Source organism: Vanellus vanellus (genome assembly GCF_965231255.1).
Source record: "Vanellus vanellus genome assembly, chromosome: 12".
Classification (NCBI taxonomy): Eukaryota; Metazoa; Chordata; class Aves; order Charadriiformes; family Charadriidae; genus Vanellus; species Vanellus vanellus.
This window is the reverse complement of record NC_138917.1, coordinates 16297376-16369464: the sequence shown is the minus strand read 5'-3', so window position 1 is coordinate 16369464 and position 72089 is coordinate 16297376. Positions and strand designations below refer to the sequence as shown.

General features: G+C 37.6%; 2 protein-coding genes and 1 long non-coding RNA gene across 3 annotated transcripts; 2 read left to right on the top strand and 1 right to left on the bottom strand.

Moving 5' to 3' along the window:
• The first annotated feature begins 19558 nt into the window (after positions 1-19558).
• BRD7 (bromodomain containing 7) lies at positions 19559-34677 on the top strand. Its single transcript, XM_082489283.1, has 17 exons — positions 19559-19700; positions 20102-20310; positions 21066-21195; positions 21580-21637; positions 23260-23404; positions 24778-24888; positions 25222-25406; positions 26304-26427; positions 27080-27155; positions 28072-28179; positions 28740-28872; positions 29761-29872; positions 31061-31117; positions 31997-32108; positions 32256-32399; positions 33332-33475; positions 34470-34677. The coding sequence occupies exons 1-17, from the start codon at positions 19652-19654 to the stop codon at positions 34532-34534; spliced, it is 1962 nt and encodes a 653-aa protein (XP_082345409.1). The 5' UTR covers positions 19559-19651; the 3' UTR covers positions 34535-34677.
• Positions 34678-36169: 1492 nt separating this feature from the next.
• On the top strand, positions 36170-40008 carry LOC309676895. The gene is made up of 3 exons (XR_014269635.1): positions 36170-38185; positions 38506-38739; positions 39939-40008. It is a non-coding gene; the product is annotated as an uncharacterized lncRNA (long non-coding RNA).
• ADCY7 (adenylate cyclase 7) lies at positions 38734-70132 on the bottom strand (the record flags this gene model as incomplete). The annotated part of the gene is made up of 26 exons (XM_082489546.1): positions 38734-39131; positions 39248-39372; positions 39985-40099; positions 40900-41007; positions 41421-41567; positions 42272-42427; positions 42995-43076; positions 44306-44469; positions 45861-45899; positions 46503-46565; positions 47797-47934; positions 49551-49635; positions 50365-50462; positions 51223-51295; positions 52317-52397; positions 53232-53275; positions 54178-54363; positions 55660-55792; positions 59330-59488; positions 59733-59860; positions 62555-62666; positions 62986-63134; positions 65255-65404; positions 66207-66371; positions 68463-68663; positions 69962-70132. 26 exons carry the CDS (start codon positions 70130-70132, stop codon positions 38985-38987), a joined length of 3219 nt encoding a protein of 1072 aa, XP_082345672.1. The 3' UTR covers positions 38734-38984.
• Between the last annotated feature and the right edge of the window lie 1957 nt (positions 70133-72089).

Genomic DNA, 72089 nt, shown 5'->3' with positions numbered 1-72089 from the left:
TAGCTGGGGTAGCAGTTGTAAACAAGCAACTATATGGGACAGACACTGTGAAGGAAACAGGCAAGTATCCCAGAACAAACTGTGTCAGTAAAAACAGAACTGCTAGGGAACCCAACGGAATTTGCATTCAATATTTGCCTCTGCTAGAAAGATTTCAAACAGGAAGCTATTTCTGCTTCATTACTTTTAGAAATAAAACTCCTAAAAGGGACATGACCTTTAAACATCTCATACAAGGACTGTAGGGCTCAAGCTCATTTACAATCCAGGACTAAGTCTTTATAGTGGTATGGCAGTATCTCCATACATAAAAACATCCAAAATACTTCATTTCTAAAGGATTAATCATATTTTCCACTAGCCTTGAAACACAGCATTCTTTCATCCAAAATAGCATACCCAAATTAATACTACGTATTTTTACTTTGCTGCTATGATGAGAATAGCACTTACTGACTATGCATAGTTTCCACTTAGTCAAAATTACTCACTCTTTAAAAAAGAGCGTTTCATGTTAGCTTCTATAGCATATTTACCTCTCATATAAGTTAAATCATCCACTATGTTTACCTGAATTGCAACACTGTCCTATCATGATATATCCATATCTCACTAGACCTTCATCTTTCCTTCAGTATGTCAAATAACATTTCAACGAGTGCTTCACTGTGCACTGTATAATACCTAGGATAAAAGTATAATTAATTAGCAGAAGAAGAATCTTAAAAAAAATCCCCAAATAATTAAATTATTATAATAAGTTTCAAGTTACATCAGAAGAACCTCAACTAAAGAAAGGCTGAAATAGGTCATTCTAAAAGAAAAAACACTGGCAGAATTTTTCCCTCCAATAATCATCTAAGAAAGGAGACATCTAGTCATCAGGTGGTAAACACTGTAACAACATCAGAATTACAGCTCAACCCTAGCAATCTCTTTTTTTCTGTATTCCCCGATACTATCTACTTCAACAATATTCTGTGCCATTACCCTGAACGCTTCAAACTGTATAAACACAAAATGAACATATTCAGTGCTTCTCAGAAATACTAGATCTGCTGAGCACAGTGACAGTCACAGTGAATTGGCGGTCCCCGAAAGCACTTGTCTTGCTGCACATAAACACAACAGCAACCCCATGGAGCACTACAGGTTCTATCTACTCTTTGTGTTTCATTTAGAATCATAGAAACATAGAATCATAGGGTTGGAAGGGACCTCTGGAGATCATCTAGTCCAACCCCCCTGCCAGAGCAGGGCCACCTTAGAGCAGGTTGCACAGGAACGCGTCCAGGCAGGTTTTGAATGTCTCCAGAGATCGAGACTCCACCACCTCCCTGGGCAGCCTGTTCCAGTGCTCTACCACCCTCAAGGTAAAGAAGTTCCTCCTCCGTCCTGATGCGCCCCAGGATGCCATCGGCCTTCTTGGCCACCAGGGCACATTGCTGGCTCATGGTCATCCTGTTGTCCACCAGGACTCCCAGGTCTCTTTCTACAGAGCTGCTCTCCAGCAGGTCAGCCCCCAACCTGTACTGATGCATGGGGTTATTCCTCCCCAGGTGCAGCACCCTACACTTGCTCTTATCGGATTTCATAAGATTCCTCTCCGCCCAACTCTCCAGCCTGTCCAGGTCTCTCTGTATGGCGGCACAGCCATTTATTTTTGATCCAGGCACATAATAGATGACACAAGCACAAATCTATGAAGAATTGAAACTGTGAGATGGAAAATTTTCCCAAGTTTTAAAAGCATTAGCTTTCTAATAGGAGCTGATGTAAATCACATTTTGAGTCACTGAAAATGTAATTACATAAAGGCACAGGAAAATATTCTGAGTCATAACATCACCAAAATATAAAAAGTTGTAGCTCCATTCTGGTTTGCATTTAGATGGCGAGATATCTACATAAGGACCATCTTTCTGTAGGTAATTTAACACCTACAGAACACCATGAAGCCTTGACATCTATAGCAACAAAGCAGCCACCAGACTATGTATCAGACAGACAACCTTTTAATGTTTTACATTCCAATATTAATCGAAAGAAAAAATTAGGTCTAAGGCTATCAAGATCCATAAAAAAGCAGGAACAGTTGTCACATGAACATGAAATCCAACAAGCTGCTAATACCGCTCTGATAATCACAAAGTATAAGAAATTGTTTATTCTAGATGATGGTGACAATATTTTCTCTGTGTGATCAATATGGACATAGATCCACGAAGTATATTCTCCCTACTGTTAAGCAAATGAGTTTCTTATTGTGGAACTAAGACAATGCAATATGGAACTTTAGTTCCACATAGAAGCAACAGTTCCTATATTATCAAAATCATGTCAGATATCCTTGTATTTACATCCAAATCTCAATTTTATGCAGTATTGCTAGAAAACCAATGCTGACCTAAATGCTGAATAATATGCTCAAATAAAATGAGTCAAAAAGGAAGTAGCACGACACTGACATTCCAAGGGGTTATATATAAGCTGTATAGAGCCTTCTAGTTGTCTTCCCAAGGTCTTTAGGTGCATGAAATAGGCATGCATTCAAGCTTTTCAATGGCTTAATGGCTAAAATGTTACACTGCAGATCAGGCAGCTCCGAAGGAATGGGGGTTTGACCTGCTAGTAGTCTTGCAAATTGCCTTCAGGCTAGCAGGTACAGTAGCCAGCCACGTGCCATTATAAGAGCAGCTTAACAGCAATTTTTTCATGGTAAGAGTTGAACAAGGCAGCTACCATTCCCAACACGGTTTCTGCAACCTAAAGGTCTAGAAGCTGGGCCAGGTGGACTGAGGTTTTCCTTCATGTTTGAATGCTAAAATCAGCCTGAAGATTTTTGGCAGAGTCACATGTAACTATATAAAAGCAACTTGAGGCAGCCAGAGGCAAAAAAAAAAAACACAACAAAAAAACAACAGGCGGCAGAAAAGTCAAGGACACAGGAAGAAAGGCATGGTAATATATCCTGGAGAGAAAGCAAGAGAGCAAGTAAACTTTCTAAAACAAAGGACTAGGAACTATAAGAAGAAATTATTTGCTGCCATTTGATCCCAACCATGTTTAGATAAGCAGTACTACATGTATTGTCTGTGAATAAGGAACTGCTTTTATGTGTCTTTCCACATAAAAATATCTTCTCTTAACAGAAACAACCTGTAAAACTCTAAACAAGAATAAAGCTCTTATGCTATTAATATCCTGCATTTATGAAGTACCAGTTGTCATCAAGAATATTCAGTGTACCAGTCACTTGGAGAGAAACAGACCCATCATAAAACATTCAGCAAGTGGTTGCATGATTAGTAAAGGACAGTGAAACATAAATCTGCATCTGGCTAAAAATAAATAGGGAAGAAAGAATACAACCAAATTTGCTATGGACACCAGAAATTCCTACATCTCTGTTTTGGAAGATGTTCCTCCTAAGCACGCATGTAAATAGCCAACAATCTACATGTTCTAATATATTTAGATAATTAATTAAAAACAAGCAATGTGATTCATCGTTCCACCTGCAGCAGATGTAACACAGAATTCACACTGAGAGGTCATTCCAGCATTTTCCTTCAGGAAAATTCTTTTATCCAAAATATATAATATGCTCACACTAATAATTACAGTATTTTAGGGACTACTCACTAGCAGTGGAACTATCCAGAACTCCTTCCATGCAAACACTGCCCAACCTTCCCTTCTTTTCCTTTACATTACACCGAGCCCTAAACAATAGCCTCATCAAAAAAATCTTGTTTGGTGGACATCCTTATAGCCTCTGCCTCATGCAGTGCTTGGAGTGTCTGGAACTGTTCTTGTAAACTGCAGTGTTATCTTGCATTTAGTTAAACTGTGCAAGTCTTCTGTATTCTTAGGGAACCATTTTCCCCCGGACAAACAAACAAGATCTATCACTTCTAGTTACACTGACCAGCAGAGTTCTACCTAAGCAGTCCCCATTAATAAATATCCTTAGGCCCAAAAGATAATCAGCGAAGAGAAGGAAGGTGACATGATTCAAAAGTTTTAACCAGAATCTGTGCTAAAATTATAAAGGAACACAACAACCCAGAGGTCCAATATAGTTGCCAACATTTTTCCTTTTTGTCTGTCCTCTAGAGGAGGAATCAAAACTGAACTGTAACCAGGAAACCAACATAATAGCATGAAGTGAAGTTTCTTTCATCTAAAATGACCCAAAATGCCCTCCTGGAAAAAAAAAAGGCAAAGAAAAAAGCTTGCCTTCCCACGTTACTGCTAAATCTCTGGGTTAAAAATCCATGCAAGTCTAATGCAATGAAGAAATGTGATGAAAATGAAATTAATGTACTTTTGTACATTTGAGGATTTGGAAGAATCCCCCTTTCTTTTGAACATATAAAATGAAAAGATCCACAACACCCAGAAGGCTGTGAATAATTATTTTTACTAACAGGACTGCCAGAAATTTTTAAACACTTACTAAGCACAAGATTTCAAGATTAAAAAAAAAATTAACTTTTAAGTTTTTTTTCCCCAGATTCCTTTCCTCAACAGACTTCACATAAAGAACTTATTTCAATTTTCCCCTCTATTAAAAATAAATGACATTAATGAAGCCAAAGAGAAGGCATTTCTATTCATCTAAATTCTGCAAGGAAGCATATTTATGCAGATGGATGTGGTAGTGAACAGTACAAGTCATTCAGAAGTGTGGCTGCTGCACTTCAGTTTTGGCCTTCCTTGAGAAGTAAACAATGAGCTTGATTCTGCTCTTCGACTTACTGATTGCATAGGTGTCACTCAATGGCATATTTTCAACAGCTGATACAAAATACATGTTCATCTTATTTCTTGTGAACTTGCCGTACCTGAAGCTCTGCAAGAGTCAGTGGCAAATGAAGGCTATGGAAGAGAACTCAGAATTATTTATGATGAAAGCCAACAGAGAGCTCAAATTCTTCTGTTGTTTGCACTGAAGTAATCCTAAAGTAACTCGATTTCTAGAACAAAACTGAGTTTTGAATGAATTTTGGCTAAAATACTCTAGGAGTTGTGCTAACAAATAACTGTAAAATAGTCCTTTTTCCCCTTGTGGGCTCAGCTAAACTCTTCCAAAGAGGCAGCGTTTAACTGTTTATGAACTATAGCAATCCTCAGAAGAAACAGTGGTCCCGTCTGTTTTGCTCTTCTCTCTTGCTGATCAGCAAGTATTGCTATCAACTTTTGATCTCTAGAACATGCCAGTCTGGGCTGTGAAATTCCCAACTACCAAGCCTGACGTGAGAATACAAGTGTTTTTAACCTTTGTAAAACCTGCTCTCCATTCTCTTACATAGTAGCTAAGATGGTGGTATTACAAAAACAGAAGCTCATCCTGGCTGCAAAGTGCCTTGAACCTTACATTCACAGAATAAGCTTTCCTGGTTTAAGGAAAACAACATAAAGGCTATGGTCAATGCATATTACAGTCTGGTTCTAATACAAAGTGGGTTGAAATCTATTAACAGAGCCTATCAGAAGTCTAACTTTATTTCAAGGTGTGAAGAATCATGCATTTAACTGAAAAGTTTATTATTAAATTAGCTGCTTGTTAGCTAAGAGAAGTCATCCCAGTTACACCCTTAGTCTCCAATTTAGCTGAATCAGACATGAGCATGCCCTAGCCCAGTTAAGCCACATGCTTTTTTTTCCTTTGTGTATACATGTAAAGGCTCCACATGTCTAGCTGGTTTATACAGCAAAACATGCAGAACTTTGTCAGTGAACAGCTGCCGAAGAATTAAAGCAAAAAATGTTGTCTGTAGTCAAGGGTAGCCCATGCAACCCCTTCACTATAAAATGAAATGTGCTTGAAGGACATTCAAGTCAACTATTCACCTATGTAAACCAGGTGAAAATTTCGGCACTGTAATCTAGATTTCAATTCCAAATTTTTAAATCAGTTTGTGAAGGTGTATAAATAAGCATCCTTGACAGAATGATATAGTTTTAATGAAAGTCTGAAATAGCCTGGGGAGACTGCTAAATATGTCACTGTGCTAAAGAAGTGCTGTATTTTTGTGAAATGCTTTAACACTACAGAGATATTGACAGGACCACAAGAGCCTAAGGTTAATAAATATTGTCTCCCTTTTGAGAAAGCTGTTTGCTTCATGTTATCTTCATCTTTAATAAATGCTCAGGCTCACTTTATGCATTACACCTGTTTTCACAAAATTATGCTTATTTTAATCACTTCAGTGGTATACACCATGACACCTCCAGGCAGGTAGGAAGATGTTCAGGCACCATTGAGTCAGGCATCAACAAGCAGTTGTAGAACATCTGCATGTTAGTTTTAAAGACCAGAGCCATACATAATCTTTACATATCCAAAGAACAGGATAAACCAAGAAATGGTGATTTACGCTTCTAGTTTTTTTTTCTGTAGCTCTCCTGAACACAGTATTTGCTTAAGTTTGAAATGGTAGTAAAAGCAGAAAATAATTTAAAATGAACTAGAATAAAGCTATTCTACTTCACATCTTTCAGTTTTTAGCAGATAGCATTTCACAGAACAGGCTGTTACTTTTTGTTTATATTTAGTGTTAGAAGTCTTTCATGATCATGTACTGAGCAACAATCTAAAATAAATTAATATACTCAGCAAGAGATGACAGAAAACAAAAATAGTGAAGAGGAAACATGGTGTAATACTACTTATAATAGAAAATAAAGAGTTCAGGAACTTAGAGGGAGAAAAAAAAGCAGTGAAACTAAAGGTTTATGTGAGATCTGGGGCCAGACTATACCTCTCCTTGAATCATCTTTCCTCAACAGACCTGCAGCCCCACTACATAATGTGTGCTTAAGTCAACCAATCTCTGTAATTAGAGATGCTCTAGTCTACCCTGGCTCCCTATCCATGCTGGGCGTCTGTCCCTTAGCTCTGACCCTAAGTCCTCATTCCACCACTCCTTGACAAAGTCGATTAAACATGGAGCATAAACACTAACTTCATTTTTATAGCATAGCACACAAAAACACGAATTAAAATACCTAAACAGTATTTACTTATGTAGGAAACATCATTAAATATTCCATTATATGGAAACCATTAAGAATTCCATGTAAAATATCTCCAAAATTGCACACCCTCCTTTCTTCTCCTGCTCCAAGAAAATAACAGTAAATATCATAGCCAACATTGCATGTACAATTCTACTTTTGAATTCTGAATCCAGACTCTTAAAGTCATGCTTAACGGCAATCTTGAGCTGGGGCTAGAGGACCTAAATTAAAAATTACTAGTTTTGTCTGCACTCCTTCACTGTTTATCCCCAAAGCAGCATGACAGTTTGTAGTTGACCATCAAGGAAGCTGTTAAAATAGAAGCTGTTGTGAATCTTAGGTAGAGTGGCTCCTACTGTATCTATGGTGATACAGCAAAATAAAGATGTGACAGCAACACAGAGCAACAAAACATTCTGCAGAGACTGCAGGTTAATAATGCCCATATCATTTCTGTCTTCATTGCTGCCTTAGCTAGATGAGGCAATACAGGACACAAACACAATTTCATTTTGGTATAGGTATTTATGGATACTTAATAGCCCTTCAAGTTTTGTCATTTAAGTGTACTCACGCTAAGTGCAAAGCAACTGATTCCTGTTCCTTTTTGGCCATGAGGTTGGTGTAGCAATACACCTCTGGAAAATGGAGTTTCAGTTTTCACCACGTTGCTTATTCCTGTACAAGTATTATTCCCTTCCAATGTTTTACATCATGAATTATGTCTGAATAATAATGAATCAAATCAAAACACAGAATTACAGTGTTTATCTAATATGAACATGCTCTGAGAGTGAAATTAGACTTGCTAAACTGCACATGCATAAAACTCATCATTTATATACATCACCTAGTATTCTTGAAAATATGCGAGTACATATTGTGAATGAAATGTAGTTCAGCACAAAAAGAAACAATGTTGGACCTCCTAAAAGCCTTAATTGCTATTTTCTACTTAATCTTATCCTTTCTCATCCAGTTTTGCTTGCTGGTTTTCTCACAACTGTAACAGAACTTCACAATTTCCAATTATCTGGGAGTTTCTGGAAGTGGTAAATCTAGTCAGATAGAACTGAGACGCTGGCACCTCCTAACAACCACAATTAGATTGATAAGAATTTTATGATCTTGCAGCCTACTGACAAAAACACTCATTTAAATTACAGTAATCTCATTGATTTTTGTTCCTTTACCCTATTAAAAGCCAAGCATATAAATGCGGGGAAGGACCTGAGGTAATACAAATGATACAGAAACATCTTAAAATGGTATTCATCAGTACGTCAGTTAAATATCCCCCAAATGATCTTCTTATTCACAGTGGGTTTGATGTTAACATCTTTAATCATTTTGCACATTCAGAATAGATTCTATGACATTTTGACTTCTGTGTGTTGTTAAAAACAGCAAAAAGACAAAAAAATGTATTTTAATAAGTATTATCATAAAACACTGATTTTAATTTACACATAAAAATAAGCAACCTGATTGTTTATCAAAACATTAAGACTAATAAAACCACTGCAAACTTTATCTTATTTTATCCTGCAATTCTTCACAATAATGTTTGTTTATAGCAATAAAAATAAGTATCACAATGTGCTAGATAAGAACCTTTTAGGCTGATTAAATAAACCCATTGCTATTTTATCTTAAAAAAGCCATCAGACTTGCAAAGAAAATACTCATTAGTAATTTGAAAACCATGTTATGCTACACTTCCATTTAATAAGGTAACAATTTACATTTATGCAGTACCTTTTATCCCAAAGCAATTTACAACTTACAGCCAGAGATTATCACTTCATCTCCAGTGAAACTTGGCAACCGTGAAGTGTTGCTCTGTACTATAAAGTAAGAATTCTGGTAGGTAACAATAAATATAAGGTTTCAGTTGAGTAAGTAGAACTCTTATATTTATGCCTCCAATTAAATCAAGCAAAAATGTTAAATTATTTTTTTGAAGGTGCATGCCCTTTTTATCTAGCATCCACTTGCAAAATGAGAAACAGGTTCTATAAAAAGCAGAAAAACATTTGAAACACCCCCTTATCTGAAACAAACTTTTCCAGCAATATTGCTGGTCCAGCAAGGACTCTGCAAGTGCCATCTAATGTATGGTCAAAACTTTTTCCTGACCTGCTTCCTATGTATATCTTTGGCAACAGTACTTAGGAATAGCTTGAGATCAGGAGCTACATTTAGAAATACCTCTAATGTTCGGATATTTCAATGAAGACAAGGGTGAAGAGAAAAAAATAGCTACACCAAGCATTCAAAATGTCACAACTTAGGCTTTTTCCACTAGAATAATCATATTACCTTAAAATAAATATAAGTTGTATACTTCCATTTTCTGTTAATTTACTCTCGAATATGCATTTTCAACTTTTACCCTGCATCAACAAAGATGAAAAATTGCTCCTTTAAAAAATAAAATTAAAAAAAAACGAACACTGAAGGCAAGAAGTTATATGACTCAATGTACTACGGTTTTCGGGCAAAAATACTGGCCAGCTTGCTATCAGGTTAAACACAATCAGTTTTGGTTTTCCAAGAAAATTTGGCATGAGTGTAATTTTGACTGAAATTTATGCTTTTCTATATGGAACAACAAGGCCATGTGAATGAAATGAAGGACAGAAAATTTAAAACTGTTAAAAAAGAAAACACTTCTTTGCCCAATCAGCCTGTGGAACCACCTGCCATAAGAAAGGGTGAAAAACAAAACAAGCTTAAAAGTTCAAATAATATTGGATCATTCTGTCCTCAGCATGCAAGACGAAGTCCTTCAGAGAAATAAATGTTCAACATCGGGATATAACATCAGGACATAACCATGCCATCACACATTTAAGTTGCCTAATGCAACTCTATGTAAACTTTCATAACCTGCTAAGATAAGCGATATTTAGAATTAGTAGTCTCCTTTAGAGACAAGAAGACCGCAGAAGGGAAAGAAGGGTTTACAGAAACCTACACAAAAAGTTCAATTCCAAGATCAAAATCTGATTCTTGCCCTGGGGTTTACAGAGTGCTGCAATACAGTTAACCTTCTACTAGAGGGGGAAATAAGGAAATCACTGCAACAAGAGACAGATCTCCTAAGAACCTGTTGGCGACAGAACCAGACAGATCACTGATCTGATTGATTTAATTTCATAGGATAAATAAAAATCCTATGAGAAGTAGCCATATTTGTTGTTTTCATGTTTTGAATGATTAGAAAGAATAAGGAAAGCACTAATTGATCGTCTACTGTGAAAAGATTTGGAGAAATACTTAAAGCAGCAATGTGAATACCCTGTCAGAATAAATCATAAACCATGCATTTCCATATATATCTTGGAGTGAATTCTTCATGCAGTCTGACAAGGCCATTTTGAATTGATCACATCCAGTTCTTCTTGGACACTCATGCATAAACACTTGGTACAACAACACTAATGAGCAATGACATAAGGAATTTAGGTCTAACCAAATAGACTGCATCTGAACAGTTACACGCTTAAATCCTTAAACTCCTTCCCCCACTCCCTTGAGCAAATGAGGATTTTTTTTCTTTAAAGGTGATAAAAAAATTGATCGTACAGTTGTCATTTGGTAATTTTTTTTCAGCAAACCCTCTGAATAGAAGAGCAGCATAATAAAGAGAAGCATAATAAGAGTACAGTGGAGCCGCATTCCTCCCCACAGATTGCATCCATCTCCCCTCTCATTCCACATCAGACTAAGTTATTCACAAAGACTTTAGAACAACTAAAATTGGTGCAGTGTTCTAGTAAATCAGCCTAGCCAGACAAATCTCACAGTTTTCATGTAATTTCATTTCATTTCTGCAGCTGTCAAACTTCTGATCCCAGCCAATCTCTTCTAAAGACTCTGTATTCTACTGAGGAGGTTCCGAATAAAAAAAAAAAAGCAGAAGCTTAAAACAAAAGTTCTTCGTAATTTCTACATAGTAGTAATTTCTAAGTAGTACTTTCTACGAGATTCATAATCTCAACTGGTCCTTAATATTTGGATACGTATTTGAAATAGTATTATTTTAGTTACATATAATCAGCAATCTAAAGGTTCAAGTGACCTTACAGTACTTTGTTTATGCTGCCCTCCTCCAAGCTTTCACTCTGAGAACAAAATTGTGGAGGATATCACAGGAGCTATAGAAGTATGCTACAAATTGTGTCCCTCATCCACGCTATGTCTTTGGTCATCAGTACCGCTTGGAAGCTTTGGGAGATAACATGTACAACATAAGGAGATCGATTATCTGCCACCTGGCTTGTTATGGGAAAGTTAAAAATATTTCAGGTCTAATTTATGTCAAAATCCATGGAATGCTGAAGGTATTCAGGAAGAACATGATCCAGGATGTCATCTCCCATACCAACGAGCACGATAAGCAACAGATCAACCATCACTGATGTTGTCTGTCTTCTGAAGCACGGGAGTACAATCCATACCGATTTATAGAGTAAGCCCCTCTTACAGCTATTACAGTGAACGTGTGAAGTTCTCACTTCAACTATACATTCTGGATTGACAGAGGAACATAGTAATACGATACAGATAAATTTACCTAAGCCAAGGTCCCAGTAAGTTAGTACCCATTCGGACACTACCCTGGTCATTTGTTCTTAAAATCAGCAAGTACCTGCTACTTCTTTTAGTAACTAGATTTGGTACAATCATCAATGACAAGGCTAAATCATATCTTCAGTTTAATCTGAACAGCCCAGGCTTAAGCTGTTCTTAAATTATACTTCATTCCTAGGCTGTAAGCCAAAAAGCCAAACCAAACTCAAGTCAAATACCAGTCAAAACATCTTTATTTTTTCCTTCCTCAATCTGAAAATGAAACTTCAGTGTGATTTTGATGTTTCTGTCAAAAGGGGGTGGAAACTTCCTTTTTTCCTTTGTTTCTCCTTTCCCCCAGAAAATAAATTTCTGATTACCATTTCAGAATAACAGTTTCACTAAAACTGACATTGCTTAGTGGGCCCCATTTAGCAGAGAAAGTGTTTACTTTTGCTAGAATTTGCAAAGCAGCATTATACTGATTCTTTTATCTTCACTTTTCTCCCTTGACACGAACACCAGTGCATACAGTATAAATTTTTGTCTCTGCATACACTGCTCTGCAGACCCTGTGGCATCCTGCTGAGCTGAAACATTTTGTATCTGCCTAAAAGAAGTTTGAACCAAAAAGGCAGTGGAAGGCTGGACCCCTCATTCTTCTTATTGCATGGAGAAAAATAAATGGGCCCCACCAACCCGATCTTCCACACATTATCCTCCCTTTTGATATTCACTGCACAAGAGTAAATGTGTTTCAGTATCACCACACAAACTCAGGTGGATCTTTGGCAGGTGTATGCGTTTGCAGGAGAGCAGGACCATTGGTGCCCAGTACCCCTGCTTGCTAGCCACAGCTTGTGCAGTTCAAGATATCTCCCAAAGCACTGCAATGCCACAGCTTCTCCCAAGCTTCTCAGTCATGTGTGTAAACTAAAAAGAGTTGAGGAGAAGCTGCTGCACTTGTTGTGAATATGAGGGGTGTCAGACTCTGGCAGATGAAAACCAAAGCTGTTACTAAAGTCACACACCGAGGGGCTGCAGATTCCATGTGGCCCTCTCCATTTTTAAATTACAGATTTTCCACTGTGAACTGGTTCAGGATTTTCGAACCAACTAACAGACCATTAGTTTGAACAAAAACACCTTCAGTAAGAGCTGAGCTAAAACCAGAATTTATCCTACAAAATGTACTTGACTACCTGCTTGAAATTAAAGGTCTTTAAAAAGTAACCATTCACAGTAACATCTTGTACTGTGTTTAATCAGATAATAAGCAAATATAAATGGTCTATTATGTACATTTCCTTCACTTGAACGTGACAGATTCGTTTTCCCTTTGCATATTACACCACCAAGTGGCCTATTGCTCTTACTTGTTTCTGTTCACTATGTTTCCTCTTGAGACACCCCTACACAGAACAATATAAAATTAAAAAGCTGAATTGCTACCTAAAATAAAAAATTAACTGGGGTATAATCTGAGAGATTCAGCTAGACACTTGTATTCAACTTTCCCCTATTATAGCTTACAAGCGCAAATTTAATACAGCTGTAAATTTGATTATCTGTTTCTCCTTTTACAGCAACCTAAAACTTAATAGGAAAACATTCATCTCCACCTTTATTTGGGTGTTACATGTGTCTAATGGAGTAGTCTGATGCATCTGCTATGAATATGCACTTTCAGATACTTCATTAAATTTAAAATAGGACATAAGTAATTAAAATACATACTATGGAAAAAAAATGTTTTAGGACTTCAAATAAAGTCTGGCCAAGTACGCGAATCAAGGAAATTCAGAACAGGCTTGTAATATTTTAATTGAACAAGCAAAACAAGCAAAGCTTGCAGGTATTTGAAATGAGCAGGGCTACACACATAAGTGAGGACAACAGCATCAGACTCAGAATCAATACTAAATATAATTTGGTTACAGCTCCAAAAAATACTAGGTTGCACCCATCAGTTGAAACTAGAGCTCAGACTTTCCATCCTCATTTTCAATACCCAGTCTTACACTGCTACAAGATGGCATGCCTCTATCTGTAAATCTGCTCCATATTTAGACACCATTTAGCTCACCATTTAGACAATGTTGAGCTAGAATTTTTATGTTAAAATAATGTATTCATTAAGCTATTTTACTGAGAGAATCTTATTAAGCATTAAGTACTCCTCCAAGCCTAAGACACTTCTTTCAATACGATTGCAGCAAATGACAAGAAAAACTTCGGACCTTGCTGTTTCAGGCACTGTAGAAAGCCAGTAGCCAGGCTGGATGCAGCAGTCACATAGACTGAGCTAGACACGCACAGAAGTAGAGCTACTTCCCTGCTACGTGGCTATAAGCACATTGCAATCACAGAAGGAAACTTCTCTTCCTTATTTGTTCCAGGAAGTCCGCTCAGCGATAGCTGCTGCCCTAAACAGCTTAGAGTAAGCTTGAAGAAGAGGAATACAACTATTGAGCAAAGTAAACAACACAATGGGATGCAGATTTCAACAATACCCATCCAGATATACCAGTGTGATTTACGTTCAGAAAGGACTAGCTAAATGGAAAGAAGGGGGAGAGGGAACGAAGATAAAAGAGGCATGGCTGGAACAAGTCACCATAGATGACAAAACTCCACATTGAAAAAGGTCTCTGCCAGTGACACCTCTCATCCCTAAGTAAATTAACTGCTGCAACTGCCAAGGCTTCAGTTCCAACTTGTTCACTATTCAGGTTTCTCCCTTCTTTTTCTCCAAATCCTCCACTTGACTAGGAAGAAGCAGGGATGATGGACAAATCCCATTTGTCCATCCATCTCCACTCGTGAGGGAAGCTGTGTGGACCCAGCTGAATCCTGTTTAATTTTCTCACCCTGTGCAGCCATAGCAGCCAAGAACCAAGGTTATAAATGTTTAAATTTCATGCAATTTCACGCATATCTAGCAAAAATCTTGCTATTTTAGTTCAGAGGTGTGCAACAAGGTATTTCTTCAGGTGTATAAAATCACTTCAAAAGGGAGTTATTAAAAGTGGGACCCGCGGATTTGGACAAGGTCACGGGAAAGATATTTACAAAACACAAGACTTTTATAAAAATATACACACACATCTAAAGCATGATCAATGTGACTGCTAAATGGGCAATAAGGTGACTATGACTGAATTACAATCTTATTATAAAGTTTATCACAGTCTTAAGGATCTTGGAGTAGAAACAGAAACTTGCCTATTACCATAAGTAAATGAATTAGGTTTACTTTTCTTAAGTAAAGTGCCATTTCTTCACCACTAATAATTTACAATGTGTTTCCAAATGAAACTTACCACCTCCACAATATGCAGCACTTCAGTGCTAAAGTAAAAAGGAGAAAATACATCATAATGACTAGACGGTCTATTCAAACTAAGGGAAAAACTTCCATCTGCCACACTAGATTTTTTCAGGCCATACGCACGTGGAAAATTACAGTTCCCTTTTAATACTCAGAGAATCAAGAAAATAGTCATATTGAATCTTTCAACTAATGAATAACTGATTCAAAAGTCATATAGATAATAATACATGAATCAATAAAACATTGTCTACGTTCTTTACTTCAGCCATATGTGTTTGGATATTTTTAGAAAAGTGTGCTAGTGTAAAATACTGGGTTTAGATACGTCTATCACAAAAACTGTTTATCCCAATATTTCTGCTTATGAAAAACGCCCGGTGACTTTAGCATCCCAAGCTTCTACATGCTTATACACTCATAGAGACCTTCCAAAGATTTTAGCACACTTGCCTCCTGTGCTTTGCAGTGGTCCCTGCATCTTTCTCCTGTTACCAGAAACTACCTCTTCCTTCTGGACTACACTAGAGATTAAAGCAACAGAGTTTCATCAAGTTTTTTTATACCTCTGTTAAGACATTAAATTATATTGATTATGCTATATACACACTGATCAAAGACAAACCCACAAATGACTGTGCTTATTGCATCCTACTTTGCTCAATCTTTTGAAAAAAACCTATGACCAATTTAAATAATTACATTATTTCATGTCTAGTTAAATGCACATACACTAATATGATCTTATGCTATCCATAGGTCTCAATCCAAGTTCTTTAATAGACGGACGAAGGTACATGTGAAAATACTTGAACATCAAGTTTCAAACATTTTCTGCATTACTTTTAGTGGCTAACAGCAATAGCAACACGCATTATTGTCTCTCACTCCAAAATGCTAGTTGCTATAGAAACTTGACGCTGATTAAGATGAGGAACATGAGCCTCAGAAAATACGCAGTGAACTGGAATTATTAATCCTGCACATTCAACCAACAAGAATGAGACCTTGCATTTCTAATAGTAGACAGTGATCAAACTTTTCATAGGCTTACAAATGGCATTTTAGAAATGATGCCCAAACAGACTTCTGAATAATATCATACATGGAAACAATGTGACCTGAAGCAGGTTTTTACACGCTGACAGTGCTGCCAGCTATTTGATTGCTAACAAAAACTATTTCAAAAGCATAGGTAAAAGCTTTCAAACCGACTATTCAGAAGCAACTGTTGACACAGAGTTTCTTATCCTAGCCCAGCTCTGGTTTTGTGCGTACATAAGCTGCAAAAAATTTCCTTCTTACTCTGTGATGCAATTCTGGAATCGATTCAGTTGACATCTAAAATATCTCTCTACACATTAGCAAAACACACGCACACTTTACACACTTCAACTTCCAGTCACAGTAAGCATTCTACCATTTTATTGCATTAGCAAAAATCATACAGCTTCAGCTGACATGGAGATCTTGTTACAAAGCTACATGTAGACCAAGTAACAATAAAAGTTGTCATCCCAGATGACAACATAATATTTTGAGGTGCAAAGTAATATTGTCTTTTTCTTTGTAATTAATAGAAGCTTCTCTATTTGCATTCCCTCAACCAGAGTGTATTTTGCTCAAAAAGCAAATCATGCGGGAAGGATAAACTCACTTCAAAAAGTTGCATATATGAAGCTGTAATCTTTATCAACTCCCAAAATCAAATTCTTCAAACCGAACAAAAGGTTCTGTAACCTTTAGAGGAAATGGAAGACCTCTCATCTATTTAGTCTAGCTATAAGGCTGTCTACACTGACAGCTCTTCTGCTATGGCACCAAGCATACATTGTACCAGCAAAGCTTTAGGGAACTTGAGTTAGCTCTGAAAACAATCGGCTTTCACTTTTACTGGGCAAAGTGTAATTTGTAAACAATGTGATTTATTGTTGAAAAATAACATCTTATTTGAAAATATGCAAAATCATAAGAGGTCATAGTAAGGCCTTTTTTGTGGTGATATAACAAATTACTTTTCAAACATTTAAATGACAGCTGTTCCAAGTCGCATCCAGCCTCTGCGTTGATTTGCAGGGTATTTGGACCACCATCTTTCCTCTTTGCACAACTGAATTCCCCTGAAATTGCAAGGACTGCTCCTGATCAGGGCTAAAAAGACATAATGTATTGGAAGAGGAGGCAGGGATAAAATTCCTTTAGTTTTTCTCTAGTGCTACAGGCAACAGCAGAGCCAGCTGAGTATGAAGGAACACAGGCTCATTTCTCAGGGAAGTGACAAGACCCAATAGCAATGCTCTTGAACATTGCTGAGAAATGCAGCATCTTCTCTTTCCAAGCTTGCCCAAGCTGAACTGTGCTTTGAAAGGCTTCAGAAGTGTTTTTCTGGGAAAAGAAATACTGATCTTTTAATTGGAAAGGAGAGCTAGAGACAAGGATGGCAAAAACGATGTGTATTCTATGTATGCGTGCCTGTGCTAACAGGTAAGAAAAAGTATCTTTCTCTGATCCAGGGGATGTTATTCAACGAGACACCTAGAAAGGGCAGGTCTCAATGTTGGCAATATCTCACATTACTTGTTTGTGTATAATTCACTCAAATTCCGTTAAATTCAGGACAAGATTAGTCAGGAAATTTCAGAATAACAATTGAACAAATGGTCTTGACATATAACATTTAAAAAGTTTGCCAGTCCTCTTGTGGGAATAGAGGATATAGCAACTTTTTTTTTCATTCTATAAAACATGTCCTTTAAATATTTACTAGTCTTCTATCTTCTACGTGTGGCTGCATCCCAAGCAAAAGCCCTCTACCTCTCAGTAAAGTATGCTTAAGAACATTCACTGCATATGTAATAAGAGTATTAAAGGATCCAGATGTGAATTAGAAAAACAACTGTGTCTATTACAGCTGAATTTCAAACTACTGGAGTACGATCAAGCAGGAAAGTTGTGGTTTATTCCAGAGCACCACCCACACAATTCTCTGAGTAGGTTACCAAATGACAGTAAATCTAACCAGTAAAATGCAAAACAAAGCTGTCATATCTGATTAAACTCCCAGTGACTGAATGGACAACCAAGTTCTCTAACTTCTCAAGCTTTCAAAATAAAACTTGTGTAGATGTACAGCCACGCATATCATAAATTTCTAATTAACCATTATTTTCTTTGGCTATAAAATATCACATATGATTCAACAAACTTCAGGAATACAGGATTATTGTGTGGGAATGAAATTAAAGTTTCTCTTTTGAAATAGACGCAGTTTATTTTTGCACTTGAAACTTCACAGAAGTGACATTTCAAGACACCGTACAGAGTAGGTGTTAGCAGAAAACAATACCTACAATGCTGTTGAAAGAGCAATGACTGCAGTTTAAGTGATATCAGCAAATATGCTATTAACTTTGAAAGACTATATAATCAGTGTTTAATTTAATTTTGAAAACCATTTGCCTACTTTGGGAAGTACTGCCAGACAAGGCAAACGTGTCAATTTCCACCATTTCTAAGAGGTCCTAATGTCTATCATCTAAGTTATTTTTAACCTGTAATGGGCAATACACAAATATTTTCCTTACATTTATAACCTGATTATAAAGGATTTGCTTTCAAGACTGGCGAGGAAGTTTAGGCACCCGGTGTGTAAAGCTGAGCCTGCCCCAGCCCGCGCAGCAGAGGCACGACCATCGTCACTACCCTTCCATCGGCACAGACCTCAGCATACTCTACCCTTCCTCAGGCATATACAGCCTCGGCTCCTCACACCGGTACAAATTTGGGCACAGGTTCTCACACTTTTGGGGCTAGTGGGCCTCTACCACAGACTGAGGGTCTGCCGCAAGCTGGAGCCCTGCCTGACCAGGTAGCAGCGCCCAGGCAGCAGCCCCGCAGCACGGCCGGGAAGCAGCCCACCCTCGCAGGCCCCTTGGTGTCCGGTCAGCTGCAACATAAACTACGCTTTCAGCAAAACAGGCTTCCCCAGCACCCCTTTTGCTAGTATCACATTTGCCCCCCGACACTTACAGCCACGGCAGAGGAGATTCCGCAGCACCAGCTTGAGTAAACACAGGAGTATTTAGGCTGGATCCTGCCAAAGCCACTGAAACGCTGCGCTGCCCCAGAGACCCAAGAGTTGAGGGACAGGAGGGACAGGGCGTCACGCACAGCCCGCCTCAGGCAGGGAGCAAGGGGCATCTCCAAGGCCGCAGGAGGGGGCTCGCTGGCGGCTGCGTTAGGGGAGAGACCGCGACGAGCCGTGAGGGGAGAAGGACTGCGGGAGGCTGAGGGGAGAGCGCGCGACGAGCTGTGAGGGGCGACGCCGCGGGAAGCCGTGAGGGGAGAGCGCGCGGGAAGCCGTGAGGGCTCTGGAGCGGCAACGCTGCCCGGGGAAGGGGGCTGGGCCGGCCAGCCAGCACTCCCCTGCGGGATGAACAAGGCCGGCCGCGGCTGAGGGGGCTGCTCACACCGAAAACCGCCTGACCTCCCCGCTCACCGGCGCTGGAACGCAGCTGCCCCGGCCAAACCAACGCACTGCCACCCGCCCGCCTACTGCGCCTGCGCTGCAGCGCGGCTGGCCGTACCTCCGGCGCGCCAGGGGGCGCTGCGCGGTCGCGCCCGCCTTCTTGTCGCCGCGTTCTCGGCGCCGCTCGTCGGCGGGGCCCGTCTCCGCGACAAGAGCGCGGCCTACCCGGGCCGGCCGCCGCCATGGGGAAGAAGCACAAGAAGCACAAGTCGGACAAGCATCCCTACGAGGGTGGGTGGGTGGGTGGGTGGGCGGGCAGAGGGGCGCCGGGTAGGAAGGCCACCAAGTGGGCGCGGGCCCTCGGCCTTCTGCCGCCCGACCGGGCCCAGCCGCCGGCGGGGGTGGTGGTTGAAAACTTGGGGGTGAAGCTGAGGAAACGGGGCGGGGAGAGCGGCCCCGGCGGTGGGCCCGGGGCGGGGGGGGGGGGCTTGGGGCTCGGCCCGGCGTCTCGGCTGCTGTTCGGGGGAGCAGCGGGATGAGCTGCAGGGTCTGGAAGGAAAACGGGGTGCGGGTTAGTGTCAGCCTCTGCAGGGGCCGGGCGGCAGCGGCCGGGCTGGGCTGGGCTGGGCAGGCGGGGTGTCGGTGTTCTCTGCGGCGCTCGCACGGCTCACTCGCTCCTCTGCCGGTTTCAGAATACGTAGAAAAGCCACTGAAGCTGGTGCTGAAAGTCGGAGGAAGCGAGGTTGCTGAGCTGTCTACTGGAAATGCGGGACTTGATCCGAGCCTGTACGAAGACAAATCTGAACATGAAAAACACAAGGACAGAAAAAGGAAAAAGAGAAAGAAAGGAGAAAAACAAGTTCCTGGAGAAGAAAAGGAGAAAAGAAAGAGAAAAGTTAAGGTATGTATTGATGCTAGAGCATTTTAGCAAAAAAAAAAAAAATAATGCTTCAACTTTCTCTAGCTATCACATCAAAAGGTGAGCATGTATGACTGTAATTGTATCCTTAAATTGGAAAACATTCAAACTCATATTAGTTTTGCTGATTTCTTTTCTCCAAGTGCTTTTATTAGAAAAAGATGAGCAAAGTAGTCTGAAATGTCTCATCGTTCAAAAAATATTTGTGAATCTAAAAGCACACAAAATTAAAAGGGGGGACTCTGTTTCTAAATAAATCCTTTTCTATAAAACAGAATGGAAACATTACAAGTTTTTAATTAACAAAAAGAAAAAAAAATATTCCCTCTCAGAGGTCCTGACATGATAAGTATTTATAACACATTTATTTGAAGCGTTGTGTGTACCTCTACTTTTAAATTTCCTGTTTACTATTTTTTCTAAAACCATCAAAAAAACCATCTTAATGACTTCACTGGAGACAATTCTCTGTGCAGAGAAGAGTGCAGTCGTCCCTGTCATGCTATAAGTGGCTGTCACATTTTTTAAAAAAATAATTCTGTGATACATTGCATTGTAATGCTGAATTACTTTATTTTCCAGCAGATGGAGACAGCACATAAGAATACAAGACTTTTACAGACTTACAGACTTTTTTTTTAACTATGTGAGGTTGTTTTGAAAAATCCAGAGAGCATTATGTACAGGAATAATGCTGGTTTTGCAGGTTCTCTAAATTTCTGTAACTATCTTTCTAGGAGGATAAAAAGAAACGAGATCGAGACCATGCAGACAGTGAGGGAGAACAGGAAATGAAATGTCAGACCCCCATCAGATTGGAATTGCCACCAGAGAAACCATTGACAAGTACTTTATCAAAACAGGAAGGTAAGGGGGGGGGGGGAGGAAATTTCTTGTACTAATTCCAGTTTTCTTTAATTGACTGACATTTGATTGCTCTTTGTTTCAATAGCAAGTGACTTGGCATTTTTTGCCATCTCATACAAAAATTTGAAATTATGTTACTGTGTACTTCTTTTGCAGAATGGTACCTGGTACCTATGTCAGTGAGCAGAATGTCAAGTCAGGCCAATGAGAAAAGTAGATCCCCTACATAAGTTGTGGGCTTTGCCACTGTATTGTTTTCATTTATGATGAAGTCTCAAGTTGCATCAGTTTTGTTTAGTTGATTTCTAATATCTTGGAAGTTTATTACCTCTTGCAGTCAGTTCTGTTTCACGGCCTTTCTCCCCACACTTCTTTTTGGTCTAGAGGTGGAGCAGACGCCACTTCAGGAAGCTCTGAATCAACTCATGAGACAGCTGCAGAGGTAAATGTCTGTGCTACACGTTTTCAGAGCTATGAAATGAAAATTACATACATTAAGGGAAGAGGCATAGAAAAAGCTGAGTGAAAATATTATTGCTAAATGTATTGCTAACAGGACTACTTCAGGAATTTGAGTGCTAGTTTAAGCATCCATAACTTCTCAGCGTAGGCTTCTTGTAAACACCTCCAGTTTCAAGTTTAATGTACTTCTAAAAAAAATTTAAAAATAGGACAATTTTACAATAAAATAACCTTTATAAATAACCTTTTTTTCAGAGAGGCGAAAGAGTTTGGAATGAACTTGCCAAAACTTCTTTTACCTTGAGTTCTCCTATTTTTAGAATTACTTATTATGAAAAGGAAGTATGCACGTGAAAACTTAAATCATGGTCTCTTACTGTCTCACTAACCAAATGCCGTTCCATTAAAACAGTCAGATTTGCAGTTCTTTCAAGTAGTCTGTGGTTTAAGATATTCTTTATTGGCTTTAAGAATTAAGAATATCTGTATGTCTTGTATGAAAGGGGTTGAAAGATTTTTCCCTTTACCTGTCTCAGCAGATTAAGCTTGAATCTCTTTGTGAGTTTTCTAACCTTAAAGTTTCAAGACCTTATTGTCAGTTTCAAGAAACTAACAACCAGCTATTAAAAAGCAGTTGTGTTTGTTTTGGTACCCTTCCACACATACAGAAAGAAGCAGCCACTTTTGGTTTTGAATCCTGTCTCTCAGTTGGAAGCTATAAGTGTTCCACAGGCGTTGCAGAATATCTGTGCTGTGTGCTTCTGCAGTATGTGTAGCAAAATGCTTTTTTCACTGTTCTGTAGCAACTTGACAACTTGGCATAGAAATCCATAAGTCATAAGTAAGCCTCAGGAAAGAGGCCTGAAATGCCAAGGGTTTCACCAGCGTGTGTAGTACCAAGACTGGTGTAGGAGGTGTCTCATGCTACAGAGTTTAGTGAAAAGCAAAAAAACAATGATTCTGGAGGAAGGATTCTTGCCAGCTTATTCTAAGGATCAAGCCTGGTCCTAAGGAGAAAATAGCAACCAACTATATTTGATTTTAATGCTATTAGAAGCACCCAGGAATATCAGTGTATGTCAGAGATCACCGAAAGTCTTAGGAAATTTTAATGTAAAAAATTATAAACATTACATAACCTGAAAATCAACATAATCATAAATACACATTTTATCACAACTTTTAGGAGCAAGCCTTCCCTTCTGTTAATTTCAGAGGAAGCAATGAATGACAAGTATACATTCTTATGACATTCGTTCCCTTTTTTTTTCAGTAACTTAATTACTATAAAAACACTTTTCGAAAAGCCAAAACCTAAAAAAAAAAAAGGGTAGGGTTTTTTTTTAACCTTTTTGGGAGCACAGGTAGTTATCAAGACATAGAACTTCTCAGATATGTTTGTAGCACTTTTTTGGTATATGGGTTTATGTATGGGATCTTTTCAACCTTCAGAAGTGAAAGATTATGCTGACACAAGCCATTTCTAGCTTTATATTTTTGGTTCCTGTCCAGCTTAGTCTTTTCCTTTCTATTTAATTTCAAGCTCAATATGTTCTTTGTTACAATTGAAACACAAAAAACTGTCTTTTCATTTCTTAACAGAAAAGATCCAAGTTCTTTCTTTTCATTTCCTGTGACTGACTTTATTGCCCCTGGCTATTCCATGATCATTAAAAACCCAATGGATTTTAGTACCATGAAAGAAAAGATCAAGAACAATGGGTACCAGTCCATAGAGGAATTAAAGGTAATTCTGTAAATTTTATTTTGACTGCAGAGATGCATTATGCTCAATTGACTTGAACTGTAGTATTTTCTGAGAATATGAAGATGCCAAAAGAACCAGTACTTCTGCCTGAAGAAGTGTTTTGTGTTGAGTTTTTGTGAGCAAATAAGTTCTGGAAGTGAAAGAGGAAACACTTCCAGTTTGTAAATATGCATCTCAAAAAGATGTGGATGGTTTCAGGTTTTATGCAGGATTCAACAGAACCTGTCGATTTGTCCTTCAGCGTGTCATTTTAGATCTTTACTTACGAATGAAAATGTTAGTACTTCTGTCAGACTGCTCTTTCTTTTTCAGTGTATTACCTCTCAAAAAACAAGGAGTCTGGTGAATTTATTGGCTTTGCCTGTCTGTTACTACTTTGTCATTTGCCTCCTGTTACCTCTGTGCTAGCTTGTCTAGTCATGTACATCCACAGCTAGTGAAGCCAAGATGAGCTCAGTCCTGTTGGCAGCAACTGCTTAACCCTGTGCTGTAGTGTGTCTAGCGGATTCAAGGGTTTGTTTTGAAGGCCCCTAAAGCTTTTAAAAAGTGTGGGGACTTGTTTTGGGTTTTTTCTTCAGCAGAAATATTCTCTACTTCTTTACTGGTCTAGATGAGGACCTGAGAAGTGTAATTTGTGTGTAATTAACAGTTGAACTTAGGCAGATGTTAGTTAATAGTATTGGTTGCATTTTCTTGCGCATTCCTTCTTTAGAGCTCCAAAACTTAAGAAGAACATTCCCTGTTGTTTCAGCTGTTTCTGGTTAGTTTTTCATTTTAACTTTTTGTCTTTGTAAATAGCTGAGAATGTGATAAAACATACCTGCCTGTAGAGGCTCTGCGCTGCGTACAGAAGTGAAGTTTCTAGCTCAATCATTCAAGAAATGAACTTCAAACAAGCATACATTTTTCGTCATTAAAACTGAAACTTTGGCATATTCCTTACAGTGATTTAACTTTGAATTGCAGTTTTTCTGTTTTTAAAGTTAGCTTTATTGCCTTTTTCATGTTGCTTCACTTTGTTTTCCTTTTAATGACTGCTGATTGGTCAGGGAAGTGGATAATTTTAGCTAAGAGGACTTTCATTAAAGCTCTGAGAACTACAAACAATACTGAACACTTAAGAACACTTTCAGGATGTTTTTTGGGGTGCTAGTTTTGAGACTTGAATATAATTTACATATTTATTTCTGTTTAAATTTTTAATTTATAAGATTTCTTAAATTCATTAATTAAAAATGTTCTTTGAAGTTCCTTTTCCCTAAAGCTCAGGACACTGCATTTGCAACCAGGATTTTGATACAGTATACTATAAAATTTTAACTTTCATTCCAAAATTATTAACGTCTGTACAGGATAACTTCAAACTGATGTGTACAAATGCAATGATTTACAACAAACCAGACACCATTTACTACAAAGCTGCAAAAAAACTGCTGCACTCTGGGATGAAGATACTTAGCCAGGTAACAGAAAATACAAAACAAAATATTAAAAAATACACTTCTTCCTTTTTTACCCCTTTCATTCCACTTTTCTTACAAAGATCTCATGAAAATTAATAAAAACTTGCTTAATATTTGCCGAATGCTTGCATATTAGAATTTAAGTAGACCATGCTTTAGTACTGCTACCAGATCAGTTATTGAAGAAATGTTTGCATTTAATATCTCATTTTCTAAACTGACTTTATACTTACTAGTATAAGAAAGAAAGAACTGAAATAAAATTATCCTTTATGAGTAGGTTAGGAAAAGATTAATTTAAGTAGCAAATAAAAGGATTTTGGTGTTTTTTAGGAGAGAATTCAGAGCCTGAAGCAAAGTATAGAATTCATGGCTGACCTGCAGAAGACGAGGAAGCAGAAGGACAAGACGGAACTGCAGCAAGCTGGGGAAGATGAAGATGGTCCTGGGAAAGATAAAGGAGAACCCGTGGATGGTGACACCAAAGCATTCAAAACACCTAGCAAAGAACACAAAAAGTGCAGTATTATCTCAATAACAATTATAAGATACACCCTTTAAATACTACTGAAACAAGATGACTTTTAAGGACCAGTGGATGTGGGTTTCTCTCTTTCTGGTACTGTGTGTACACTAAGACTTTTTTGTCTCAAGGGAGAAATATTTCTATAAAGCATCTTCATATAGCAAAAATAAATAAGTTTAGAATCTTTTATGATACCATCATTTTTTTTATGTAGGTAACCCTCTACTGCTCATCAGCTCCATTCCTTCAATTACCTCCTGTTTTAGTGTCTATTTCACATAAGTAGTATTGTTTTGGAGAAAGCTTGTAAACAAGACCTTTTAAATATTTTGCTACAAATAGCTATATAGCCAATTTCACAGACCAATTTTTTTTTTTTATTGCGTAGTAGTTGCATTTGAAACATGTAAATTCATAGCTAAAGAGCATATACTTCCTGAAATATCTTTTAATATCTAGAAGTACCCCTTGCAATGTTCTGAAATACTAGTGACTTTGTTTTCACAGATTTGAAAATACAGATACTAAAATTCAGATACTAAAATTTTTACCAAAAATATCCTTATTAGTTTTGTGGGAGCGATCACACAAAATGTGGCAACATGCTAAACTAGAACATCAGTATGGCTGCAGTAAGCTAAACGTAGACACCTTCACAGTTACTAACATAAAAAAGCATTTTCTGGTATAAATCTCTGTCACATATTTTCCACAGCTGTATAAAATACAGTCATATTAAATGGCTTTTTTTTTTTTTGTTAGTTATTTTGTCTACAGGAGGAGTTTGCATCATTGGCAAAAACAGTTTCTTCACTGTATTCTTTTATGATATTTAGCCAATTGGTGCCTGTGAGAGCCAGTAACCAAGCTGGGTGGGTTTTATTCGCAGGAAGGACAAAGATCTACTTGAAGACAAATTACGAAACAATAGCTTGGAAAGAGAACAGGAGCAGATTGATCGTATTGTTAGAGAATCTGGAGGAAAGTTAACCAGACGACTTGCGAACAGCCAGGTAAATCTTTGTGTATTTACTAACTCCTCTCGCTTTTTCATAAACTAGGCTTACTTAGCATCTTACTTCAGTTGAAACTCAAGGTACACTTTTACTACGGTTTGTGCCATTTTACACGGCTGATCATCTGTGTAAGTTATCATAAGGTTAAAAAAAAAGGCGTATCAATTGAACGCATGCTGAGTTTCATCAGCAGAGCAAGTTCAGCTTAAATTTTCAGAAATTCTAGATAAAGTAGTAGAAGAGGATGAATAGTAGGAAGCTCAAGAAAATATCTCAAAGCTGACCTGCAAAAAACCCCGTAGTCCTGAAACAGCCGCAAATCTGATCAAAGGTTATTAATGTTACAGGAGAAGGAACCCAGGTTGCTAGTACTGGGCCTGTTTAATTTTCTATGTGAATTACATGTTTTATTTCTTAGCCTCTGCAGAAATGTTAATATTTATCATTAATTCCTTATGCCTATACCAATAATAAAGTTATCTAGTGAAAGAGAAAAAGTTAGAGTAACACTCACTTCTGAGGCTGACTGATCTTTCCAAATCCCTTTCTGATTCCTATGGATAGGATAGTTTCATTAGATGTTTTTATTAGATTAAGGACCATGAATTTCAACTAATACGTAAATTAAAATAGTCTGATCTTATTTCAGTGTGAATTTGAAAGAAGAAAACCGGATGGTACAACAACTCTGGGTCTTCTTAATCCGGTTGACCTTACTGCAGGAGGTAAGTTGGCATGGTAGAGGTAACGAGGCACTTTCACCTACCTGGTTTGCTGCTTTTTTGCTGGGGCAGATCAGCAAATGCTGGCTAAGAACTTAATGCTTCTTTACAGTCTGATAAAGATCTGGATTTAAAAAGCTGCAGCTGAGGGAACGCGTAGATGAGGACCAATTGTGGCTGTTGTTTGGAGGAGCTGGAGGGACCCATCAGTGGCTGTTGCTTCTCTTTATGTGTCAGCTGTTTGCAGGACCTGCAGGAGAAAGCTTTTGCCGTTGGAGAAGAGATGACCTGCCATATGCTTGCGTCCTGGGCTCCCCTTACGTGGGGTCCATGTACAGAGTGCAACATCTGCTGACCCAGAAGGTCACAGATGGTCCAGAATTGGCCGCTGGGAGCTGTCTGAGTCCCAAATCATGTTGTCATGTCAGTGCCAGCACTGTAGTGCCACTAGCTACAAGAGTGCAGATGCTTGCCTGTTTAACTGCCCGCTCTTTACAGAGCCGAACTGCCTGGGTCTAGAATAGACAGAAACCCAGCTGAAAACTTGACTTTTCCAGTCCCCGTGTTTGTGCAGTAGGAAATTGTCAGCAAAAATAAACTAAGTGTAGTCTTTCACAGTAAGAATCAGGTCCTCTTTAATGATGCAGCTTCTGTTAGGGGAGGACAAGATGGAAGACGACTGATAGTGAAAACTTAAATCTTCTATACTTAACTAGTATTACCGCTTGGTCTGGATTCATTTTTAAGACTACACACAATCTTTTGAATGAAGTATTTGGAGAGGAGAACGTGGTTTGAGGGTTGTGTCCTGTTTATTCTGAAGTTTCTGGCTACAAGTATTAAATGAGTTTGAGCATCTTCCTATGTCACTTAACTATGCCTTCGTTATTTCTGTATTTTGATATATCCTATTTTGTAGAACCGGGTTACTGCCCTGTAAAGCTGGGTATGACAGCAGGAAGACTTCAGTCGGGAGTTAATACCTTACAAGGGTTCAAAGAAGATAAAAGAAACAAGGTTACGCCAGGCAAGTGCTGATTTTCTAAAAAACATGTAAATCCTCCTTGTGTAAACAAAATATATTTATCTTATTACTGGCACACAAATAGTTTGGAATTATTTTTTTTTCCAATGATAAAGCACATTATTGTATGTATCTATCACACAACTAAACAGCACATCGCAAAGTCTAGCTTAATTTACGCGTACAAAAGGGCAGGCGTATTTAATAAAAGGTTCATTGATACTGAGAGGAGGAACTATATTAGACAGATAGAAGGTTTTGCTGGCTTTGAAGGAGCACAGTGGGGAACCTGAAGACATGTTAGCAGTACCAGACTGGATTTTCATATCGTGTTAAGGCATATGGTATTGTTAATACAATACTTGTAAATGAAAATGCATTTGATGTAGATCTTCCTAAAAGATGTTACAGTGTGAACAGATGGTATTCTGTGAAAGTTTGTTTTCACCACAAGAAATATGTTCCTAAAAGTTTATTTTTGGGGATTTTTTTACAACCTCTTCTTATTTTTATCTGATAGATGCGTATCAGAGGTAATAATCAGTACTGTTGTTATTCATTAGTGACATACCTGAATTACGGACCCTATAGTTCCTATGCTCCAACATACGATTCTACATTTGCTAACATAAGCAAAGAAGATTCTGACTTAATCTATTCAACATATGGGGAAGACTCTAATCAAGGATCTTTCAGGTAATCAAATGACTACAATGCATATTACAGCTTGCGTGTTTGGAAGCAGTTATGTGCAACTCCCTGCAGTACGGGCTTTGTCATTGCTGTTGGATGATGTCACCTCTGTCTTTAGAGCCTACTGCCTTTACTTTGTTTGTTTTAAGAAACAAAAACTTTAATAATAGAATATGCCTGTAAAGTGAAATTAGCCAAGATGGAATGATTTTGATGCTAGTGATACACAGGAACACACAGTCTAAAATTTAAGCATATTTATGACTAACTCTGAAGGACTCATGTTCAAAGTCAGAAAAATGTTGAGTGGTACAAATGCTTATACTAACTGAATTTTTTACCATTGATGAACTTAATTACTGCCTTGAGTGAGACACATATTTGACTAAAATACTGTGGTCATAGTGGGAGACCTCAGTCCAGAGATAGTGATTCCCAGTTTCATTCTAAATAGTCTCTATAGTGCTTGATTTTCATATTATTTGCCACAGTAGTAATAATTAATTCTCATTGTTTTTATTATTCTTGATTATAAGAACTTCAGCGCTAAAGTCCTTTTGGTTATTGAGACTCTCAAAACTGGAATACACAGTGGTATAAATTCATATGAAGTTTGGGAATACTGATGTACAGCGCGAGTTTGCCTTCAGTTTGATGCAGCTGCCTGAGGCAGTATACTTTTCCTAGTTTTTCAGTTTTTGTTAAGAGTCTGAGTGGGTTCCTCAGCTACAAAAGGCACAGATAATTAAAGTCAAGCAAGCCATTTAGATCAAATTCTGTGCTACTTTTTGTGTTTTCTGCGCTGTATGTACTGGTTTGACTTTATGTAACTTTTTTCCATTAAATGTTTGGTATGAAAGTAGTTACTGTAACTATCTTTTGATCTTTTAGTATTCATGACTTTTTGATGAAATCACAAGATTATCCTTTCTTAATGGCTGATAGTTTGCTTGATGTTCTAACTAAAGGAGGACATTCTAGAGCTCTCAGAGAATTGGAAACGGTAAGAATGGATTTGTGAACTGTCTGGTCTTTGGTTTTAGCACTCAAGCTATAAAGCTAGAGGAAGATGATGCTGATCCTGTTGATGGGCTCCCTTTTAATTGGTAAAATTTGAAAGTGAAGACTGATCTTTGTCTTCAGTGGATTGATTTTCTGCAAGGGGATTATTCTGACTTGTTAATTAGCGAAACGTGAAAATTTACAAAATACTGTACCGAGTCAGAGTCACACATTCTTTTCTCTGTTTACTCTCCCACTCCCATTAACACTAGCTCCTGTTCCATTTTGTAAGAAAGTATCAGTAAGCAGTTTTTTAGAAATGAGGTGATCATGGATGGGCTTTCTTGTTTCCATGAAAAGTGTATCCTGTTCCTAGCAGCCACTGTGCAGTTCAGAAGTAGTAACTAGTTTTTGCCTTTACTTGGTGCAGTGCTTTAAACTCAAATACGTGCTATGTAAAAAATACTAAACAGCTGCTCTTCATGTTCCTAGATTTTAGTACCTGCATATGCTAAACATGACCAGAATCAAAGGCACTGATTTGACAAACTTAATTGACAATCCAAGAATTAGTTGAGAATCTCCACAAGATGGTTCCTGTTAACTAATAGTCTTGATCTGAGTTTCACATTAATGTAAACTATTGAAATAAACAGATCGTCGCCTTTTACTAACAGGTCAAATATTAGCTAAACTAATGCTAGAAATAGTTCATGGACCAAAGATTAACCTATAGCCCCAGTTCAGACCTTTGCTCAGCATCGCTGATTTAGCTCTTTTCTAGTACCTGGTGGTGACACTGACTTACAGGGTTCAACCACTACTACTGCCAGTATTACCAGGAATACACATATCTATAGGAACAGAGTACATTTCAGCCTCTGATCATCATCCTTTCATTTCTTCCCACCCCCCAGTAAATAATCTCTGGTGTGACATCACTGGGGAAAAGCCTGTGGACTTTGCAAAGAGCAATAAAATGTGTGCTGTAAAATGTGTTTTAGTAAGCATTAATACCTGAAGAAAGCCCTCTAAAAATAGCTACTTTGTAACTTGGTTTACAGAGAAAGCTCATTTGACATTGTATATTTATTTCACTTTAAAAATACTGCATTTTGTAAGGTTTTACTTTGAACTTAAACAACAGATTAATTTTAATCCCTTCTTTAAAAATCCTTTCTCTATTCAGCCATTGGAGGAAGCTGAAGGCCCACATGAAAGGAGTGATGCAATGAAAGATGTAAAGGTAGGTTTGGTTTTTTTTATATGAATGAACTAACCAACCTGTCTAACCACACAGTTATAAACTGCCTACAACTGTAAGGCCTGTGCAGCTACACTGAGACTTTGACAAGCTGTAAAGATGCACTGTGTGAATCGTGACAACAGCATACTATTTTGTAGGCATTTGGAGAGTAAGAACCTCCAAAAAAGTTAAGTTTTAAACAAGAATGTATGTCCAGAGAACTGGAAGAAAATGCTTATATATTTTTGTTTGGGATTGTTTAACCGTGTGTCATATCTTCTGGTTGGCAGCTGTAGTCGTTTTATTCCCATCTTAATCTGCTTTGGTTTAACATGAACTTGTAATACAGCTGTAGACTAGCACTGAAGACAGAGCTGTCTTTGAGAAAATTTCTCAAATACCTTGTGCCCCTGTAGGCATACAGTATATCTCTAAAAGCCATCCCACCCAACCCCTGTTCAATTAGAACAAGCTTAGCGGTAGTTCTAGGGAAAGGGCTGCTGTCCTGCAGCCCTTCATCTGCAGCCACTTCCCAGGCTGGCTTTGAATTTTGGCCTCGGATCTTAGATCAGCTCTGGTTTAGGTGAGCTCAAGGAACTTAGTCTTAAATTACTGTATCATTTGTGCGTGCCCCAGTGGTTTTGGCAGATGCCATTTTCCATTTGAGTATGGCATAGAATAGTAAACTGAGTAACTGTAGAACAGTAAAAGTTTCACAGGGTGGCTTTTCACCTTTCCTTCTGTATGTTCACTTTTTTATAGAGCAGACTAATTTTAACTAACTTTGCGTTCTGACTTTCCCCAAACAATGTTGTTGTTTCAGGGCTGATATAAATATTATCTAAATTATTACTTGCTGCTTTTTTTTTTTTTTTTTAGATGATGGAAATGGATATTGCTGCCAGGTTGGACTCTGCTAACAACGACAGACTTACAGCACTGAAAGCAGTTACAAACTTCGGCATGCCCATAGAAGAGTTTGATTCCGAGGGTGAGTTTTCTTAGTACTTGCACTGCTGCTGTGTCTGTAACTGTTTCTGTCTCTCAGTCCCCTCGCATAGTCAGCCTTACCTTGTTTTATATCATAATATAAGTAAATATACTCTCTTACTAGTTAGGACTTTTCTTCATTAAACAGAGGCTGAAATTTTCCAGAGGAAACTTGATGAAACAACAAAGCTGCTGAGAGAACTCCAGGATGCTCAAAATGAGCGACTAAGTACAAAACCACCCCCGAATATGATTTGTCTTCTGGGTCCATCTTACAGAGAGATGCACTTGGGTAAATACACTTTTTCTCATCATTCTTACATAATTGATCATCCCAATTTGTATCAACTGCAAGAAAGACAAAGGCTTAACAGTTACAATGCTCTGTTAAGCCTAGAAGAGTAATTTAACTTTTTTTTTCTATGTAAAGCCAGATGAAAGTTTTGAACAGCAATTACAAGTATTTCCTCTTTATTAATAAACTTCCCTAAAACTGATTGGGATCAGGACATACTTTTTTTAATTCTTTGAGCAAAACTGCTTGTCTCAGAGGTCAGTTACACCACCTGTGTTAACGGCAGCCCTCTCAGGCTGGTGTGCAGAGGGTGTCTGTTTTACAAGTAAACCTAACTTGTGCAATGTCAACTACGGCCTATGTGGTCTGACATCACTGGTTCGATATGATAAGATAAATTCCCCTTATTACAGAAATAGTACCAAGTTGGTATTATACCAAGTCTAAACCAGATCAAATATTACCTACCTTAAAAGGTTTAAGTACTCCCAGCTTGCTTCTTGAAGGAAAACCACAACTTGCAGCAACAAGAGCAGTCTCTAATTTATATGCAAAACTAAATGCTGAATCCTGTAAGCCAGGTATTACTGACACAGCTGCTGCGTGGGGGCCACCAGACCTCTCCCAGCTGCCATATTAGCGTGACCCCAGTGTCATTAGCTTACTCTTTAACTTGTAGTGTTTCTTCGTGGCAGCAAGCCTTGGTCAGCAGCTATTTCAGTCCTCCTGTTCTTAACCCTCTTTTTTACAGTTCCCAGTATGCCTTTCATGATTGGACACAGTACAACAAAACTCCTCTGTTGCAGAAACCTTATTTAACATAGTTCCAGTTGCACTTAAATGATTAAACTATTTCCAGGGTGAAGGGCTCATTGCAGAGATTTTGTGTGTATATATAGCATATAAATACAGCCACTTATCTTTTCTAGCGGAGAGAGTAACCAATAACCTGAAAGAACTTGCACAACAAGTGACTCCAGGTGATATTGTTAGTACATATGGAATTCGGAAAGCAATGGGAATTTCAGTTCCTTTACCCGATACAGAAGACAGCTGGGTAGATCTGACAGAGGGTAAGTATACAGAAATGTATTGTGGCGTCTGGTCAACTGAAACAAAACCACAGCTGCAGATCACTAGACTGGCTTGTGGTGGAACTTGCATAACTTAGTTCCAACTTTCAATTCTTCTCCCCTTTTTAAAATTATGTTTCCAATGGAAAGTTGCTATGTTTGGTCTCAGTCCAAAGCAAATCTTTTGGATGTACGGAACTTTGGTTCAACTACATAAAGTAGTTATTTTTCCATCCATCATTTTAAAGCTTGGCAATCCATTCAGTTTTAGTTTTTCCGTTGAGCGTGAAGTTACAAGAGAAGAGTTAAAATTCCTCACTTGCTAAAACAAGGCCATCATGTTTCCTTCTCCTCCAAGCTTTTGGCTGTGTACGCCTTCTGCTTAGTTTGGCCAGCTGTAGTGCTTTGTCAGTTGACAGCATCAGTTCAACTCAAGTCATCCAGCCAAACGTAACTACTGGTTTTGGTGGATAAAGGAGGCGGGTCAGTGGAAAATCTAAGTGCCAGAACCAGATCTCCCCCTTGTGGCACATAAACCGTAAAAGCATACCCAGAGTTTGTGTTCGTCCCCGATTTTTTATGGCAGGTGGGAATTTCTTTCAAGAAACCTAATTCACACAACAAATTTACTCCATCTGCGGTTTATAAAAAGTTTCAGTTAAGTTGTTATTTAATGAAAAGAGCAGGATTACTTCAGGAACTTCCTTCTATTTTCCAGGAAACTGCTCAAGAAATCTCAATTTCAACATTATTGAGCAATTTCTTTTTCACAGCAGTGTGCAAGAGATGCTGTGTAACAGAACCCACTGAAACATAATCTGTTCTTGGACTGTCATAGAATGTACAGCTCACTCGGGACTGTCTGCACAAATAGGAGATGCTTTTAGGAGTACTCCATTGTATATGCATTTCCTTCATTTAAAAGTTATACATGCTATCCTTCATTTAAAAGTTATATATGCTAATTGACCTGGTACCTGTTCTAAATTTTCAGACTTTCAAGAACCTAAAAAGACTGTCACCATCCCTGAAAATGAGTGTGGTCCAGTTACAGTCTGAAGCTTCGGTTAAGTTTACAGCTGTTTGTTTGATTCTATTTAAGAACCAGATAAACGTCCTTCAGGTGCATTCACCAAGCATTCATGTGTATATTGTGTGTTAAACTACTTTTGTTTATTAAATTTTGGAACTGATGACATTTGCCATTGAATGGTTGGTATTGAGTTACTTCTGCTACACAAATGCACGAAGTTATTCTTTTTGCATTCCTTATTATTTTAAAGCACCTCTGCAGCATTTAAGTTTTCCTAGATTGTTTCGTGTCTGGAAAAGTTAAAGCATAAGTGAGAGTGTGCCTATTTGGTGCAGGGACTCAACCAAAAGTTTCTACAAGTGACACAGAGACTCTCTATCTGAATCTGGTTGGGGCAAAAATCAGTAGTATGTGAACATGCAAGTTTCCCTTTTTAAAATTACTGTGCAACTCTTATGATCATGAGGAAGAGAAATAAACTTTTTAAATAAAACTGACGCAGCCTGATGAATTAAAAAAAGATCAGCTTTGTGAGACTTTGAACATGGATGAATGTCCTCTTAGAGAAGCAACACCATCTTCATGTAGCATTCTAAAACTCGAAGGCAAGCTTAGAAGTACGTCGTGACAATAAGGTGAGGCTAACAAACCCGCTTGCTGCCAGTAAGTAAAAGTACCACACTAATATGTAGTACAGTCAACTCTGAGACACTCGTGTAGACAGTTCTTATTACTTGGCGGTATTACTAAACACTAGCTGGATAATGATTTTAGACTTGCTTATGAGAAAGGAGAGCATATTTAGAAAGCGAGCGTTAGAAGTCAGTTCCCTGTTCACCAAAACTGCAGACAAAGCAGACAGACAGTACAGCTCTAGGGCACCTTCGCAGCACTGTACCTGGAGCCGGGGGCTCTGGCAGAAGTAGGCCTTTCCCTGTGCTCGACCATGACTTCCACAGAATCACACAGTGCTATCTATACGTAGGTTCTACCACAGGCAGCCTTAAGTATTTTTAAACGTAGCTCCTTTTTACCCTGTGGTTCCAGTATAACCCTGGACTCGAACAGCAGTGGCATGCAGTGCTGCAGCTCCAGCCAAGGGGTACTAAGGGGTAACTTAAAGGCAAAGCATAATGGTGAATTCCACCCTCCACCCCCAGTCCGACGGCCAGCATCACACTTACACTCCCTTCCTTCTCCCTCTCTAAGAACAGCTGCACAAGTGTTTATTTAATTGTTTTTAAACTTTAAGAATTGTGAAAGTTCATTCCAAAAAGGTTGAACTGCCAATCTGGATTTTTCCCCAGTAGTTTCTGTTGTCCCAGAATAGTTATTAATAAAGTCGCCACTAGATGTTTTTCACAGTTCTAGGTAATTGCAGCTGAAATATTACTCCAGGGAATTATTTTTTCCATTAATATTTAAGTCATTTTCACGCTACAGGAGAAGACAAGATGCAGAACCACTGTACCAGCCAAATCACTATAGGCTTACTCTGGAGCATCTCATTTCCCAGCACTTATCTTTCATACAGTGCAGTAGGCAGCCACAGATGACAGAAAACTGAATGTTGAAGTTGTTCTTCAGCTGTTGAATGCAAGTATGTCACTACGTATTTTTTAAAAAACTTGTGTAAGTGGAAAATACAAATACTGAGTTTACAAGTAAAAACAATCTCATTAACTCTATAGGGGTATAAGGAATACACCTCCTTTTCATGGGAATCTTCATCAAAATAATTGCAAAACCAAACAAGTTTGAGGAAGTTTTTTATTTTATGAGTAAAACCAGAAGTTTGTTCTTTAAAATAGATTGCTAATTCAAGACATTGTTAGCTCTTCAAATTAGACACAGTGCTATTATTTCGGTTTAGGAAAACAATAATGCTGTAAGAAAGATTTTTCTAACAAGGTTATTTCCTCAATCTTAAATTTCACGGTTCGCTCTCAAAAGGACTGCTGCAAACAATTACTGAAATACAGTTACGTCTTAACTTGAATTTTTCCTGTGGTTGAATATAGCTCTCATATTATACAGTTTGAGTTCTGATGAGAAATTAGGAAGTCACCCTCACATACAACCCCTTTTCCATTACACTTTCTAACTTCTCCAAGTACGCCTTGCACTGTACACCAGCGTTCCGTGAGCAGCGTTAATGTCCTTTTAAAACTGCACCAAAACCCTACTTCTTCCAGTTGGAAAGCTACAGCTCTTTATACCACTTCTGTAAATGAGGTTCAGTTGAAGTTATGTCCAAGCAAGTTACTAGCCTGACAGGCAGTACAATGTAAACAAAAGCATTTCAAAATGCCCTTACAGAAAGCGAGTTTTCTTTCATAGATAACTTACATCTGCATTCTACGAGGTCTGTGAACAGAAACACTTCAGAGAAAGCTCCATCTATAGGCATAAGGCACTTTTCAAACTATATTTATGAGGCAAATAGTCCTTTTACCTAATATGTGACATCAAAGACTGCTGAAAGGAGCCTTTGACACACGCATGGTCCTTATAAAACAATAAATAAAAATCTCAAAACAAACGAGCAGCTCTTACTACAAATATCCAACATACAAGAGCAGCAAAAGCTGTTTGAAAGTTTATTCAACTACAACACTGACCTTACACTGACAAGACACCAAGTATGAAACTTCCTTCTTCAGCAGAGTCCATACATGAACCAGACAACCTCAAACGAAAGTTTTCTAACGTACTATTTTCTGTTGGAGACTTACTACACACACAGTTTTGACCTACCAAATTGACAAAGGCTATAAGCGCAATTTTTAATCCACAGTTGGACAATATTTAGATTTGTTCCTGTCTTGAAACAGTCACTTCATCTTCTAAAGAAATTACACAGTAATTAGAAAGCGGCAGTGATGCATAGCACTGCTTGTTAAAGACTTTTCCAGTATAGTTTAGTACTAAACTCAGAAATATTAGTGAATGCTGCTTTGTTTGTAGAAGTTTAAGGCTTAACAAAACACATGTTGAACTCATTAATCATTGTGCTGTTTAGTCATCCGACGTGGTTTATTGGGGAGGGGGGAATCCATCCTTAGTTAATATATATAATTGTGTACGAGATGTTAGCCTTACAAAATACTATTACCTCCACCAACAGAAAACAGATTAAGTGATTGCAACAAGTAGAAAAATGCTAATTTAGAAATCAGCAAAAGTCAGTAACAGCTTAAAAACTTTGCAAACTAAACTTACAGCAAGTCTGTTTCTGTGATCTTACTAATGCTCTACGCATACTTTCAGTATCGAGGCTCTGCTGAACGATTTCCATTATGAATATGTTTTTTCGATATATCCTTTTGTAACCTTCAAAACCAATGCATTTCATAAACTGCATTGTCTTTAAAAGGCATATAAACCAGCCAGTGGCTAGTCAAATTGAAGAAACAAGAATGGAAAAAACTCCAAACCCACCTCAGATGTAGTTCTGTTTATACAGTGTCTGCTACTGTTTCTAACAATCTTATTAGTTCTGTTCTTCAGTTTCCAAACAATCCAAATTGAGATTATTTTTTCTTCCATAAGTGCCCTCAAGAATGCAGTCAGCATGCAGAATTCCTGCCGGGTGTCAGCGATACAAGCTGTTATCAGAGCCTGTCTAACCAAGCATGCAGGATAAACTGCAGGTGCTCAGCGCTCCTCAAGATTGGGTATGTTTTTTGAAATTTCAAGCCAGAACTTTAAAGACATTCTCTTATGTGACTATAAAACGTGCAGGCAGATACAAAGTACAGAGGCACAGAAATACAAAGAGAAACATGTAATATAATGTAAACACTCTGAGCTAGATGAAGTTATTTCTGAACAGCTGTCGGTCCTGAAAACATTTGCATCATACAAGGTACAACTATGGAGGAGGAAAAGATAGTAAGAAAGTGATCCGATACTCTGCAATTAACTTTTTCTCCAAAGGAGCTCAGCATAATTAACATATAATATATGTACTTGCATTCCTCTTTCCATTATTCAGCTGTCTTCTGCTGTGAAGTCCATTTAGCATTAAAAGCAGGATACACAGTGCCCAGAGCATCATCTCATCTCTGTGACAAAGGCAATACTGTCAGCCGGCGAATGAAGCAGTGGAATGTTTTAACGTGGTAATGAGTTCTACAGTGCATCCACATACGTTGTTACTGGAGCTTTTAAGACCCCCACAGTGCAAGTAAGGAAAGGAACAAGTGAACATGCTTCATGGCAATTCAAGGTAAATCCTCAAATTATTTCAGGAAAGGGTAGTCTTTTTCAGACTGGTGGTTGCCTGTCTTCTAAGAACTTTTCAGAACTTCTTTCACAAAGAAAAAGAATCATTCTCTTATCTTGAGATGTAGAAGAAATAGGAATAGTATATATATGTTTTTAGAATGAAGTCCTTCACATAAGGAGGGAAATTCTAAGTCTTCACAGAAGGGAGGCAGTTCTAAGTCTATTTTGATTAACTTCATCATAGCCTCAGTTCAGTCCCATACCTTGGAATTTGGCAGTCTCAGTGCAAACAAAGTAAGTCCTCAGTTCTCCCTTGCCTTTGACATTAATGAGTCCCCTACATTCACAGGAATATCCCAACTCCTGTAGTACTTTACTCGTTTCTTCTGTGACCTTTATGTGAAAAGAATTAGAAACTCTTGTGAAATTCTTCTGACTACTCATATTTTTTAAAAATCCATAACCCATTAGAAATAATTTCTTTGACATTCCAAGGCTGATATGTTTACCTGGATTTTCCCAAGTTCCCCCGTACTCTCCATTCGACTAGCAACGTTAACAGTGTTGCCCCAAATATCATACTGGGGTTTCCGGGCACCAATCACTCCAGCAATCACAGGGCCATGATTTATCCCTGTAGAAACAAAAGCAGGTATCATTACCGGAGTAGAAAGTTATGTGACATCTAGCTTCATTATTAGCCATAATTCATGAGCTTCGTGGAAAAAAACACACCCAAAACTTAACTCTGCAACACATTTCTAGCAATCGGTATTACCACCGTTCCATAAATATTAGTACTGAGGGTCAGGAGATGTGCAGTGACTCATTCATTTTAAAACAGCAAGTCCAAGAAAGAGCTAGGGTAAAGTTCATGCCAAAGCAAAATTCTTCCTCTTCTACTTTTAATATATAGAAATAAATATTTCTGTAATGACAATAGCGTCTTTAGTCAACAGTTATTAACAGGGTACTTCAGTCTTCATCCATAACTTTAATTTTCTCCGAACTCATCCAGCTGCAGTCTTCGTATTGCTCCCTCCAGTGATTAGAAAAGCCCGTCTATGAAGGAGCTTGGCATATTTAAAAAGCTAGACTAGGCAACACTACCGTCAGCGATTCAGCAAATACTGTGTTCTGTGTTAAGAAGGACTCTACAGCATTCAGCGATTTACCTAAGTCATCCTATCTCATTTTTAGTTTTTACGGAGCCGCAGAGTTCACACTCTTTACAAACCGAACTTACCAATCCGTAAGCGGAAATTGTTAAAGGAATGTCGGTTGATGCCATCCAGTTTGCTCATCAAGGCGATTCCATATTCCACCATGATCCCAATGTGAGCATGCTGTCTTTCCTTATCCTATGCATATTGATGGTCAAATTACAACATAGAAGGCTGTGTCAGGCTACTATTCCAAACCAGTACTATTAGTGAATAAAGTATATATTTATAAGCAGAAGACCACCCATCATTATAGCTGTGCAGAATTGCATAGTTCAACAAACATTCCAAATGGATTTAAAAAAAATCATATTAAATTCAACTGGAATGGCTAGGAGGTGACAAGAATGATATGATTAAATTTTATAACGAATTTATGTCTGTCCTTCAGGATTCCAGATTTAATTTTCCACGTTTTGTATGAAATACATATGTGCATCCTAATGTCATACACCAACCTGCTAGAGTGAAAATGAGCCCGAGTATAGAAGTTGGTTTTAATTCTTCTGGGTGATAGATCTGAATCTGAAACCGTTTAATGCGGCACCTGAGGATTCTTTTTTTGTGCCAGTTCTCAGGTATCCCAAAAAGCTTACTGTTCAGTTCCGAGATGGCCTGTTCTTTGTCAGCCATTCTTTGACTTCCCTATTATTAGGCCTATTCTGTTATGCATCTAGAAATGTTAAGCTACTTGAATCAAAGATTAAAGATGTAAAAAGTATGCTGGCGTTACAGACTTAATACCTGCTTAGGAAAAAAATGGAACTAGGAGATAAATAGTGAATTCAACAGGAGACAATACACTTTTATCATCTTTTTCCACATTTCAGAAAGTCACTCTTGGTGATTTACTTTCTTCTTTTACATCACATTACATTCTGTTACTTTGAAACGCACCTACGTACACATACCAAAGGCAGATTTCAGAGGCAACGTACCTGGTTGTTCTCTTGGCCTGGTGTAACACTGAGACCGGCTGCTGCCATGTAAGTGCTTCCAATGGTTTTTATTTTTTCAACACCACTAAATTTAGGTTTTAACAAGAGCTGTTTGAAGGGAAGGAAAATAGAAACTTGAGACTTTAACACCATATTTCAGTGTCTACAATAAGCATTAAACATCTCTAGGAATACTACCAATCACATGAAGGTTAGATAAGAAAGTTCTGAGGATTAGTTTCACAGTTTTGCTCTACCTGCTTATAGGAGAAATAAAGTGCTGAAGCACTGAAAGTACTGAAATTCAGGACTTTCAAACCATACTACTAATGCATGAGATGATGTAACTGAAAAACCCCATCAGATGTGAATATATCTTTCAAGACTGCGAGGCTGAACTTGGAATATTAGTTCAGCTTCACAGCCATTTCTCCCCCTCTCTAATGCTCACAGATCTACTAAAACATTTCATTTTGCAGTAAATACGTAATCCAGTCCATTTTTGCCAGAAGCTTAATTACCTCATCAAAATCAGCAATGATTTCATTTAACAGCCGCAAGCATTCCAGGCCTTCTTTATTGACATCACATTCAGTATAAAACACCTTAAAATCTGGTACCGATGCAAACATGACACAGACACAGTCATAAGATTGATGGTACCAGTCCTACAGGAAAACAATACATTCACACATTGTCAGCAGTCACCTTCCACCACAGGAATTCAAAACTATGATTATTGTTTGTAACCAGTAATCAAATCACAGTTTTCCTATGAAGTCAACTACAGTACAGTGGGCATCTCTTATTTTATCAGTAACATTAAGTTGATTTGCCTAAGGAAAAGCTGAGATATCTATGTATCTTAAAGATTCGCATCTATTCTGGACAGTGCCAGTCTGACACTTAGCATGGCTGTGAAATCAGCAATATTTGTTCTGATGACATGCTGGCAGAATAAGATGGATGCCTTTAAAAACAAAATATCATTATCGATGAACTTCTCACTGGAGCTGTTGCCAAGGAGATACTATCTGTTCCTCAACTAACCTCTTTAAAAAGAAGGCCTATCTTCTCTGGTAAAATACGGTCTTTGGAAAGCACTAAATCCTTTTTAAATATTTCCCAAACTCAAACTGTGTCCAGAAACGGAACTACCAATTCTGAAAACAGATTTCAGAGACTGACACTAAAAGTTTGCATTTTTTTGAGACCATCGGGATAGCAAAGTCTTGGGTTTACAAAGGTCCGGGGATACAAACAAGAGGCAAAGTGTGCACAACATTAGAGCCTTCTGTGTGCTTGTTAGCATGACATTCTATGTCACAGCAGTTCAATTTACTGTCCTTCACATAGAAGAGATTAAACATACCTCATTTCGTTTTTCACCAATGAAATATGCAGCAACATGTGCAGGAAGTACATTTTCCAGTAAAAGCCTGTTAACATTCTCCATTGTCTCAAACTGTTCATGTTCTTTTTTAAATTTATTCTTCCACAGACAATCCAGTCGACAGTAATAGTCAATCTGCAAAGGAACCAAATATGATAAATTAAATCCATATAATAACTTGCTGAAAAATATTAGTCAATTTATTCAAAAAGTGTAGTAGCAATAAAGTTTCTTCAAGGCCCTTTGAGCCTATATAGTTATGAAAAATGTGCTTTGAGAACAAAGGTCACAAAAATATGAAGCAGTCAGTATGAATGAATGGCATTTGGGTACCAGCAGGTGTATTTACCAAAATGATGTTTTAATAATATGGTGATTATCTTTATCTTGAATTACTGCCTGGACTTAGGATGAATATTGTCATATAAATACAGACAGACCCAAATTGGAAGAATTTGAAAGTTCTGACTTCTGTAATACAAACACTATTGAAAAATATAAAAATGTTCCCACCTTCTCATAATAAAAATTTTTGCATTTTCTGTAACTAAGCACAAGTACATTATCTAAAACTAAGTACAAGAATATAAAAAAGAAAAATATATATTCATTTAGAGCACAATTTCAATGAAAAACACTTTTGCATTTTATTTAAATCAACTTGCTGCAAGTAAAAGAACCCATTGCTTTTTAAATACATACCTGTTTTGCAAGTAAAATTAGGGTTATGTAAAACAGAACCAGATATAAATTAGTCATTATCCTTGGGTCTTTGATGAAAAGCCTGAAAACAAGAAAGCAATACAAAGTCATCTGTATCCTTTAAGACAATCCACACGATTAAGGGTTGGGGGAGGAAGGGGAAGGGAAGAAGAGCATAGCAGAAGAGAGTGCCTTTGTTCAGACATATACCACCAATACCATGGTTCATTTGTGCCAGGGGCTGTCTGGTTATAGGTCCTATCCTAATAACAACAAAGGATTATCATTCAGTTCAGTACATGAACTGCGTTTCGTGTAATGACAAAATGGGGGCTGAAACCTCGGTTAAGAATCTATTGTAGCAAGGTGTTCAAGTAACCACGGCTTTATCTTAAAGGAGACATCATAATTTCCATTGCACTGAGCTGCAGCTTTTCTACCCACACTGCCCCAAAAAAACATTGCCCACAAAAACTTGAAGTAGGAAAAGAAACTTTCTTATTTGTGGAAGGAAAGAGGATAACTAATAAAAACCTGAATTGCTCAAAGTCAGCCATTAAATCACACTTGTATATAGTTCCATACAAATCTGAGACGCCACTCATATTTCATAGTAAGATCAGTCTGTCTGTCCACATCTATTAGTTTTCACAAATGCATCAAACGAAATTCTCATTATATGAATAGCCTGGGATTAAGAGACTAAATTAAGAGCTCATTTAGGCTTTTTTTTTAAGCTGTGCTGACAGCTCACAGCCTCTGCAAAATAAATTTATTCTTCAGCTATGAGACTATGCTGAGAATCTGAGGACTTACAAATGAAGAGTACAAACCCTTCCACATGATTTCTCTTTAAGTATTTTTTTAGTTTCTTCAATTAGATCAGGTAAAATGTGTTACTTTTCAAAATATGTGCTGTTAGTAAGGTAAATGAAGAGTTCACTATCTTATTGACTAGCAAGTTCTCGCAAGCACAGCTTGAGCATCAGACTTTTCACAAGGCTTTTTCTTCATACATTACTATGAGAGTAATTTCTACCCCCCTAGTCTTGAATGTAAGCTAGGCTGCCAGAGATCTCAGAAGCCATATTACAAATTTTTTCAGAAAACACTCACTTTTTAAAAAAACACCAAAACCAAAACAAAAGGTGATATGGTCTAATATGATTGTCATGTCATTAACTTTACAGCAAGGTTTGTAATGTCTGATTTACATGATTTTGATATTTCAACATTCCAGTAAGCGTACAAAAATCTAACACCTCCTTTAATGAAGCATTATTGTCAATTATAAGAAACTTCATACTGCACCTGGTACTGTTGCCAGAGACGCTCGTGTTTCTATGCTGAAGGGTATTAAAAATTATGAGGTATACAGTCACAGCAATGGACAGGAGGAGAACTTTGAGTTCGAAGCTGATTTGAAGAAATACCGAGCAAGCAATGAACCCCAATATGCAGCAGTAAGCATAATACTGTAAAAGAAGAATTTAAAGACCAATTGCATTATTCAGGCAGCTTTCAAACCATCGCAAATGCTCTAAGTTCATGATCATTGTAATTAAAATAGAAGACATTACAATCACTTGCTAAATACACTGAAAGCTTTATTTTTAATTGCACTAAAAGGCTGAACATACTTGGGTTTTGTTTACATTTCTAATTTGTTAAAGACAAACAAAAAGATTTAAACAAAAAGCATCCTTGTAACACAAGCAGTGCCAGATAAAAACTGAAGACTGTTCAGAATTTATATTCTGAAGTCTATTAATTTAAACAATTATTTATTTAAAGTTCAAGACTAACCTAAAGTAGGTTCACAGTCCAGTGAACAGGCTCTGAACCAGGAACTCCAGCATCCTGGTCCTACTTTTGACAGTGCAACCCTAAGCAAGTACCACATTCCCATCTCCCCTACCTGTGACATGTGAAGACCGTGACCTCTTATCTAACCTTCGCCGCAGCTCCTTTCACAAGAACTTTGATGCTAATAAGCATTATCAAGCTACAGCCATTATCCAATGGAATTACTGAAAAATCTCCCAGAGAAATCCCAGTTCAGGCATGGTGTTCAAGGTAAGCATGCAGCTGGGAGCATTGAAACTGTCAGGTGGTACACAGTGTGTTGCACAGACAGGATTGCTCCCTGCAGTCGCCGGCACAGGTGTAAGATGCTGAGCTAGCATACTTCAGTCTACAAACAACTCCAAAATTACCTCAGCTTCTGCTCCTCAAGAGTTTATTTCTCTTTATGGACAAAGTACAGTTTTTCACCCATAATATCCCAGACCTACCACAGATCTGGGAGAGTCTTAGTGGCACGGTTATCGTTTCTGCTGAAGTGACGGAAACCAGAACAATTTATGGGGCAACTCAGGACCAGAGCCCGTATGGTAACATACTATACCAACTCTGTCATCCTACAGGTATTGAGTCTAGCCTACAAAAGGTACTCAACACTTACAGTTATAACCCTGAAGCCAAACCTCTGAAAAAGAAACCCCTACGTAGAGAACACTGCCACAGGTCTGTTGGCCGTTTAAGCCCTTTCACTCTATCAAGATACCTTACTGGGACGCTTGCAAGTACAGCTCTCATCTCTCAGACTCGAACGTAATCATCATCCTGTCCCACTGCTTTTTCCTCAAAGTTCTACGTCTACTTTTAAGTCTGAAATGTCAAAAAAATGACTACTTTATTCAGCACAGCAACAGCAGCTGAAACATCTTGATTTCATTAAGAACTTTTCTGCTGTCAGATACCTAAAGAAGCTGTGTTTTATACAGCAACAGAACCCACCAGTTTTCAGTAATATACAGACTGTTCAAAGATCTGGGTTTTAAAGTAACATGTATTCACTACTTACAGTTTCCTCAACGCAGGATTGAGTTGTATTTCCAAAAGGCTGTTTTACAGACATGCAAGAACAGAAAATTACCTGATAAGTACAATGTGCATTATATATGTGTAACTTAGCATTTGTCATAAGGACTTGAACGAAAAGATCTGCACACACAACCTGCTGCGTACAGTTCAAAAACATGTCCATCATCTAAAGGGGTGGCCAGGTGAAAAAGGAGCATCCCAAACATTTGGATGATCTCCAAATAGAATGCTACTTTGGAATTAAAGAGATAAAAAATTAAACCCTCTTAAATAATCCTTTTGTGTCATTATTAAGTGCTGAATCTATCCTTATAGAAATGCTAGAGAACACCTTTCAAAGGTGCTGAGTAACCAAAATAAGCCAAGACTTCAGCTTTATCCAGGAGTACTCCAGACTTTTGAAAATCCCTAAAAGATGCACAGTAAAGCCATAGCAAATGATAGAAAAATAAACCTAGAACTTCCTCGTGGCACAAGTCAGTCTTTGCGTTCAGTGATTTAAAAATTCTATCTTTATATAAAGATGAAAAGATATCAAAATGCTGCCGTCCATCTATATTATATACACCATCCAAGACTCATTTCATTTTAATCTTAGAAATGAAGACAGCACTCTACTCACATAGGTGGTAGCACACAGGTAATTTGATCCAGTAAAGTTCGCAGGTTTGTTCTTTTCAGCAGTCTTGATTTATTGGGGGAGGGAAGGCGAGGGAACAAGAGAACCACCATACAAACTTGTTAGCACATAGTCACTAATTTTAAGTTTTTTCTCCGTATATTATACAATGAGTCCTGATCTGGTTTCCTTTTCTGTGCTACTGCAATATAAACGTTGAAATACAATGATATCCCATATAGTTGTATTAAGCATATATGCACACACAAGGCACAAGAAGGTTAAAATTGCCAAGCCTTTACTTACTTATTTTTTAATTCGGGGTAAAGTTTCACATTATGGCTATGCTAATCTAACAGCTAACTGGCACAAACATGCGGTTCTGTCCCACACCCCAGTTTCACAGTTGCTGTTCCTGTTTTCTTTTAGGCTGTCTCTGGTGGTGTTCACATGACACCACTATGAGTCAATTCAAGGACCCAAGCCAGGAGAAAAACAACCCTACAAAAGAAAATTAAGCATGTTCTGCAGTATAGCTTTCAGAATAAACTCTCCATGGAATCAGAAGAATGGCAGACCACACACGTGGGATCAGAAGGACATCACTTTTAGCAGCTAGCTACCAGATTTAACTGTTAACATGGTATGTCACATAAAGCTTTAAAAAAAAAAAAAAAAAAAAAAAACAAAAACAAAACAAAACAAAACCACCAACAAAGTGGTCTTGAGCATGAGGTTACTCCAAAGGGTTGTTTTTCAAATGTGTGTACCCTAGGTGCAATACACTACTCAAACTAAAGTTAAAAGACAGACTCCATTTGCATCTTAGTCTAGCAGTAACTATTAATAATGTCATTGGTTTTAAGAGAGTCAGGCTATATTCTTCCCTCCACCATCTGCATTATTACTAGCTAGTGCAAACAGCACAGTAAACTGCTGAAAAATTCTACCTGCTGCAGCCAAACATTTAAACCCACATTAAAAAAAATGGAAGACAATCTTAGTGATGGTGGTTATGATCAACAGTAATTATAAACACCATCTTGAAAGCAAGAAAAGGTGATGTAAAACAGAACTCAAGTCTATCACATGAACTTTTAGTTGTACAAACTGGGAATTTTTACTTTTAATGCTTTTACATGGCATCGTGCATTATCCTTGTGTAAATCAACTCATGTTGCAACTTAGACCTTAGGAAAAGCAGCAAAAAGCAAGGTACTTGAAAAGAACAGAAGAAGTCACTTAAACTGTGGATGTTACGATAAGTTCACAGACTAAAGATAATGTGAGTACCTACCAAATTAAAAATGGCTATTATCAGCAAGGCAGCTATAGTGATGACTGCTAACGGAAGCCTAAGTAAAGGCATTGTTTCCACCTTTTCTGAGATGGCACAAAGACGGCGCAGGGAAGGCCACTGTTCTGAGGAGCACTTCTGTAATGGAAGTTAGTTTCAGTGACATGGTAAACACTTTGATACACGGGAACAAATATTTCTAAACTTAAACACTACTTCTCTGCAGGAGAACATCAAGAGTCTTCATTGGAATCCTAATTTAGAACTCTGAATCTAGTCATTCAGATTAAACGCTAATGTCTTTCCACAACTGGAAATTGAGATAATGCTTCCTTATTTCAATGGGGTTGGGTGCTAAAATTTTCTGAATTTCTTCTTTAAAAATACAAATTATGATCTGATTCAAAGTTCTAGAAAAATATCACCAAAGATATAGTGACAACCTACGTTGTATTTTTTAGTTATAGAGCTATAATGTATATTTGGAACTACATTTTCAGATGACTAAATCAAAACCTATCATAGACAGCCCCCTTTCTTGCCATCCTAATATCCTCCATTTGTTGGAATAGAGAAAAACATCAAGTAAAGCATATACTGTTAACAATTGCAAGCGTTATTCAAGGGTACTATACCAAAACACTCCCAGTGTAAAACTCAAGCCCGATGCAATTGCTGTCTTGGAATTTTCTTTCTTTTCTCTATGAGTTTTTACATACGTAGAAACCATACGTGCATACATATACACACACCTATCTCTCTAAACAGACATATGGACACACACATATAAAAAAATCCATCCACTCATATATATAAACACCATACATGCTATCTAACTGTACTTTTAAAATAATCATAAAACTTTATCCCATGTACAGGGTACTTTTTTTTTCTTTTCTCTTTCACACAACTTGAACCTGGCTCTGTAAGAGACTATTTCTTTCTGCGGCAGTTTTCCTGGGAGAGCACCATCACCACTCTGCAACACGATGACGGCGACATGTTCTCAACAGAACTTCAGAATTCCCTCTCACCCTTGGTCTAGCACAACATAGATTTGATGAGTGCAAGGAACGCCAAAATCCCTTCCCTCTTCAACCCCTGCCTCCAGATAGTTCTTGGAGTGGAGAAGGATTTTTTTTTTTTTTTATTTTCTATCGCTGAATTCTATGTCGCTGTGGGCTGTCTCTATCTCACTATGTATTTTTAAACAGTAACTGCATGCATTAATAATGCAAAGAAAAAGGAACTACAAATGCAAAGTGTCCGAATTGATGTAATGGTGAATCTGGAACGCTAACAGCTATGAAATTGTTGCCAATAAATTATTCATATGTTTGTAATTTTCATGGGGCTTTATAAATGATTATGAAAACTAATCTCGTATTCAAACTTACTTTGATTTTAATATTGTTTCCAGTATAGAAAATATAAAGATTTACAACCAAAATTAATATTAAGGACAAACAAAAATAAATTAAAAAAACCAACCCCACTCAGCAAGTGTTAATATCTTTGTTCTCCCTCCTACCCATCTGTTCTGGCACCCAAATAATTCTGAATTACAGTGAGAATTTTCAGACATGAAATTCTGTTTCAGGCTATGAAATCTTGTGGTAACCTGAGGTTCAAGGCTCTAACTCTTACTGAAATTAACAGCTTAATTCATCATTCCAAAAGATAGACCAAGTTGCCAAATTACATCCATCCACTTTTGAAAACAGGAAACTTTTTTTTTTTTTAAATAAACTTACCATACATTTCTCAGCAAAGCACACAAACAAAATGAGTACAATGATGACTGCAACAACACCAAAGGAAATTCCTAGTTTTGCAGTTCTAAACAGAGGAGAAAGCGTCAAACAAACCAGTGTTAAATTAAAAAAATTTTCAAACCACAATTCAGACTAATATTTGCTAACAGTATTTCTCTAACTTTAAAGAGAGTTATCCTTCTAGTAGCACTGTATGACCATAACATTGCACAGGTTATCGTTGCTCTGCTTCACAAATACAACTTTAAGATATTCTACTCCTCACCAACAGCCTGAACCACTACCCTATGCATAAACCACATGGAAATTGCACTGCAACAGCCATGAAAAACAAATATGCCATAAAATTCAGAATCATCAAACATCTGCTTTCTTGGAGATATGAGAAGCAGCTCAGAGTTGCCTCCTTGTATCTCTACAGACAAAAGGATTACCGAGCACGTTTCAACCAGCTAATCCCGTTTTTCTATTGCTCAATGTGCTTACAGCCAACTATTCTTACAGAATAGTATTTCTCACTTAACTGATCAAGTTCCTGTGCGTACTAAGCAAACACAATATTAAAGAAATATTTCTATTTTATTTTCATACTGATATGTAGGCTTTTATGCCAAGAACATGAATGCACTCTATTAAGGTCCTAAGAGGACCTCTATTTAGTCCTAAGAGGTGTATGTTTCTTAAATGTAAACCCCCAGGAACTCCAAAAGACTTTAAAAAGTTCCATGCACATGAGTTTCACTTTAGCTATTGGTTAATTTGAATTATAAATTATTAAAATACAGACACTTACTTTGGCATTATAAACATCTGTATCAGAAATATACAGAGGAACACAAAACTGGCACAGGCGAAGTAACTCTTCAGTTTTGGAATAGGAATGGTGCGATACTGAAACACAGATTATAATAAATCTTAAGGATAATTGCAGGGGTTTTTAAATTCCATTACATTTTTGTGATGACATATATATGTAAATTGATACTGTACTATTAAAAATATACGTAGAACAAGAAGAGAACAAAAGAAAACCACCAAATAAAATTCATGTGAACATCTGCGAAGAAAAACAGCCCAGTCCAAAGGATAATTTCAAACCTAACGGGAAATCCACCAAGTATGTAAATCAGCACTTCCCAGGTGGACATAGGTCAGGACATACGCCGAAGTAAACCTGAAGTGTATATATAATACACACACACAAGTAACTACATACAGTACTCCACAGCACGGTAAATTAAAGGACAGTTATTCAAACAGAAAAAGTACAACAAATACTGAAACAACCACAAAGCAAAGTATTTTCATTACAGATAAAATAATAATAAAGTATTTCTGTATCTCATTTCTTTTGAGATAAGTTCTTCATACAGTAAAGTTGCCAAACTCCTACTAACTCCCTTACGGCAAGAATTTAACCACAGATTAGAGACAATCTCCTTTAATCTACAGAATTAGCATTCTCAAGGAAGAATGACCAACTCAAATGAATCACAAGATCTGCTTTCCATTAGTTAGCAAAAACCTCTTTGGATGTGCAGTCATCTCCAGTATCCAGTTTCAGAATGAAAACAGACAGTTTCAAATATATTCTCATGCTGCTCTGGAGTGCAAATCAAAGACCAAAAAGGATTATTTTGCTCCTACCAACCTCTTTTTCAAGACGGGGTTCTGCAAAAATCAGTGAAAATCCACAGAAGTCATCCGATTTGCCACACCACGGACTGCATTCAAAGAGACACGTTACAGAATGTATGCAACAAGGAAAGCATGCAAAAGGATCGCTGTAGTTGAGACTCCACAGTATACAGGGTGAGAGTGCCACTGTTTTACACACATTTGACAGTTCTGTAAGGTCTTTCTGCTTCATAGCATAACATATTTTTATGTAGCTGACAGGCAGATCCAGAACACTCTCACAGACAGCAGTGTCTGCCAGTTACATGCATAATGTAACCCCAGACCTTCCCTAAGGTTTACAAATAGGCAAGTATAATAGCAGATGTTAGAGATGGCTCACAGCCTCCAAAAACTTCCCCTAAATGATACTAGGCCCCTATCAGGAATAGCTGAGGTACAGTGATAAGTCTTGCTATAATTTAGATGAAAGAAAGAGCTTTTCTTCTCAAATGCAGAGTTTTACTTTTGATAGGAATTAAATACTGTATTTTAAATAAAAAAAAAAAACAAACCAACAACATTGCCTCTGTTTGTCTGCTTTTAAATGCAAATATAGTGCCAAATGCACCACCTGCTACAGACCATTTAATTTCAGTGAACCAGACAATAAAGCAATTTTATTATTACCCCCAGAACTGTGTTTTGACTTTATACATAGGTTTTGTTCAGGACTGCACCCCATTTCCTGACACTTCTTATTTTAATAAAAAGAACACAAATCTTAACTTCCTATCCCATCCTACACTGCAGTTCAGCTCATTACTTTGGACAATCATAAGAAACAAAGCAATAATTTTGCTGTTTCATAGTACTGTACCACATTGAACAACTAGACTAACCATTAGCTTCTTGCTATAATAATGCAGTAATACTCTCATTATATTCAAATTAAAACAAAAAAAGGAACTAAAGTAAGTAAAAAAAAAAAAAAAGACCAAAAAAAGGCACAACAAAAATCCTGGTAACTTCTAATTTTTGAGAAGTAATTTTTATATCTAAACTTAAAATTATGAATGCAGATTATTCTCAAAGAAAAGATGAAGAAAAAAATAAAATACTGCATACTTGGTTGAGCTGAGGCCCTCAATGGTTGACATCATTTCATCATAAATATCTTCTTCTATCCTTCCCTTCTGAGATGAATTTCTGAGAATGAAATTAAGCCCATGTTACAAATGCTATTCAGAAACAATTAATGGCTACAGAGGACAATACTTTCTCAGTACACAAGTGGGGTAAGCTACCACGGAAAAGTTAAACAAGAACGCTCCAAACTGATAACCATATACATCCATAAGCACTTTACTAAGGATTCCTCCAGTTACACAAATAATGCATTTTTAAGACAATGTTTTCATAAACTAAGAGAATGTTTCCCAAGTGAAAATCATCTACTTAGTTAACTCAGTGGTACAGGTACTATTGTAAGCATTTCTACATACAGGGCCAATTTTTTATTACACTACGATGGCATACATGAATACTACTAACCAAAGATATACCTTGTAAAATATAATGTATAATTACTTAAAAACAGCTTAACATAATATTATATTTTGTACTACAATATTTACAAACAAATCTAGCATCTATGAGTAAGAAAACTAAAAGCTGAAGTAGCACAAGCTGTTAGAATATACAGTATACAGCATACGAGGTGTTTTAATTTGTTTTCCATTGCTGTTTAGGTTTCTTACTTCCCTACTCCCCTCCATCCTGCTGTAGCCCATAAAGCAACATATAACCTGAATGACTGAGGGGCCAGTAAGATGAAGGGCGAGCTCCTTTTAGAGTCTGCTAACAACAACAAACATGAACTGAGAAGCCTTTTAAAGGCCAAAAATTTAGCTTAACCTTTCTAATGCAGGAATAACATACACACAGTGATCAATCAACCAAAAGACGACATGCTTATAGTACACTGAACTGCAAGAGGAGCACAGGATCATGTATTTTAAAAAAAGAAAGTACTTGACAAACCTGTCAGAAGTTCTCTGGCGCCCAGTGGCACACAAAGGTATTTCCTAAATCAAACAAGGAATTAAGAATAAGTTAAGCACTCAGCAAAAGGCAAACAACTATTGAAAATAAACTTCAGGAAGCCGCCAAAACCATTTTTCTTCATGAATAAAAATCAAGAACCATTTTCAAATAGAAGAGTTTATCAAAATCAATCCTTCCAAGCAATGTTTTTTGCTTTAACAAGTGAGCATTTTCTGACCAAACAAACTGTTAGAAAATAATTGAAGAGATCTTCCCTCTTATTTCTCTCCACACGCTGAAATAACTAACATCAGCAGAGGCAAGGAGACTGGAAACCACTTCCACAAACCTGAATGGACGGATACTTAATTTAAAATTTACTTCAGCTATCTATCCACAGAGATTAGTACAACCTTGCTGTGCCTCCAGGAACACACCTAAAAGCATGCACGTCCTCCTTTCAGCTTTTGGGAAGGGCGGATGGAAGGAAAACTGAGTTTTCTTATTTTAAAATCTTAAAAATCTTAAGAATTCTTAATCTTAAAAATTCTTTACTGATACAATCCTGTATTTTCTATACATTTTAAGTAAATGTTGAGTGCAACTGCAGGCTGGGATAAATTCTCTTTTTTCCAAACCTACATGTAGCGAGCAGGACCGCAAGATGGAAAAATGTCAGAGAAAAAAAAAACTCACAGTTTCAAAGTTTTACTGTGAAGGTCTACGGTGAGTACAGCATGCTAGAGATTGGCAAAGTTTGAATACTTTTAAGTTCTGACAGGAATAGTTGTTGCAGATACCTTCTTAGTTCGGTGTATAATTTAACACCAAGAGTAATAGCAGAGATTTGGCCACAAAATCCATGTCAGATTTCAAGTTTCACACCATAGACGTGAGGAGCTGTTTGCAATTGTAGGATGACAATCACTACTTCAAACCTTACCTTTCTTCGCCTTCCTTGTGAACTTGAAGAGTCACTGCTCACACTCTCTCTGTGGTTCAGGTGGGCAAAGGGCCTGGCTGCTCCCCAGGACTCTAAATAACGTGTCATCCGAACAGATGCTCGCATCTTCAGCCCATCATTAACTCTTGTTTTAGGGAGATGATTATTTGATATGCATTGTTTGGACTAACAGAAAAAAATACACTCACTTAGAAAACAGAAAGTGATACAAATTGCAAAGAAATGGAGCTCTCTGTATTCAAGTGGTTTAGGACTATGCAATCTAGCTATTTAGTAGGGCTCTAAACACATACCAGCAATGTGTCAGCCAACCTTGCTTCCTTTATCTCATTTCATTAATGTGAGCTAAAGCAAATCATGACACAATGAATTTGCTTCAGCTGCCTTTACAAGCCTTCGCTTGTAACACTGCAACATTCAAACTTCCTGGTTTATTTATGATGATGCAGGAAATTGCAGGACCTCACAAATAGATACAATTTCCTTGCAGTCAGCACAAGAGCAGGGGAAAAAGATTCCCAATTCCTGAGGTAGGGCGTATCAAAGCAGTGGTTAGGAGAAGATCCCACAAATCACAGACTCGACATTGGAATATATCCCTACATCACATGTGAAGAGTCAGGTAGTACATACAGGGTATACAGCAATACCCTTGTGGGTCTAAAAGCAAGCTAAAACTATGGAATAAACCGATGCATCAATAACTGGTTATTTTCTAATATTTCACAGGTATCTTCAAGTGAGCAGGGACCATTTTAATAGACTTAGATCCTCATTCTGAGAATATGTGTTATGTACATGTGGGGGGGGTAGCAGTGTTGAGTACATAAAACATGCAAAGACAAGATTGAACTCTTGCTAATTAAAAGTGGCTCTATACTGTTCCTTCCTGTAACGGTCCTGAAGGAAAGAAGTTTGTAATTTTCATTCTTTCTTCTTTTGAAATATTTTGCTCATCAACCACAAGCCGATTCAAAATAGCAATACACCAGGTGTTTGCAGTTACCAGGCTCTAAAGGGCTAACCAACAGTTGCTAACTGTACACCTTGAAAAGAAGGTCAATCTCACATCTAAGATAGTGAGGAAGAACCTATTTTATAGGGAATATTTTATCTGAAAGTGGTCTCATAGTACAGGTATCCTTTCATTACTTCATCTCACCTTTTGACCTGGACTGGTGAGAGAGACACTTCACGCAAATATATAGTCAAATGTGTACTTTCCTCTACGTGGACCAGATAAGAAGTTTCAGCATAACACTACCTTGAAGCTAATAGTCCTATCATAAAACAGTAGGATGTGCTTTCAGATCTGAAGTCCCAAATCCAAGCTACTCAGATGACTCCTACCATGCTTTAATACCGTTCCTGAATTAGAAAGGTGTGTGCACCACAGACACCTATGTACTTAAAATGTATGTATATATTTGAATAAATATATGGTTAAAAGCATACACATACCCGTGGATCAACCACCAAGTAGGTTTTGATATTCATGGACTCAAGGTAAGGATCCCTCAGGTGTCCATTCCCTTCTTCTACTTCATAAGCTTTGCCTAGGTGATTTAATGTTGCTTCAGTGATGTGTACACGGCTGAGAAGGGGAGAAAGAACAAGAGACCCAAACACTTACAGAAAGGTCACATGAAGCATTTCATTTACATGTCAATGGCCGCTGCTGACATTTCTGCTTTTCAGACATCTTGTGCTTTGGCAGCCAACTGCAAAATCCTGCCAGTACCTAAAACCATATTTGCAATCCTCTACTGCAGTTCTTCATCGCACATCTTTCATAGCAAGTATGCTAAAAAACACTTCCCGGAATGAGATAGTATCAGTATAAAATTCAATTGAAATAAGCACAGACGTATAAGAAACAAGAAGAAATGTGATCAAAGGAGATCTGAGGACTGACAAGACAGACAGACTCACAGGCAGGTTGTTTCGGATGGCAAGAGCAGCAAGGAAAGCTCACAAACAAAACACAAGCAAGGACTGTCTCATGCTAGAAATACATGACAAGGGGAGGAGATGGTTACAAAGTCTGGAAAAAAAAAAAAGCTGGAAAACGTTTTGTCAGCTAGGAGGAGAATTCTGAAAGTCTGTCTTTTCTAACTGAAGCAATCAGAGGAGAGGATAACACAGCAACACACTTCTAAGGGAAGCAGCTAGTATTTTTCTGTACCCATTCATTTTCCCGTAAATGTAATTTAGTTCAGTATCCCAAATCATATATTTCCATATAAATTATGAGTAATATCTTTCCATAGAATTTCCTCAACAAGAGACTGAAGAGCGTTCATAAAATAACATTTCTTTTCTGATACTCTATTTTCTCATTGTTCTTTTTCCCACAGCTTTTCTCACTTTTCAGTGGCACAGAGGGGTTAAAACACTGTCAGCACAGAGCTGGGAACAGGACATTTCCAGAATGGAAGCTGACAGTGTGCAGCACTCCTGCCTAACTACAGAGAGCAAGGGGATCACTGTCCCATCCACCTCTACTTACTTATGCTGCATGTAGGTTTGCCTAAATACCTGGAAACCCCTGGCTATAGCTTCCCACCAGGAAGAACACAAAATCCCACAATCCTTTTGAGGCAACAAGGTTAGAGTTTTGGAATACATAGGATGCACATTTTCATTTGTTTACTGGTAATTATCTCCAAAAAATGGGGTTTTTTAATTGTTACCTTGATTATGCAGTTTTGCAATCAAGATAAACCTTCAAATCTGAAATTTTAAAGCTTGCTCTAAAGCATCATTTTGTCCCATAGGGATTGAGGCGTACTAGGTGATGTCTGTATTAACTGAGCCTTAAAACAATCATGTACTGCAGCAAGTTTTTTGTGGTTTTCCACTTATCTGAAAAGGCAGCACTATGCACCATTTTCCATTTTACCAGGCTTCCTCTCCCCTCTTCCCCAAACAACATCCTGCCATACATTTCGGATCTTACTCAAACTTTTTTCCATTTAAATTACTATGCTGATGATTTCTCAACAGTTACTAATGCTCACTGGATTCCAGGATCAGCACATAACCAAAAGCTGCTACCGCCGAAGCTGCCTCTCCAAGGCAAGCTGTGACATGCACTATTGCACTTACCATGCTAGTACAGAATACCTAACATACTGCACTTATTTTCCTAAGCTAACAGGCCTGAGAATAACATATTCTGATCTTTCAGACATACACATGTTAGAGAGAATTGGTCATAAATACAGTTTTAATTTTGTTTTTATGGTACTCCTTTCTGCTTTACTAGTGTACTACATTGTTATGAATGCAAATATTTTTTTAAATCTGAAAGAAGATGAACAAGGATACTCTGTCAATGGAAACAGAATATTTATAAAGCCAGAAGTTTTCCTGCATCCTTTCAAAAGTCTTTAGAATTCCTTCGTTTACAGAAACCCAAAACATATATACTTCCTATTTTAACTAAAAACCTCAAACTGCTCCCAGTGACAAAAGTTCTGCTTCCAAAGGTGCAGGACTAGCTAACATTGGAATGGGGAATCCCAGACACATCATTTTTCTGCAGAGCAGGAAACAAATATAGCATAACATCTGCATAACAAATAGAAACCCATCTTCCCTGTAAGGCTCAGTCTTCCACAACTGGAAGGTTTCCTCTGGCTAGTTTTGAAACACATGATAACCGAGTGCTTGACATGGGTAGATATAGGAAGTACTAAGTACAATGGTTCACAGTCAGCAAGCCAACGTAAGCCAGCTTTATCAAACATAAGCATGAAGAACTTAATGGAATAATCAAAGTTTTCAAGATTGGGCAATGGTCCTAAACGTCACTAAGAATAGAATGTTTTCGTGCCATATTCAGAGTCATGTTGTTTGCTTTACCAACAAAAGAAACTTTACAACTCTGTATTCTTGTTTAATCATGCTGACTCAACACACTAAAACACTCAACTCGCATAGTATTGCGACTGTTAACCAAGCTCCAACTAGTTTTCTTTCTGTTTCGGTTACCAATGCAAGAAAATAATTTGATGCTCGTATCCCCTTGCCACTTCACAGAAATTAACTTTTAAGTTACAAGCATCTAAAAGCTGTCTGAGGCATAGAAATAATAAGTAACCATATAATGTCACTCATTAGAACCACTTTTTAAGAGAAACCAAAACTTTAATGCTTAAACATAGACCCACCTGAATGCCATTCAATTAAGTACTAATTTGCACAGACTACCAAGAACCTACAAAATCATGGTCTCATTTGGGAATAGAAAAAGGGAAACAGGAAAGGGAAAAAGGCAAAAAGGGAAGGGAAAAGGGAAAAAATGAGTTTCTTAGCTAAATTCTAATTCTCAAGTTCAACTTGGAAAATAGGGAAAAAAGGTATACCTTCCTAAATGAGGAAAATACAAAATGGTGGTTATTTAAAAACATTTATATTTGTCCTTTTCAATAAGCATCTTCAAAAAGGCCGCATGAATTTCAACCTCAGACCCAATCCTCTGCACTGCTGAGCAACACATGGCAAGTTACATCACTGCTTTGCCTCAGCTCTTCCACTCAGGACTACTCGCTTTCCTTCCCATTCTGCCTACGACAAATGCTACACAAAGAGAACATGCAACAACCAAGAGCACCAAACTCTCCTTGCTTGGATACTCCTCATCTGGCTGCATTTTAATTTCCGAGTTGTGTTTTCTTGGAGGAGGGGGGGTGTGAATATAAAGCTAATATAAATCAAGTGGGACTGGTCATATTAACAGAAACAGTAGCTAAATATGTAGCTTTGCCTTGTCAACATAAGTAGCATATCCATTCTTTAGCTGAACTTACAAATATAGTATTATCCCTGTGCACTACATGAATTAACTAAGTCAACGTAATACACTGCTGAAGGCACAGAAGTTTCTCCGATGAAGGGAAGGTGAAGCAGCAGTCACTTGCCTAAGAATAGAATTTTAAAGTTCATTGAAAACATGATCAGAAAATATTAACATTTTACATCTCTGGTAAGTACACATTTGTCCTATTTTCATCATCCCGTTATAAGAATTTGTGTCGTGGCACAAGTACAAATTCCAGACTCATAAACCAGGATTATGAAAACCATGATAACAGAGTGAATCAGCACCGACAGGGAAGATTCTCACCCAGGTACACCTGCAGACTCCATGCGGTTCGCTAAGGACACGTCGTGTGACCAGACGTCATACTGCCACTTCCGGAGGCCGATCACACCGCACAGCACATTCCCAGAATGAATACCAACCCTCATGTTGATATCCACTCCTGTGGCTTCTCTCACCTGCCTGTGGAGGGAGGAGGATATTAGAGTATTAGTTCTGATTTTCTCACCTCCTCCTGGAGATCTGTTAACATTTAGTCTCAATATACACTTAGTGCAAAGACAAGGGACAAACTTAAGACCTGATGCATAACTATCCAACTACAGCTCAGAAATACACTTTGAATGTTGACAAGAAAACTAATAATGACTTTAATCATTATCTTCATAGCCTTGATACATTAAAAAGCCTTCTGTGCTATACTTACTTTATTGCTTCACACATGTCGAGTCCCATTTTAACACAGTTCCTGGCATGAACCGGTAAGGACACAGGTAGGCCTGAGACACAGTAGTAGCAGTCTCCCAGGATTTTTATTCTCATGCATTCATTCTCCTATGAAAATATGGTAAACATATTTAACAGGGGAAAAAAAAAAAATGAACTACAAAGAGGCTAAGGACACCAAAACTAGGACTTGTCTATATAATTTTGAGAAAGTCAGGCTTAATTCAATCCTTATTGAAGCAAAGCTTACTTCTCCTTTCCCACATCCAAATGCCTGGACATTGCTCACTGGAGGGTAACAGAAATGACCACTTCAGCCATTTCTGAAATAAAATCTTACTAGTTTCTGACCTTATTCTTGGAACTGTTTGCAACTGAGAAACTATAAACAAAAATAAAACTGTCACAATTTACCATCTGAAGGATGAAATCTATGTATCTATCTTTTAATCTTTGTCTTTATTAACACCTGAATTATAGGAACTCATAAGTTATATGTTACTCATAAGTAACATTGCGCAGTATCATAAAACTGGTACAGAATTTAGGGAGGAGTTAGAAATTAAGATGCCTACCTGGTGGCTTTGCAGAAGAAAAATGCGTTTGTTTTTTTTTCAAATATGACTGAAGAGGAAGCCAGCATATACTACAGTTTGCTATTGCTAGTAATAAAAAAAAAAAAAAAAAAAAAAAAAAAAATCGCAATACTACCTGGCAGTAGAAAACATTTTCCTAACTGTTCAACAGAGGATACTGCTGCCCGTTACTGCCTGGAGAGAGGAAAGGGGAAGAGCAAAGAGCTCCTCATACTGTCTTTTGTTAAAACATTAGTGAAGAATTTTAACTACAAAGGTTGCAAGCAAGCCATGGCTAATTCCACAAGTTTGTATACTGTTTGACTGATGAGTAGAGATGGCTTAATTTGGGCCAGCTTACAGCTTCAGCTGCCCAACCCTCCCTGCTGTGGGAACAGCCCAGCAATTCTTCAGTCATCTCCAAAGTACCCTAATTTACAACCAGCTCAAATCAGTGACAGTTTACCAAGCTGTTCATCAATGAAAGCCTTAAGAATGTCCATCATTCGCCACCATCTTAAGCCATCCAGTAGGTTCTGAGCATTGCAGCAAGCGACAAGCTTAGATAGCCCTCTGCTTCAGTTTCAGATAGACAGACTTCAGCATCCAGCTCAGCGGCCAGGTTAGCCACTGACTTTTATTAGGTGAACTGGAGCCTAAAACATTTTTACATTATCGAAAAGATGACTGAGAATACTCCCTGGCACAAAAAGCGGGAATCTCTTCTTATGGCTCAACCACAGAGTTGCAAAAGACCTTGACTTTTAACAGTTCAATTTGCAGACAGGAGTCAGAAATTAACACATATGACTCAAAATCTGGAATATTTTCTATTTTTGTATATGAGAAACAGTTTCAAAAAATGACCAAATGTCTTTAACCTCAGCTTCTACTGTGGCATAAAAAGCTCTTGGCAACTAAGATGACCTGACTTATTCTGTGTGTTCTTAATAGCTGCTTCGCAACAATACAATACAGTTATTATGACTCTCTTATTTGCCAGTACTTGAAGTTTTAACAGTAACTGAATTCATATAAATACAAACATTAGCAATGTCATTTAGTCAAAAAGGTTAACCAGGATTTTATAACCAGGTTTTAATCACTGATATATTTAAGAATTTATTCAATGACATCCACAAATGAGTCAAATTGCTTTAATTAAACATCTGCTATATTAATAATTTTAGAGTTTTCCCGCTTTTTTCTGAAGAATTTAGAATTTCACAAAAACAAGATTTTCCAAGTCCATTAATTTGCTAATTTGCATTCATTATATCGAAATATAGTCAATTACAAAATCAAACCAACATCTTTAAACCATGGGAAGTTTTGCTAGGTAGTCACTAGTCTTGACTTATGCTTTCCCAGTGCTAAATTTCTAGAACCAAAATTTGTGTTGGTATTTGGTTTTTCTGATGTCACACAGGATACAACAAAATGCAGCATTTATTTTCCTAAAGCCATATTTGCCTCATAATACTAACAGAAAAATCTATGGATATGACGAAACGTATATCCAAGATTATGGTCAGTTTTAGAGGGTAACAGAAATCATCACACAGAGTTAATCACGCAAACACATATATGATACAGTCCCTGCAATCTGAGAACTCAAAAACTGAGTTTGTGATTACAGTGGCAAAAAAATTAACCTCAAGCAGCAATTGGAAGTGAAAAGAAGTACTGCCAGCCTTAAGGGTCAGTAGTGAGGGTATGTCTTAATAGGGACCATTTTAATCTACTTACGCTTTTCTATAAGTATCCATTACTAATTATTACTCCTGAACTAAAGAACTCCTTGGTCTGACACAATATGACTGAATTTATGAATTTAAATGTGTGCCTGGGAGCTCCTCGTTTGCTGAGCCAACAAACAATCCTTCTAACTGAACACAGCAAAGCTCCTCAGTAGAGCTTGTATACAGTACCTCTTAATGCCCTGGTATAATAATTTATTGCCATCACACAATTCCCTGAACAATACAGATAAACCTCCAGATTCAAGAATTTGAATTACAGTAACAACTTGCTAAATTTCGTATTTATGTTTGAAATTTTGTTTTTGTTTTAATGTGACTTTGCTAGTTAGTGTTAAAGCCAAAGCAGTTGTCCCTTCAGGACTTCAGAAGCACTCACACCAACTGCCTTCTCTCTTGTGGAAAAGACTTCTTGTTTTTCCAATGGCGGCCTTTATCCCTACTGCACAACAAACTGCAACACTTACCTTTGCAATCTGATCAAACTTTCCAAAAAGTTCATTCAGCATCACTACTAGTTCCTTAGGAGAGCAGTCACTGGCAAGGCGAGTAAATCCTACAATGTCTGCATAAAGAATGCTAGACAAGGACAAAAGGAAAAAACAACATAATTGAAATATGAAGATATGTCTATTCCACAGTCAGCTTAAATAATAAAATGTATTTAATAGAAAGCATCTCTCTTTTTGGAAAACAACTCCAGAAAAAAGGGTTCAAGTATCTCAACTGATTTAGAAGACAGCAAATCAGTTCAGGACACATTATCTTCACACCACAGGAAAGAAGCTCACTTCTGCCTGAAAGTCTGCCTCCAGATTTTAGTTTCACTGGACCATATACACTAATAAGAATCAGCAGCTTATGTATTAATACAATTACTTATAGAGTTTCCACTTACCTAACATTTTGGTGCCTTTTTACATATAGACTGTGGAAGTTGTTGTCATGCATTTGCCTATTATCATTAGTTTCCTTTAGTCGCTCTATGATTGCTAACTTCATTTCCATAGAGATATGAGCTGGCAGTATGGATAAAAGCAAATTTTCCTAAAAGGAGAAGCAAAAAATGAATGACGCTAAATTCTTAACACAGTAAATTTAAAACTGCAGGATTTTAGTGACCGCAAGAAGGAATTGAAAAAATAAAATGCCTTTATTCAAATAGCTTTTTAGCAACATGCATCAGATTTTCCAGAAAAGATTTTTACATTTCTGCTCTCAGAATCACTGATTTTACACTTAAGTAAGGGTGTTGCACATTTTTTCTTGTATTCCTTTTGACCTAGATGAGACATCTCTCTGTAACCAGAATTCAGTATTCAGTACTACAATTTCTGGATAAATGAAAACTTATTTTTTCCACCAATCTCTGTGTTATGTTAGCATTGCCTGATAAAGCTTCTGGTAAAAGCTTATATTCTGTAACAAACAATCTGTGCAGTATTAAAAACCCTTACGAATTCCCAGATGCTGGAAAAGCAGCAACAGATACCAAAGTGTCGACAACATGCTGCTATAGCTTAAATGAACCAGGAACTGATGACACTGAAATAGTCTTTTGAACTGAGTGAGAATACAGACTCTTCAAAACTCACTTACATTGTTTGACTATTCAGTGCACTGTTTTACACTGGCTTTGACTTCAAAGGTGACCCTGCTAAGTTGTTGGGCAGAAGAGGAAGACAAAAAGAGAGTACTTTTAACCGCTCCAGAGACAGTCACCCACAGAAGAGGAAATGTTGCGTGGAGCAGCTACAAGTAGGAGCTTTTTCAGATGACATCAGCAGCAAAGTCAAAACATTGTGTAACTGAGTAAAATGCTGTCCCATTGGACCAAATTTTGTCCCCTTTTCCTGCATACCTGATGCAGCAGTATACAGATAGTAGTAAGCTGCCAGGGTTACTTAACCGCTGCCTGCCACCAAAACCAAATGCCTTGGGATCACAGTGGGAAGAAGGAGTCCTTGAGCATCAAGTACTGGACTACAGTAGGCATAGACAGCAGTTTAGTTTGAGACTGCCCCCAGAAACAGAAACACCTCCTTCCCCTCCTCTAGCACAAGGAGGGTCAACCTTGGGGAACAATTTAAACTGACAGCAGAGCCCCAGTGAATGTAACAGGGCCATTTGAGGCTGACACATTACACAGCTTTCAAGGAAGCGGCGATGAACCCTGAACTGCATTTCTCACATTATTTTCACAGAGAAAAAGCGGGTGGCAAAAAGGAGACTCAAAATTGTGTGACAAATTACAACACAGATGAAAAGAAAGCTGTCCATACACTTAAGCACATCTACACTTCAAACAAGCAACCATAAAAAAAAAAAAAAAACAAAAACACCACACAAAAAACCAAGAACAAACAACCATGCAAGTTACCACATCGCCCAAAGAATGAGAGCACACTGCCTGTGTAAGCTGATTAGTTGCTTCCCTGGCTGCTGCATGGGGAAATTCTGCCAGGACTTTCATGCAGATTTGTCATCTCATCTCACAAGATTAGCATCAGAGGGCAGATCGCACTAGCAGTGTGGCATTTTCGTCTTTTCAATTTGATCAAGTCAGTCAGTTTTCAGACCCTTCCTTTTATCTAACAACTGGTGGGCAGAGAACTCGGTACACATCAGCCTTCTACAGCTGTTGTTCTTAACCCTACTTATACCAGATAAAAGAGGACTTTTTTTCTCCCTTAGGCTCCAATTTTCTCCTTCTAGCAAAAGACAAATAGTTCGTGAGACAAGAAAATACAAGAACAAATAATACTTTAGCATTCAAAACAAACAAAAAAACCAACCAAAGGAATCATGAACTAACTGCTGAAAATACCTTACAAGTATTTTTCAGGGTATTAAGGTCATGTTCTTTTAAGTTACCTTGGGCCAGTCCCAATAACATTTTATGCTAGGAAAAAAGTAACTAAAATAACTGGCAATTATATTCCTGTTACAAATACTGTGATTTTCATATAGACAAGCCACAGAGAACAGCTTCCTCCCTTTAACTTCCTTCTTTTGTTACAAATGGCACAATTTTTATTTTTGACACTAGGTGCGTATCACAAAGATTGGACCAAGCCTTTCAACATGCATTAGTCACCAACCTTATAAAATTATACAGACTTTAGAAATGAAAACAAGCAATTCAGAACATGAATTAGTTCACTCACTTGTTGCCTCTTTTCAATCTTCAATTTCATTCGGACCTGAATGCACTTTAATGTGTATCTATACAAATCCCACGAAGCAACCTGCATTTGCCGTTTGTGAAATGCACCCATCAAGTTACCACAAAGAAAAATGACAGCATTGGCAAGTAGCTGCACAAGAAGAAAAATATTTACCTACTGGAGAACAGTCATTGATACCTCACTAACACACATACTAGTCCCTTAAAAACAATCAATCCCAGGCCACATTCAATTTTTATCTTATCCTGTCACACACCAAATCAGTGTTGCAAATAGCCAGGATGTACCTGGGAAATACAAGCTAACTTACAGAGTCACAGGCATTCCTGTATGAACATAGAGTAATATAATGAAACAGAAAATTCTGCTATATCATTTAACATTTATTTGCAGGCATCAGTGTTTGAGTTAGGGAGAAACCAGTCTACAAACTCATGCATCAGCATGCTGTGTGAAGTCTGCATCAAAAGAGCTGGGGTGCTCCTTTGAACACACCCTATTAATAAGTGTTGGGAACCCTGAAAGCACCCGGTAGCACTCCCAGGCCCTGCTGACTCCCCAGGGCAGCAACGGCCCTTCTGATCCACCCTGTAGGCAGTGCCAGATGAAGTTAGACAGACCCATCTGAAACTGCACAGATTTGGAGGAATGATTGTGACATAGTTCGTCATATTTTCAGTAACTTAGTTAAAAAATTAAAATAATAATTCTGCATCTTTCACTTGGGTCAGAAAACCAAAATGCATTATACATTAAAATAATTGCAATTTTATGAAAAGCATGCAAAACACATTGGGCCCAAGCTCCAAATCCATGAATTTGGAACATCCATGTGCAATGTTGGAACTTATCTAAACAGGATAGTTATGCCAATATCAAATGGTAATCTGACTAGGGTATTTAATTACTTAATCAAGTAGTATTTCCTTACCTGAAATAGAATGGATTCCTTATTTTCCTGAGAAGTCATGCTTACCATAACACTTAGAACAATAATATGGGAGAGAGCAGAAAGCACGCTAATTATGACAGCACCTCTCATCCCAAAGGGTAGCATGGTATAAACTGTGAAGATTATGAACAGAAAGAACGGCACCTTTGGAAAGAAAGAGAGAAAGAAAGAAAGAAAAAGAATCACACATACACATTATTAAATGGCTGCCAAAAACCACTATGGAACAAAGAGGAAAGTAGCAGGATTCTTGCTCATTTTCAGGCTGAACAACTAGCTATTGATGACTCAAAAGCACAATTAAAAAATAATGACAGTGGTAGTCCTAAACGTTTTGAGGGACTTAGCAGCTACAGATTCGTAGATAAGACAGTTTAACACGACATATCACCTTCAAGTTTTTCAGTTGTCCTTGCCCTTCATCCTTAATTTATCCATTACAGCTGAAGATGCATTTTGTACATCACATATCAGGAACAGCATGTTGCAAGGATAGCAACATTGAATAGAATCATATTTCTCATCTTCTCCAAGTTATTGCTCTAATTTTAACATCACCCCATCACATGTGCATGTTTACTCCATATATACATAAATACCAAAAATCCAACCAATGCTTCCTGGTGCTGACACAAAAGAATACTCATTATTGCCACTAACTACATGTTTAGCTCCACAGATTTTACAAAATGCACAATGGTCCGCTAAACTGCTATGGATCAGAAGGAAGGTCTATAAAACTTGAATCGATATTTATGGATTTGTTACAGTGTTTAGCTCATATATATGGAAACTAACAATTCTGATCAGAGGAAAATATTGCAATGTTCCTGGCTCGGCTCCGTCTCATCACTGCAATTCAACTTGTGCCATTCCAGCCATGAGCTTCCGTCAAGGAAGTCTCAAGGCCCAGTCTGCACTTAAATGTTTTGCCAGAATAGATAGCTTGGTTGGGACAACAATAAAGAAACAAACAAACAAATAAAAGTTTTCACTCAACAAAGGTAATCTTTTCATGTTCACCTTTACTATTTTAGCAGGACTAAAAAAAATATCTTCTGCCATAGGTACAACCCCTACCACACAATGTTCTGAACGCTGTGTAATAGTTTTATAAGCATGGACAAGCAAAGGTCATACCTGCATTTAAGTAGGATCTTTAATTAGTGATAAATTCATAACTTGAGATAAAATTCTGAAATGAACCTATTCACTTCTACTTTCTAATCTGAAATGAACGTATTCACTTCTACTTTGTAATCTAGGGTATCCTTATATTTTAGGCTTTTAATCAATGTTAATGAATTATTACCACATGCCAACACCACAAGACATTGGCTTGCAGCACTGAAAGCAGCAAAACCAAACCTTGCTTCATTACATGTTTGTACTTATAGTGAAGAACAGTAAATGTTTTTTTTTCCCCCAAGGTAATAACTTCTCCCTTAGGCTAAAAAAATACTGAATAGCAACTGTAAATACACGGTGCTGGATCCAGGCCATAATACAAATCAGATTTTGGTTGTTTAACTGATAATTTACATCTATCTTTATTTGAACTAAAGAGGGGAAGGGGAAGAGTCAGTAAAACAAGATAAAAAGTCATTTTTATTTCATTAAAAACTCTTCTGTTTACATTATGAGAGCTTAGGAGGAGTTTCCTACAGATTATGATATTTTTGGCATAATGAAATCACCCATTTTCTGATCAGAGATACTAAGCAATGAACTTTAGCCACACCCAGCTATGCCAGGATGTGTCATTAATTCTTATTGTTCACTTCACCTCTCCCAGTGATTTGAAAATATGCTCCCTAGGGCACACCCAGCTCTGGAGTCCTTTATGCATTTCTTGAACGCCACTTTGACCCATTTGAATTGAAAAAGCAAGTACTATTAATGAAAAATTATCTTAAAGATTAATTCATAGTAATTAAGATTTAGTAAAAATCTTAAATAAAAATAGAATTCAGTTACAACTTAAAGATGCAGTTCCTGCATAGATTTATGCAGTTATCCAATTTTCTCAGGTGAACTGTATTTCCCTATAATAAAGAATTCAAACTAAAATTTACTATAATAAACCAATACAACCAATTTAGGAAAGGGAACCTAAATCTTAAGAAAAAATTATTATGCAGTTATAACATTCAGAACAAATGAAACACACAAACACGTTCATATATAGCGACTACCAGTTCTACGTAAGTACCTCAATGAACAAGATATACATACCTGTTCCCACAGTTGATAATCATTTGCTTTTTCAAAAAGAGATACATATCCTACGATTAAGAAGCAAATCCAAATCATAACTCCAAATAACGTTAGCCATCTCCGAAATAGTGATTCAATACATAAAAGCAAGTACATGACTGCAAACATGACAAGAGCAGCACATACTACAATAACGAAGGCAAGATGATAACGTGCTTCCTGCAAAAGCAAAACAAAGTGTTATATTTGGTCTAAATGTCCCCTTTAGAAAAAAAAAACGGGAAATGCATCTATACTGTCCTGGAAACAGCTTAGACAGCTTTAAAATATGCTAACCTGAGTTCCTAAGTAGTCTAGCTGTGGCAGCATTAACACTTTCTGATATTCACACATATAGAGATAATAAAATAAATACTATTATAGATACCCAGTCTACCCCAGTTCCACCATTATTATTTCCCAAATTAGCAGTTTGGGTTTTGTCTTTGAAGCTAAGTTCTAACTATACTATATCGTACAATGCAGATGTACCCAAAGAAATGCATTTAAGGACTTCAAGCTTTCCTAAAAAGGAGTGTAACAGCTGTTTCCCTAAGTTTTACAGAAGATGACTTGTAACATACAAATAGTGTTGCTACTTCTTTCCTTTTTTAAGAAATAAAAACTAAAAGGGATAGAAGTACAATTGGTAAGATTAGATTTGTTGCTAAAGAGACACTTAAAGACACTTTATCATGAAGCATAGTATTTGGAAAGCAGTGTTAGAATGCAATGAAGGATTATAACAGCTTCCTTATTACCTTTTTACAATGTTATCTTTAAACTAACTCCCCCTTTTTACCAGCTGTCAACTGGGCTGTCTTGAAGAAGACGTAATTTCTTTACAGAAAATCATATTATGCTACACAACAAAAAATTATTTGAGCTGCATTTTTCCTATGCCTATAGGATCCCTGCTTTTTATGCCTATAAGATCCCTGCTCTTTGCTAACTACCTACCGAATGAACAGTCATTGTTCCTAGATTCCTATTGTGTTTTTACTACCAAAAAAAGAAAAGGAATGAATACCTACAAATCCTTAAAAGAAAAAAATCACCTCAGGAATTCATAACCAATGAATCACTATAGTATTTTACATTCCTTAGATTACTCTAAAAAGAAAATATGAGAAATGCAGGACATGTTATGTTCCAGTTCTTTCTTTGGCCCCTTTATTACTTATTTACTACCATAGCTACCATTTAGCATAAATTATGATTTGTTCATAACATACTATAAGGATTGTTCTTTCTTTCCTGTAACTGTGCATGTGCCTAACACCACCATCTCCTCCCTTCCCTGTCCCTTCAAAAACATACACAGCATTACATACACAATTACTTGATTTCTTTCAACGTTGTAACTTGGATACCACGTGGCTCAAAAAATTATTTAGCCTGAAAGGTTTTGTATGCTGTTATAGTGATTCCTCATCATCTTTGAAAACATTGAACACAAAGGAAAAAAGTATACTCACATTAATGAAAAAAAAGATTATAATTAGAGTAGTCCAGAAGATGGTTGCAATGAAGAGCAGCAATAGCAGGAGTGGATGCTGCTGGCTGGTATAGCGGTACTTCTCATAGAGTGGGTCTGACATCCTGCAGTCATCACTTTCGTTGAAGAAATATTTACCTTTAGCTGGCATTTTCTCCCAGGTTGGCTGCTATTCCTCTCTGTTCCCAGTGCACACAATAAGACACAGCTGAAGCTACTGCTTCAAAGAGAAGTTTTGTCTTTTTGCTGCTGCCTCTGCAATCTTTAGGCACACCAAGTAACCCACGTTCTCTGATTTTACTTCTCATGAGCATTAACTTCAGATTTCCAGTGCAATCAAAAGCAAAAGACTTAGCCTTGCCAAAACCACGGGCAATTCATCATCAACTCTGCGCATGAATCTCTAGAACTTGCATTTGTGCAGCTAGGAGTTTTTGGCGTGGGTTGTTCTTTTGTTTTGTTTTGTTTGGGTTTTTTTTAATTATTATTTTGCAAGTCTCTAACTCCTTTCCATAAGCTTGAATCTCACTTCCTGGGATGAACTCTGCAGAGAGACAGTATTATTAAATTAATGCATTCAGTTAAGTGTACAGTGTTTCCCGAGGAGAAAAAAAAAAAAAAGTACATTCCTTAAACTTCCTATCTGTGTGCTCTAACCAGCGAGAAAAGCTGTTTCTTACTGGTGGGGGTGGAAGCCCAACAGCCCGGTGCGTGGGCAATGCTGCCCAGCAGCCGCAGAGGCAGGGCTCGGGCAGTGCTCGCCAATGGCTGCTCTGCACACACCACTGCACCCTTCTCTAGCAACTGAAACATTTTCATGTGAAAAATGTACTAAATTTATTTTGATTCCTTTTGAGCAATTGACATCGTTTCCATGAGCACGTTGTGTAACTGAATACTAACAACTCTTTTGAAGTGATACGCGCACCTGTGTGTAAGTATATATACAAAATTCTTTAATCACAATACACAGTTTGCATTCTTTTTCAAAATATGCATCTTAATTTTTAAGTAATCCTTTTTTTCATTCCTTTCACACTTGAATTAAAAGGCACAGAAAATGAGAAAAGAATACAGCTGTCCAAGCCAAAATTCATTAAACTTTTTTTTAAAAAAAAAAGATAATACCTAGTTCTGTATGTTTCATTCAACTCTAATTAATAGTGTTTCCAAGGCAATAGGTGTGTTCTGTTAACAATGAACATTAAGGAATGAACTGTATTGTTACTTACTAGTGACCAATGTTTTTCCAATAGATTCATGAATTTAGTTCACTCAATGCCAAGTGACATAAAACAAAAAAAAGCAGGGGGATGGAGGAAAGCATGAAAAACGGGATTTCAGAAGTCTTATTAAAACTTGATAACAGGACAACAGCTTCTTTGCCACTTGACTGCCGTCACCATGGTGCCCAAGGCCATTGCTCTGGGGAGAAAGAACCCGCTAAAAGACTTGTAGAAAAGCCAAATCCTAGCCAGCTACCCTCAAAAGGCAAAATGCTTAACCACGCACATGTGTTTAGACCGCATTCACACAACAACCAGAAGTGGCATTAACAAAAAAGTTTCAGAAACGATACTGAATGATTTATCCTATGTAAATAGAGTCAGACACTAGCATACTGCCCAATTATTAATGGCCAAACAGGCAAACCCAGATATACGGAGACTGGACCAAAAAATGTGAATTTTTGCAGGAAAATGAGTAACTACAACTTCTTGCCCAAACTATACCACAACTTTGGATTAATCACAAAAAGAGAAAAAAACATATTGCGTGACTTTCATTCAGTAACACCCACAATAAACTCACATATGTATTAAACCTGAAATAAAACGGGAGACGTCTTTCAATACATCTTTCCCGTGTATAGCTAATGGTACACCTAATCTGTCTCCTGTACTGGTTATTACTGAGCTTTTCTTCATAATAAAAGGCCTCTCATTTTTCACCTGAAAAAATTCTTCTGGTACTTGTACCATCTACATGTACAAAATCATGTTCTTGCAAAGGTGTGTGAATGCGTCATAGAAATCACTGACACTTAAAGTAAAGGTGATGCCAAGAAGAAATTGAAACATTCAAATTGTGCCCCAATGCGTTTTCCA

Excerpts from the sequence above, each read along its gene's own strand:
- BRD7 (XM_082489283.1), top strand. The coding sequence starts at position 19,652 with ATGGGGAAGAAGCACAAGAAGCACAAGTCGGACAAGCATCCCTACGAG. Across the intron at positions 28,180-28,739 it reads AAGAAACAAGGTTACGCCAG|TGACATACCTGAATTACGGA; the intron begins GCAAGTGCTGAT and ends GTTATTCATTAG. Across the intron at positions 32,109-32,255 it reads AGAAGAGTTTGATTCCGAGG|AGGCTGAAATTTTCCAGAGG; the intron begins GTGAGTTTTCTT and ends TTCATTAAACAG.